General features: G+C 42.2%; 1 protein-coding gene across 1 annotated transcript; it reads right to left on the bottom strand.

Moving 5' to 3' along the window:
• Positions 1–21,817: 21,817 nt before the first annotated feature.
• LOC143989077 (cytochrome P450 2K4-like) lies at positions 21,818–65,432 on the bottom strand. The gene is made up of 9 exons (XM_077489088.1): positions 65,240–65,432; positions 62,629–62,791; positions 57,195–57,344; positions 54,366–54,526; positions 43,881–44,057; positions 41,467–41,608; positions 38,205–38,389; positions 35,287–35,428; positions 21,818–22,034 (listed from the first exon to the last, which is right to left on the bottom strand). The coding sequence occupies exons 1-9, from the start codon at positions 65,420–65,422 to the stop codon at positions 21,856–21,858; spliced, it is 1,482 nt and encodes a 493-aa protein (XP_077345214.1). The 5' UTR covers positions 65,423–65,432; the 3' UTR covers positions 21,818–21,855.
• Positions 65,433–72,089: the final 6,657 nt, after the last annotated feature.

Here is a 72,089-nt window from a genome sequence, read left to right as displayed (position 1 = left end):
AGGGAGGAGGTGGTGGTACAAAAGGTAATAGCTGCAGAGAATGATTTGATTATGCATAGCAGAAAGACAGGATCTGTGTGATCTCCCCTGTCAGAATGGAGATTTGCCTTGTTTACATAGGCAGATCCCCATTCTGTCACTGCGGGGAACAATCACAGGTGGCCGGCGGACATTGAGTCGGCAACCCCTGCTGATTGGCTCCCCCACTGGCCAATGGGAGCGCGCAAGTGCCCACAAGTGAGTTCATGAGCCGATGTACACCTATGGAGATTTGTGCAGCCAAGCCACCTTGCCGCAGTATAACTGCAGCGAGTGGTCAGCAAGTGGTTAAGGAATCCTAGGCTGACAAGTATCGGCAGTTCTTGGCAACTGACATAATTTCTTCTTTCTTTTCAAATATTTTATTGAATATAATGCAATAAAAAGAGTCATACAATAGATTTATAGTTAAGTAGAATGTATAAAAGTGTGAAATGAGGCTTCTCAGTATATTAACAGGAGGTGAATACTATAATAACAGTCATGTCATTTGGGATATATTAGTTTAACACATTTTAGCTAAAGATAAACATGTATAAAGTTTAATAACTGGATTAGATAAATAGTAAAAATTGTAGTTTCAAAGTTTAGGGTTGGAGGAGATTTGGTATAGTATAGGGTAAAAGAAAGGTTGTTACCAGGAAGGTATAGAGAGGTAAGTAGATAATTCAGGGCCAAGATCCAACTATGTGGCTTGGTTATTCCCTGAATAAAAGATACTTAATCAAACCATCCCTAAAATCTCCTCTATAGTAATAACATTGGGAAATATATAACTCATTAATTTAGCTTGTACATCTACAGTGGTGTGAAAAAGTGTTTGCCCCCTTCCTCATTTCCTGTTCCTTTGCATGTTTGTCACACTTAAGTGTTTCGGAACATCAAACCAATTTAAACAATAGTCAAGGACAACACAAGTAAACACAAAATGCAATTTGTAAATTAAGGTGTTTATTATTAAAGGTGAAAAAAAATCCAAACCATCATGGCCCTGTGTGAAAAATGATTGCCCCCCTTGTTAAAACATACTATAACTGTGGTTGTCCACACCTGAGTTCAATTTCTATAGCCACACCCAGGCCTGATTATTGCCACACCTGTTCACAATCAAGGCATCACTTAAATAGGAGCTGCTTGACACAGTAAGGTCCACCAGAAGATCCTTAAAAGCTACACATCATGCCGAGACCCAAAGAAATTCAGGAACAATTGAGAAAGAAAGTAATTGAGATCTATCAGTCTGGAAAGGGTTATAAAGCCATTTCCAAAGCTTTGGGAATCCAGCGAACCACAGTGAGAGCCATTATCCACAAATGGCAAAGACATGGAACAGTGGTGAACCTTCCCAGGAGTGGCCGGCCTCCCAAAATTACCCCAAGAGCGCAGCGACGACTCATCCAAGAGGTCACAAAAGACCCCACAACAACGTCCAAGGAACTGCAGGCCTCACTTGCCTCAGTTAAGGTCAGCGTTAATGCCTCCACCATCAGGAAAAGACTGGGCAAAAATGGCCTGTATGGCAGAGTTCCAAAGAGAAAACCACTGCTGAGCAAAAAGAACATCAAAGCTCGTCTCAATTTCTCCACAACACATCTTGATGATCCCCAAGACTTTTGGGACAACATTCTGTGGACCGATGAGACAAAAGTGGAACTCTTTGGAAGGTGTGTGTCCAAGTATATCTGGCGTAGAAGGAACACTGCATTTCATAAAAAGAACATTATACCAACAGTAAAATATGGTGGTGGTAGTGTGATGGTCTGGGGCTGTTTTGCTGCTTCAGGACCTGGAAGACTTGCCGTGATAAAAGGAACTATGAATTCTGCTGTCTACCAAGAGATCCTGAAGGAGAATGTCCGACCATCTGTTCGTGTACTCAAGCTGAAACGAACTTGGGTTCTGCAGCAGGACAATGATCCTAAACACACCAGCAAGTCCACCACCGAATGGCTGAAGAAAAACAAAATTAAGACTTTGGAGTGGCCTAGCCAAAGTCCTGACCTGAATCCTATTGAGATGTTGTGGTATGACCTTAAAAAGGCCGTTCATGCTCGAAAACCCTCTAATGTAACTGAATTAGGACAATTCTGCAAAGATGAGTGGGCCAAAATTCTTCCAGGACGCTGTAAAAGCCTCATTGCACGTTATCGCAAACGCTTGGTTGCAGTTGTTGCTGCTAAGGGTGGCCCAACCAGTTATTAGGTTTAGGGGGCAATCACTTTTTCACACAGGGCCATGATGGTTTGGATTTTTTTTCACCTTTAATAATAAACACCTTCATTTACAAATTGCATTTTGTGTTTACTTGTGTTGTCCTTGACTATTGTTTAAATTGGTTTGATGTTCCGAAACACTTAAGTGTGACAAACATGCAAAGGAACAGGAAATGAGGAAGGGGGCAAACACTTTTTCACACCACTGTATATATAGTAAAAGGAGAGGGTGTGGGGAAAGCAAGGGTGGGGGAAGCATATATAAGGGTTGTGGAGGGAGGAGACCACTCCAAAAGAAAATGGTATGTTAATAAATTCTACATGTAACATAGGGGGTAAGATATATGTTTGATTAGTTGTTTCATGGGAATATAAGAGATTGGTCTAGACCAGTGATGGCGAACCTTGGCACCCCAGATGTTTTGGAACTACATTTCCCATGATGCTCCACTACACTGCAGAGTGCATGAGCATCATGGGAAATGTAGTTCCAAAACATCTGGAGTGCCAAGGTTCGCCATCACTGGTCTAGACCATGTGGTAAGTAGTGTTCAATCCAAGGAAGCCATAATGATTCGAACATGGGAACTTTATCTAGTACGGTTGCCTCTATTTTAGCTTGAATCATGGCTTGCGTTACTCTATGTTTGAATGATACCATGCATAAAGTGGGTGTTTTCCAGGCTTTTGCAATATTTTGTTTGGCAGCCGTGGTTATCGATAATAGAAGTTTAACCACTTAAGGACCAGGCCTCTTTTTCAGATTTGGTGTTTTCATGTTTAAAACTGTTTTTTTTGCTAGAAAATTACTTAGAACTCCCAAACATTTTATATTGTTTTTTTTCTAACACCCTAGAGAATAAAATGGCGGTCATTGAAATACTTTTTTTTACACCGTATTTGCGCAGCGGTCTTACAAGCGCACTTTTTTTTGAAAAAATGCACTTTTTTGAATAAAAAAATAAGACAACAGTAAAATTAGCCCAATTTTTTTTTATATTGTGAAAGATAATGGTATGCCAAGTAAATTGATACCCAACATGTCACGCTTCAAAATTGCGCCCGCTCGTGGAATGGCGTCAAACTTTTAGCCTCAAAAATCTCCATAAGCGACATTTAAAAAATTCTACAGGTTGCATTTTTTGCGTTAAGGAGGAGGTCTAGGGCTCTCGCTCTACCGATCGCGGCGATACCTCACATGTGTGGTTTGACCACCGTTTTCATATGCGGGCGCTACTCACGTATGCGCCCGCTTCTGTGCGCAAGCTCGTCGTGACGGGGTGTTTTTAAAAAATTTTTTTTTTTTTCTTCTTATTTATTTTAATTGATTTTATTTATTTTTACACTGTTTTAAAAAAATAAATAAAATGGATCACTTTTATTCCTATTACAAGGAATGTAAACATCCCTTGTAATAGAAAAAAGCATGACAGGTCCTCTTAAATATGAGATCTGGGGTCAAAAAGTCCTCAGATCTCATATTTGGGCTAAAATGCAAAAAAAAAAAAAAAAAAATCTGACATTTAAAAAAAAATATACCTTTAAGAGGTATGGGCGGAAGTGACGTTTTGACGTCGCTTCCGCCCTCCTATGGTATAGAGACGCGTGGGGGCCATCTTAGCCTCACTTGTCTCTATGCCCAGCAGATGGAAGGACCCGATCGCCTCCGCCGCTACCGACGGCTCCGGTAAGCGGCGGAAGGTGCGGGAGGGCGGCGGGAGGGGGGGTGGCACCTCTCCCGCCGCCGATAGCGGTGATCTCGCGGCGAATCCGCCGCGGAGACCACCGTTATCGTACAGAGGACCGCCGCCTGAAGAGATGGACATCTCGGTTGTGGCAGCAGCTGCTGCCGTTACCGAGATATCCCTCTTCAAAAAAATCACGTACATCCCCGTTAGGCGGTCCCCAAGTGGTTAAATTGGTGGTGAGTTAAAGTTTGAGGTTTATTATTCAGGAGTGCTACCGTAGGGTCTGGTTCTAATGTGGTTTTGAAAATGATAGAAAGAATTTTGAATATTTCTGACCAAAAAGCTCTGACTATTGGACAATCCCACCAAATGTGTAAGTGTGTGCCTAAGTCAGCACATCCTCGAAAGCAGTTAGCTGGGTATTGCGGGAGGAATTTTGAAATCCTAAAAATACTAAGTACCATCTAGAAAGCACCTTATAGTTAGTTTCTGAAGCTACTATATTCGGGGAGGCCGATCTAGTAGCCTGCCATATGCGAGTCCAGTTTAGTTTGTCTGGTTGAAGATTTAAATCATTTTCCCATTTAGATGTATAGGTTGGAGGGGAAGAGGTTGTATGAGATAACAGTTGGTTGTACAGATTTTAAATGAGCCCTCGTTTGTGAGGATCAGATTTACAAGCTTGTTCAAAGAAAGTGAAGCTTGGGGTAGATGGATTTGAAGGAGTGTTTTAGATTAGAAATTGTTTTCTTTGTAAGTATCTAAATGTTTCTTTTTGAGGTATAGCATGTGTTTTTTGTAATGCAGCAAAAGGGGTAATAGAAGAGGATTCATAAAAGTGATGAGAACAGGTTAATTCTGCATTTGACCAAGTAAGGAAAGATGATGGAGAAGTCCAGGCAGGATAGAAAGATGGGTTATTAAGGAAGGAAAGAAGGGGGTTATGTTCGGATTGGAGACCAAAACGAGCTCTTAGTCTGTCCCAAATTGAAAGGCTATGCTTAGTAATAGGGTTAGTAATTGCTCGGCATTGTGCTGGTGGGAGCCAAAGAAGGTTTGCAGTTGATAAAGGATCACATTCTACTGATTCAATTATAACCCAAAGGGGAATTTCTTTTGTAGCATGGTATTTAGGTAACAGGGCTAATTGGGCAGCATAATAATATTTCGAGAAATTAGGAACGCTCAATCCACCACCAATACGAGGAGTGTGAAGGGTAGATTGTGGGAGGCGGGGCTTAAGTTTTCCCCAAATGAATTGGGAAACTTTCCTCTGTAATATGCGTAAGAAATATGCTGGAACCTGTATTGGAAGCACTCTGAAGAGATATAGGATCTTAGGAAATATTGTCATCTTAATTACAGAACTTATACCCATCCATGCCAATGGGAGAGAGGACCAGGTTTTTATTAATGTTGAGAGGTGAGTTAGCATGGAGGGGTAGTTTGCCGAATATAGATTAGTTGGGTTAGCTGTAAATATAATTCCAAGATAAGCAATTTGTGTTGATGACCATGTGAATGGGAGGGAGTCTTGCAATTGCACCTGCAAGTCAGGTGGAATAGAAATGTTTAAGGCTTTGGACTTATGAGTATTTGTTTTGAGTCCTGATATTGATTCAAATTTGGTTAGGATATCTATAAGATTTGGGGCTGAGGTAAGTGGTGAAGTTAGGAAAATAAGAACGTCGTCAGCAAACATACATAGTTTGTGTTGATAACCTCCTAGTTCGAGGCCTTTAATATTTATATTGGAGCGTATAAGCTGTGCGAGAGGTTCGATTGCCAAAGCAAATATAAGAGGGGAAAGGGGGCATCCTTGTCTGGTTCCTCTCTCAATGGCAAAGGATTCGGAACAGTATCCAGAATATGAAACATATGCTTTTGGCTTTTGATACAGAGAAGAGATCCAACCTCTAAATTGTGTTCAGAATCCCCATCGGATTAGGATGGAGTTGAGATAGGACCAAGAAATAGAATCTAATGCCTTTCTTATGTCTATTGAGAGGAAGCAGGTAGGTACGACGGGATCTTGCTATGTGGGCTAGGAGGGTAGCACGGCGAATGTTATCACCTGCTTGTCTAGAGGGAATAAACCCCGTGTCACGTACCTTTAAGCAGAGCCCGGAGTGCAGGGAGTGGCCTCTCGTAAACCTCTGACTCGAGAGACCCTGGTAGTGGTGACAGGGGCTCAGGAGCACAGAGGGGCACAAGTGCCTGACTGGATAGCAGGTGGTAGAGGCAGAAGACCGTTGAAGGAGGAGGTGTATTGTAGTCCGGTGTCAGAATGCAGGCAAAGGTGAGATAAGGCTCAGCAAACAGCAGAAGGGTTCTTGTAGTCCAGCAACGGCATACAAGTGATTGCAGGAGGTGACAAACAACGGAGGGGTATTGTAGTCCAACAACGGATGCAGGTGCAATGGATAAGCGGAAGTGGAAGAGTCCAGTAGTCTGCAGCCAGAGATAGAAGGCTACAAACGCAGAAGGAGTACAGCCAAATATTGCGGAGGACTGGGAGGTGTCCTGTAGTACAACAGCAAGCAACTTACAGTTGACGGATGGTGTAACAGTCCAGGTCAGGCACAGGCGGGCAGATCAGGTACAGAAACGGAATCCAGAAGAGTAGTCGGGTACAAAGCCAAAGTCGGGGAGGCAGGCAGCAATCAGCAGAGTCGGGAACAAGCCGGGTTCGATACGGATCAGGATACAGGTACAGGTACAGGTTCAGGTTCAGATACGGATCAGGATACAGGTACAGGTACAGGTTCAGATACGGATCACCAGGAAGCACAGGAACGCTGTTGATCAGGCAGCAAAGCACTGAAGCATGGCTCCAGTTTAAATAGCGCTATTGGCGCCAATTTGCGTCAAACAGCCACGCGCGCACCCGCGCACGTGCACGCGCACGCGCGCACCGCTGATCGCGGTAACGCTCCTGAAACTGGGCAAAAGATCTTCTGCGACTTTCGCCGCTCAGACGTCCGTGAGGAGGATCTTCCTGACACCCCGTCTGATCTTTGTGAATGAGGGAGCCTAATATTGGATTTAGTCGGTTAGAGAGGATCTTGGCTAGAATTTTAATATCTAAATTAAGTATTGAAATTGGTCTATAATTGGACCAAGAAGTGTCATCAGTGTTCGGTTTTGGAATCATGGCTATGGATGCTAATAAGGATTCATCACGAAAGGAATGGTTTGTGAGAAGGGAGTTAAAGGCCTCTACCATAAGGGGAGATAGTATAGTAGTACAATTTTTATAAAATATAGCTGAGAAACCATCAGTGCCTGGACGTTTGTGGATTTTCAGAGTTTTTATTGCTGTTTGGACTTCAAAATCTGAGATTGGTTTATCAAGAAGTTCTTTTTGAGTAGTCGAAAGGGAGGGGAGTTGTATAGAGGAGAGAAGGGTATCAAATTTTGCTTGGTCAAATTTTTTTGAGTATCTCGGTATAGGTCAGTGAGTCCTTTACTAAACTTATGGATAATTTTGAGAGGGTTACTAGAATAATAATCTTTGGATAATTGGAGGCAGATCGGTTTAGGGGTATAGTTTGCCTTGCGTAGGGCTAAGGCTAAGAAAGTAGTCGGCTTATTGGCTTTCATATAAAAAGTATGTGCTGATTTTCGGAGAATCTTTTCAGCAGAGTCTGTTAAGAATAGGTCGAGTTCTAATTTGGCTTTTTCATATAATTGTTTATTTTGCTGTGAGGGTGAGTTTTGAAAATTCTCAGAGGCTTTATAAAAAGCATCATAAAGTTGTGCATGTAGTTGTTTCTGTTTTTTCCGATGATATGTTGCTTGGCTAATGCAGACCCCTCTGATAGATGGTTTAAGGGCTTCCCAAAGTGTCAAAGGGTTTGTTGTTAGCAAGGTAGTCTTGTATAGCATTTTCTATATCTTGTCTGTATTTAGGTTTGGCTAGTAGACTGTCATTTATACACCAGGTGCGGTAATTAGGTCTTGGAATTAATGATGAAAAGGATGTCATTACAGCATCATGATCTGACCAAGAGCATGGTACAATTTGAGAGTTAAGGATAAGGGGAGAGGTACTAGTGTTTATAAGGAGATGCTCAATTCTAGAGAATTGTTTGTGAGGATGAGAATAGTGCGTATATTGTTTCCTTATAGGGTTATGTTCACGCCAAGTATCTAGTAAGGAATGCTGATTAAGAAGGTTTTGGTATGAAAGGCGCTGAGCATTTATTGGAGTCGGGGATTTGTCTAGGAATGGATATATCACTTGATTAGAGTCTCCACAGAGCGTTAGGGTACCAGTTTTATGTGTATCCACTAGTAAGAACAAGTGAGAGAGGAAGGACAGTGGATTCTTATTCGGGGCATAGTAAGAGACTATGGTAACTTCGCAGTCTAGCAAGTGGCCAGAGAGTAGTAGGTATCTTCCCTCGGGATCTTTAATTTCTTTTTTAAGTATAAATGGTGTGGTACGGTGAAAAGCTATTAAGACACCTCTCTGTTTGGTAGAGGCTGAGGCAGTATATGTCTGGGGGTATTGTTGACTGAAGAATTTTGGGAAGGATTGTGTTGAAAAGTGTGTTTCCTGTAAACATACCACTTGTGCTTTAAGCTTGGAAAAGTATTGGAAGGCTTTAGTTCTCTTTGAGGGGGAGTTGAGTCCCTGTACATTGAGGGTTAGAATATTTAGGGGGCGTGGCTTGGCGAGCAGCGTGGATGGACGCTGAGTAGAGGAGCTCTGAGGACTCAGGGGATTCGGACCGAAAACGGACCGCTATAACGGGCGATTATGCCAAACCACATGAAAAAGGGGGCACACATACGGCCCCTACGCTCATCTGGCACGCCGAAAAGCAAACAATCACCGGCAAACCTCAATAAATACCGATATAACGACGGGAGCTGCAGTCCCAAGATGGCGCCGGCTCACAGGTCTGCAGGGAGAGAGGACAGAGAGGACAGGGAGGATGATGAACTTTCCATACCAGCTTCGGAGGACTCCTCCAGAGGTAATGACACCTGTGACCCCCCTCTCACTTATGCAACCATGACAGAAATAGCTGCGGACATCAAAAATTCCTTTTCAGCAGCTATCACTGACATCAAGTCTGAACTATTCAGGCTATCGGAACAAATGGCGGTTAGTGACAGAGCAGGCAAGAGGAGAGACAGAGCTTTAGTGAGACTGGATGATATTACAACAACTCACTCTCAACAGATGGTTGAAATGAATAGGCAGATCGAGGACCTCGATAACAGAGGAAGGAGACATAATATCAGAGTGAGGGGAGTCCCTGAATCTGTCGCCCCAGAACAAATCAAACCTGCCTTATCTGCCATCTTCAACAGACTTATAGAAAGGCCTGACGACTCCCCAATAGAGTTTGACAGAGCGCACAGAGCTTTGAGACCCAAAGCGCCTGATAACAACCCACCGAGGGATATCATATGCTGCCTACCTAATTTCCCTTTGAAGGAGGAAATACTACTGAAGGCCAGAGCAAACGATCAAATTACGTTCAACGGCGTTGTGGTGCAACTATTCCAGGATCTCTCCCCTATAACTCTGCGGAACAGAAGGGCTCTGAGACCGCTGCTAGAAGTGCTTAAGGAGAAAGGGATCGCGTACAGGTGGAAGTTCCCATTTGCTCTGCAGGCTACATTCAACGGCAAACAACATATGCTCAGAGTCCCTGAAGATCTGCTCGCTTTTTGTGAACACCTACAGATTGCGCCCGTTGACCTCCCTGATTGGTATACCGAATATAAGCTACCTCCCTCAGTCAACAACCTGACATCCACAACAGGCCCTTCACCTGCGAAATCCCCCTACCATCTTGGGAGACACAGAGGTAATGTGAACAGAAACAACCACAACTCTCCCTACGCCAGCAATTCCAGAATGTGATGAACAGGCCCGCGGATATACCCCGAAGAAGCTCACTCACTGTGGAAAACAAGGCTCCTCCTGTCCTGTTCAGTCTTACAAGTTCATGGCTCACCCCTGAGCCTATGGTCGTTTACGTTTCTATCCTTTTTTTCTTTCCATTTTTTCTTCTCATATTTTTGCTACTACCCTCGTTTCTAGGGAACAGTCTCTCCACGTCCGAAGAGTAACAGATCAACGATGCACAGGACTTCACCTGATGTTTAATGATGACAGATCCCTAGGCTTTACCCATTACGTTCGGCCTCTCTCATCACGAGTGGATGAGCATCGCTCTGTAAGGTACGCTTCTTTCCTTAAAGACAGGCTGTGCAACTTGTTATGTTTGACAGTACCTAGTAATCCGCCCGGATCTCAGCTCGTCTTTACATGACACTGACTTAACCGGTCTGAACTATATTACCCGTTCGTGAAGCCGTCCTCTTTATCCGAGGGTAAGGTACGTAATGCCACTTAAGCATTATGCCGTCGTTCGAGACAACGAAGAGAACGTTCCACACCCCATGTGAATAGAACTCATGAGTCTTCACACCTTCGGAGGCTAACACCGACCGACTAAGTGAATCACACACTCTTCATGAGTCCAGTTCACACACTGCTGTTTCGTTATTTTTCTGAGGACTACACTACCAGAAGTTTTCCGTTTACTTAAAGGTTATGTTATTCTTAAAACCGTTTCTAGGAACTGTTTTCCTGCTTATTATATGTCCTGTCTCTTGAAGCCAGATGTTCCCGTTCCTCCAATGGCCCAGCATATCACTATCAAGCTGTTGGATGACCCGGAACATATACTGTAAAGATAGGCAATACAGCAGCTATCCCTACCGCAATAGGCACAAACAAATGCATATTCTAGCAATATTGCACAACTAGCGTCCTTCTAGTCTGGCTGCTTTAATATAAGACGCATCGCAATTTTGGTTTTTATCTGTTCTTTTCTATGAAACTTGTTAGATTGACTCTACCCTACCCACACAGTGAACATGTGTAATCTCATGGCAAACACTACGCTGGTCTCCTAAAAGAGGGCCCAAGAGATTTAACATTTTCTCTCAAATAATCACTTCCCGAGTCCCCGTGAGCCATCCACTCCATACCCCGGTAGTCTCACTAGTGAAACATCTCCTTTCCATCCACCGGTTCACCTCCCACTCACCCCCAAGAGTCACCTAAGGTGTTTGGTGGGCCACACCTTCCACTGACATCACGTCAACTGTTGACGTGGATCAGCATCTCGACTCCAGAGAGACACTCCCAACCCACTTCACTACAACCCCCAGCTGGTCTCTACCATCTTTCTAACCTACACCCCACACCACCCCCTATTTTCCCCTTTTTTTTTTTTTTGTGTGTTCCTCACTCCCCCCTCTATAATGGCCTACTCTTTTCTAGGCAAATCACCAACTCTAATCTCACACAATATTAACGGGCTAAACATTCCCGAGAAGAGAACCAAATTTCTAAAAGAAATCAAGAAAACGAATCCGTCCATAGTATTCTTACAGGAAACACACTTCAAGGGTCAAAATATTCCAAAACTCACTGACAATCTATATACCAAAGCTTTCCATGCCACGAATCCACAAGCTAAGACTAAAGGTGTTTCCATTCTCCTACACAAACACGCACCATTCGATCTGACCAACCAACTGATTGATCCAGAAGGTCGCTATATCTTCCTAAAAGGCACTTGGGAAGGCTCTCCAGTTACATTAGCGAATGTATATTTTCCGAATAAGGCTCACATTACCTTTTGCAATGTAATTGTAAATGAATTTAAATGGTTCGCAGAGGGTTGCACTATTCTAGGAGGAGACTTCAATATACCTTTATCCCCACTTCAAGTTTCTTCCACGGGACATACTCACATTGCCTATAAAATTCTAAAAAGAATCAAGGTCCTACTGAGCTCTATTTCCCTGGTGGACTCATGGAGATCCGTGCACCCAACAGGGAAAGACTATACCTTCTACTCAGCACCACACAAAAAATATTCCAGAATTGATTTAATTTTCGTCTCCCAGAGGGACCTCATTAACCTAGAAAGGGCGAATATTGGTATTATTACTATCTCGGACCATGCCCCTACTGCTATCACTCTAAAACCAACCCCACACAAACAGAAATTCTACAATTGGAAATTGAATGCCGCCTTATTGACTGACCAGATCATTTGTGATGATATTCAAGAATCTATTAACACATACTTCCTCAACAACGCAGATTCCAACACCAACCCACTTACTAATTGGGAAGCTCACAAAAGCGTAATCAGGGGAGAATTTATAAAATGGGGAGCCAAAAGGAAAAAGGAACGAATAGCTGCCATAACGGAATTAGCCAATAAAATCTCAAAACTAGAGGCACAGCATAAGCAATCCCTTACGGCTTCAGCAGCGGAAGAGCTTGCATGCTGCAGGCATTCCTTATTACAATTGCTACAAATTCAAACTCAGAAAGCTCTTTTTTTCCGTAAAAGCATATTTTATGAACACAGCGACAAGAGCGGAAAACAACTCGCTAGAGCCCTAAGGGATGCAAAGATGTCTAACCATATACATGCGATACGAAACGACCAGGGATTCCTGGAACACATGCCTGAAAAAATAGCTGCCCTGTTTCAAGAGTTCTATACTAAATTGTACAGGATTCCCCCACAACACAGACCTGCCCACATACCACACACACGAGGGGAGATGATACGACAATTTCTTATAGATAGTGAACTCCCTTCATTACCCCCTTCTGACGCAAAACAACTTAATGACCCAATTAACATAACGGAAATACAAAATGCAATACAAGACCTGAAATCTGGTAAAAGCCCAGGACCAGACGGGTTCACGTCCCAATATTACAAAACATACTCGCAATTACTTTCTAAGCCCCTCCTGAAGGCTTTCAATCACTTGGCAAATCAGGAAAATAACTCACACTCCTTCCTTATGGCACATATCGCGGTTATACCAAAGCCAGATAAAGATCCCTCCCATTGCGCCAACTATAGGCCGATATCACTCTTGAATATTGATGTGAAGCTACTAGCAAAAATTATTGCGAATAGGTTAAAACCACTACTTTCTAAAATCATTGGACCAGAGCAGGCAGGTTTCATGCCCGGAAGAGAGGCAAGAGACAACATTATCAAAGCCCTAAACTTGCTCCATTACGGAGGGAACTCTAAAATCGGAGGCCTCTTGGTGTCAACAGACGCCGAGAAGGCCTTTGATAGGGTTTCTTGGGACTATATGTTCTCTACATGCGCTCATATAGGCCTGGGTGGAGGCATGCTGAACTGGATCAGAGCCCTTTACCAGTCCCCACAGGCTAAAATCAAAATTAATGACACCTTATCTCACTCGATCCAGATAAACAACGGCACCCGCCAAGGATGCCCACTATCCCCTATCCTATTTATTTTGACCCTGGAACCACTTATCAGAACAATCAACCTTTCCCCAGATATCAAAGGTCTTACTGTTCATGGACGCGAATACAAACTTGCCGCATACGCGGATGATCTCCTATTTTTCGTTACACAACCACACGTATCCCTTCCGAACCTTTTCCAGATTTTTGAGACATTTGGTTATATTTTAAATTTTAAGATTAACTACACAAAATCGGAAGCACTTAATCTCAATCTCCCAACAGCAGATTACGATAGCCTTAAAGGGAATTACAAATTTAGATGGGAACAGAACACACTTAAATATCTGGGAATCAAACTTACCCGCACAATAGAGACTCTTTACACAGCAAATTACGTCCCCTTATTAAATTCCATAGCCAAGGACCTCACCCGTTGGACTCCCAAATCGTTCTCTTGGTTTGGTAGAGCTGCCATCCTAAAAATGACTATACTCCCCAAACTACTTTACGTCTTCAATGCACTGCCTATTGCGATACCCAACTCCTTCTTTTCCAAATTACAGTCGTTGCAAAGAAAATTCCTCTGGGCTAATAAAAGACCTAGAATTAATTTTCGGACTCTTACCCTGCCTAAAAACGCAGGAGGACTGGGCTTACCAGATTTCAAAAAATACTGCTACGCTACCCACATTACCAGACTTATTGACTGGCATTGCCACACCGAAATTAAGGACTGGGTACGACTCGAATTTGCCAACAACACAAGACCGGCTCTATTTTACCCATGGACAATGCACTCTAAATCGACAAGACATACGTTGAACCCTTTAGTAGCCAACACATTAAACACCTGGCACAAGATTGCCCAACAATACAAATTGGCGACCATACCAGGCCCGCTTACTCCCCTGACCAACAACCCGGACTTCCTCCCTGGACTATATCATAAAACCTGCCCCACCCCAGGTCATAACAAGAAACTACTAGCCACACACTGCTTCCACAAAAACAAACTTAAATCATTAGACACTCTTAACTCTGAATATAGCGACTCTTTCATAAATCCTTGGTTTTATATTCAAATTAAAGACTTCCTGCTCAACAGCCCATATAAATCCTCCTTCACCCAACGACTGACACCACTGGAGGACATTTGTTACAGGGGCGCCCAGACCTCTAAAACAACTTCTATTGCATATAGCTGGTTGTCCCAACCCACGCACAACGAAAGAAATAAACACAAAGAAAAATGGGAACTTGACCTAAACATTCATCTACAAGACACACAATTGGAGAAAGCCTGCATTTTTGCGCATAAATGCTCACTTAGCACTAAATACCAAGAAATCTCATATAAAATCCTCACGCAGTGGTACCAAACTCCCCTAAACACCAAGAAATGGTCACCTGCGGCTTCAGACACATGCTGGCGCTGTGGGAATGCGATAGGCTCCTTTATACATATCTGGTGGGAGTGTACCGCAATCCGCGCTTACTGGTCTGAAATCGCTAATTGGATCAGACAAATCACCAACACTACAATAACTCTAGATGCAGCGGCATGTCTATTACACATTACTAAATTCACGACAAGTAAATACAAAAAGTCCTTAAGCAGACATTTACTCACGGCAGCTAAAAGCTTAATCCCTTTACATTGGAAGACTACCAGAGTCCCGACAATTAAAGATTGGGTCGAAAGAACACATTATATATATAAGATGGAAGAAATCTTAGCAATGAAGCGAGAAAGTAGTAACACATTCCATGAAACCTGGCAACCTTGGTTACTTTTCACCCTCTCAACTGAATATCAATGCATTCTTACTTGATGTGTAATGGTTTTTCTTTTGTGATAAACAAATACTCCTAGTACTACTTACCATGTATACACCGCTTCCCCTTCATACTGTTACACCCCTCTCTAAGCTTGAACGATATTTCAATACCTGCCACACAATCTACTAATCTTCTGTTTTACTATTCCAACTTACTCTGCTCCCCCTTTTGCCGCTCATGTCTCGAGTTCTCTAACAACACATATCCTTACCCAAACGTCTCCCTGCCCTTATCTTTCTTACCTCTTCGTCTTCCTCCCCCCACATTGTTTCTGTTAATTTTATTTCATTTTTCATCACCATTGGTAATTAAAAATTTTTCTTTCAACTCCACCCACTCCCTACTTCCTACTACACTCATTGTTTGTATAACTGCTTTCAATAGAATTCTTATTAGCAACTTATACTGTATTGCCCCAAACTATACCAGTTTTTTCTTTCCATTTTCATGTTACATATATACTGTACCAATGTATACAACTTTTGAATTCAATAAAAAAATTTAATTGTGAAAAAAAAAAAAAAAAAGAATATTTAAAGTCATTTTTATGAAGAAGTGGAATGTCAGGAGAGTTGTGGGTATTTGGTTAGGGCAAGGAACGGTATATGGGGTAATGTAGATAGAAAATGAAAAGTATGACTTGAATCTGGTAGTTGAAAGGAGTATGAGAAGCTTTGGTATAGAAAAAAGGGTGGCTCCTATGTGGAGCAAGTATTCAGTGGGTGGTAAAAATCACCAACCAATGGATACTGTAGGTCCAAAGAGTATCCGATTACAGCATCGGGTACTCGAGGATCAAGTTGAATGCACAGTAAACAAGCAAGTTTTTAGAACTATTATATAACTATATAATTATACTCGGCACATTAACAAAAGTACTAAAAAAATAAAAATAAAAAAAAAGGTGTATGAAATAAAAATAGAATTAGTGAAGCATCTCTGAGGTCGATTTTTAAGATGATTTATAGTGCTTGTCTCATTAATTATAGCTGTCCTGTACCCATCAATCAGAAGTAAAACCCCCGACAACAGGTCCAGGAGAGGATAATAATATATATAATTTCTTATGAAATGAAGGTGTTGCAAATATACTGAGTATTGGCACTATATTAGCATTTAAATTAAGAACGTTATATTATGTTAGGGTATAAGACCCATCGCAGTGTTATTTACTGATGATGTCACTGAATATATGATTTAAGGCAGAACATGCCCTAGGGGTTCTATATCACATATAAGAATATTAACATCAGTCCATCTGTTCTTCTTGAGCTGATGGAGGTGAAGCAGTACGGCACCTTTTTATGCATACTGGGATGATCTGAAAGATTAGAAGTGTCCTGTGGTTGTTTAGGAGAGTTAGATGTTGCTCGACGTTTGGATCCTTCAGCTGTTCCCTCTGATGTTGACAGGTGAAGATCTTGAATTGCTTCAATGAGATCATCTTCCGTTTTACAGGTGAAGGTAGAACCTCGGTGAGAAAAGCGGACAGTAAATGGGAAGTTCCAGCGATAAGAGATGCGATGAAGTTGGAGAATCTGCAAATGTGGCTTCATTGCCTTGCTTTTCATTAGGGTTTCCTGTGAAAGGTCTTGAAAAATCTGATATTTATGCCCCTGAAAGATTAAGGAATCTTTACTACGGGCTGCTTCCATTATTTGTGCTTTAGTACGGAAGTAGTGTAATTTTATTACAATGTCCCTGGGGGGGCCATCCTCTTTTCTGGGAGCCAGGGTTCTATGAATCCTGCCCATTTCCAGGCGCTCTATAGGAATTGATGGGACTAATTCCCAAAAGGAAAGCGCAGTAATAGTGGATTGGAGATCTTCTATAGCCTCAGGGATGCCAAGGATACGAAGATTAGATCTCCTGGCTCTATTTTCAAATTCCTCAAGTTGGCTGCTGAGGGAAGAATTTTCTTCCCTAAGGGCTTCTATTTCTTCTTTTTGATTATTTGTAATAACTTCCAATTCATCCATTCTCTGTTCTAGGACAGATATGCGACGGCCCACCTCACGAATTTCTTGTGTAAGTCTCTCAGTAATTGTATCTGAGGTGTTTTGTAAAGCCTTTTGTAAAACTCTCTCAAATTGACATAATAAGTCAGAGCCAGGAGGAGAGTTCTGTAAAGTAATGGGAGTCATTCCAAAATCAAAATCTGTCTCACCTTTCTGTGTAGAGGGAGAAATCCTTATTTGTGTCTTTTTCTGTGAGGAAATATTGCAGGGGGATGATGTTCCCGCCATTTTAGCAATAGTTCCAGTCAGCGATGTTTGGGCTTTTAAAGTTTTAGATTTAGATTTTTTCCCACTGTACATAGTATCAAAATGTGCCCTGATGTCTCAGTGACAAATGTAACAGTTTTGTAAAGCGGTGTGCTGCTATAATTTGCCGTTATTAGCTGTCAGGTCCCGGTATCCACGGAGCTCTAAGCAGCCATGTACTGCTCAGTTAGCCACGCGCATGTGCACTCCGGTGACTGACATAATTTAATGGAACAACAAGGATCAACTTGCTTACTCTTGCTGGGACACACCAATGCGTTTGAGTTATTTACACTATCATTCTAAGCGTTAACCATTGGAAAAAAGGTATCACTTCACAGATACCTGGAAGGTGTAAATTCTGAACCTTATTGTAACAAGGAGTACTAAATGAGCTGGACTACCTTTTCTAAGTTTTACTCGAGCCAGCATTTACTGATGAACACCTTGTCAGTGTTGGAGGATATGAATGATTGTGCGAATATTATTTGTATCTGCAATTGTAAGAATAAACAGGTATATGTTTTGGCAGAAACCAGGTAGAGGTGAGACTGTTACACCAATAAAGAAGGTCTGTGCTTTATCTGCATTAGTGTCAATTGTATGATTTTATTTTCAGTGTTTCATATTTTGAATGTTTAAAGAGGAAGTATACCCTGATGAGTTTACTTCCTCTTTCATTCCCTGCAAAGGCAAAGCATAATGGACTACTATGCATCGCATAGTAGCCCATTATGTGTCATTTACCTGACACAGGAGCCAGCGAAGTCACCGCTGTCCCCTGTAGTCCGCCGCATCCATCTTCTCGTTGGGTCTCGCAGCTCCACCGCTGTCATTAGGCGAAGCCGCGATGACGTCACTCCCGCGCATGCGCACAGGAGCGAAGATGCGCGGCATCTTCGTTATCGAGGATGCCATGCTCAGTGCGCCGCTGTCTATGGCGCATGCGCCGTAGACAGCGGTGCCCGTCTTTGGGCAAATATCTCCTAAACCGTATAGGTTTAGGAGATATTTCTTGGACCTACAGGTAAGCCTTAATCTAGGCTTACCTGTAGGTCAAAGTGGTTTTTAAGGGTTTACAACCACTTTAATGCAGTGTTTATAATAAATTCTTATTTTTTATGACTTGCTGCCACGTACCTGGTTTTGATGTCGGAATGAGGAGAGAGCTCCCTTTCCAGCTGAGTGCACAACACCCCCAGAGATGATGACAGAGGATTCTGAGCCCAAAGAAGGAATGTTTACCAACAGTGCTGTGGCTGGATGAATCTACAGTGGCAAAGCCCCTTCAGGAGACAGAGCCAAGCAGAGATAGCAGCGGGTAAAGGTGGCACACAGGAACATGCAGGCCCATTAGAGCATGCAGGGATAGACTTAGTTGGGAACAGGAGCCAAGGTCAGTCATGATAGTCAGGCAGAAAAATTAAACAGGAACTTAGTTGGGGGCAAGCCATGGTCATACACAAGGAGCAGATAAGAGTAAGTCCATAGTGCAAGCCGAGTTCAGAGCCAAGAGAGAAGCAAGGACAAGTCTAGATGCCAACTGGACCAGTAACAGGGAATTCAAGATATTGAGCACACAGGAACACCGAATACAGGGATCTGAAAACCAATCAGCAAAGTCTGAGTGCATCCACCATGCTTATAAAGGCCAAAAGGTGCTAGGAACTATTGCACGTGGTGTGCACCAGTGCACACAAGCATATGCCAATACACACAAGCGTGATCTTGTTCTTTCCTGTTACATAGTAATGCACAGATAAGTGGGCATTGCCATAGTGGATATTGGCAAATATGCCAGGTCTTTGTGCATTTCTCTTTTGGTTTACACCCTAACACCTACCCTTCTGTCCAAATGTCTTTATTTGGCAAGATACAGAAGGGCAATATGTCTTTGCTTTGACAGCAAGTTTGTGTTTATAAAGTCAATTCACATGCTCTGGGATGTATGCACAGTGTTGGATGTCATCTTCACATTGCAGTAATGTCATACTTCAACAAAAAAAAGGAAGTATTCCAGCTTTAGAAAGGAAATAAAATGTTCTTCAGCTTGGAACTCTGCCAAAACAGACAATTGTACAACACTTCCAAGCAATGTTTCATATTCCTATTTCTGCCCTCAAATATCTGTGTGCTAACTATACTGTTTTTTTTATTCTAATAGGGGAGAAAAGACTCAGGGCACCAGGGACCACCCACCTCCAAAACAAGGGGAAATCACCACACCACAAGCAGAGGATGAGGAGGGAGACGTTTATGAATTGTCACCACAACAGGTGAGTGTCTGAGACCACAGCTTCAGGTTTATAATACATGGTGTGTATTTTTCTTTTAGGTGATGTGGATGTTGTGGAAGAAGAATCTCATTTCACAAGTGAAAGTGCCCAGATCCTCATTGGGGAGAGAATGGGGTGCAATCGTAATTTAGAAAATATAAAGGAAAACATCAATGATGTTCAACAAAAAATTAAGAACATCATTGATGTTTTAGACAGAATCTAAAACACAAAAATTGGACCGTTTTCTCATGTATTTTTGAATTTAATTTTTAAATTTTGAAGACGCAGACAGCGTGTCAACATGTGTTATCTGCCATCACAGAATATCAATGTATGCATTTTGTGGGTGCAACCCTTCCTCCCAACTCAATTAGATGAGAGGAAGGTATTGCACCCCCACAACATGCCCATTGATTCCCCATGATGGGAGCTAGCACATGTTGACATTAGGCATGGAATCAGGAGGGAAATCTCCAGTTTGAATCCCAATTTGTGTGCATATTCAAAATTTGGCTTTTACAGGGGTGACATCACACTATCTGATGAAGGCAATATCAACACAGTTACTCATGTCTGATATTGCCTTCACTTTATCAAAGTCGAACTTTGTAAGTTCCTGAGTTGTGGATCTCATGCTTTGAAACACGCCTGTTTAACCAAGAAAAGGATATTTACAATGTGAAAAAAAAATCTAGCAATTTTTGTAGCAAGTTGGTGTTTACAGTGACAATGGGGGTTAGTTACTAAAGGCAAATCCACTTTGCACTACAAGTGCAGATTCATGTGCACTTTTAAGTGCACTTGGAGTGCAAAGTGGAATTTCCTTTAGTAAATAACTCCCGCAGTGCTTTCTAATTTGCCACAATCACACCATTTTCGTGACTCCACAAAATTTATTCATGGTGCTGAAAATGATGAACATTTTTGTTAGTAATGCATTACATACATTAACAAAAACAAGGTGTGTGTAGCAGACCCATAAAATAATAATAGTTCACTGAAGAAGAGATTGTCACCTCATGTAATATTTGCACTATTGAAGAAAATGTCCAAAAAGAAAAGCCCATTGGAGAACCTAGGAGGCAGCTAAAAGATACCCAGGCAGTAAATCAAAATCTTTTTTCAGTTCAAGTTAAAAAATGTAGGATAAAATGTTTCTTAAAGGGTTTCTGGCATATCAATGGCCCCCCACCCGTAAAGTACTTGACATACTTCCATCTTACTTCGCAGGCGCTTTGGGGGGCAAGCCAGGACGGCCAGCTTCAAGAGCCATCAGGGTTTCTTGTTGAAGTCCAGCCTCAGGCCCAACTGAGGCCACATAGTTCATTGAATTTCTCCTTAAATAGTTGTGTAGAATGCAGCATGCAAGGATTATATGGTTAGGTTTATATTTCGCCATGTTGATTGGCATAAGGAATAGGCGAAACTTTCTGGCCATTATCCCAAAAGTGTTCTCCACCGCTCATCTGTCTATAAACTCTCTGGTCTGGGTTTAGGGTTCTCATGGCTTCAAAACAGTCGGTTTTTCAGAACTAACTAACAGGAAGCACTGAAAAACAAAGGCCGAAGCTGAAAATCAGATACGAGAGTACAATAATGCACTGAATATCAAATACGTAACAGAAATACAAACCCACAAGCACAAACTGAAGAGCAGTAATGATCGCAAAAAGCAGGAGGCCGAAAAGCGCAAATGATTTGTCACCAAGCTTCTACTAGCACGAGATTAGTGGAAGGAGCCCAAAGGGTGGCGCACTTGGTATTGAACTTCCTCTTTCTAGTGCTGTCGTACGTGTTGTACGTCACCATGCTCTTGATGTTTGCAAATTCCGACCAACTTTGTGTGACCGTGTGTATGCAAGACAAGTTTGAGCCAACATCCGTCGGAAAAAAACATGGATTTTGTTGTCGGAATGTGCGATCGTGTGTACGAGGCATTAGGGTAAGTAGGCAGCTGGGGTGGAAGTTTTCTAGTATAGTTTAGTTCAGGAGGGCCAGGATGGTTTGTGTACTTTACAGTCAATGTACATTAGTCTTCAGAACTTATTGCCCTATATTAGTACGGTATAATGTATTGCCTATACTAACTTATTTCTGGATGACTAATTTATTAACCATTATCTGCTAATATTCATCTTCACACAGTAGTTCATTTTCTTTATTTTGTTCAGTTTTACAGTAGTACGTGGGATTATTGACCATTCAGATCCTTAATCCTATATTTATTGGCAGTTTGTGTTAATTGCGAGTAATTGCGCAGATCTCATGCTTTAGTGGATGGGTTGTAAAACCAACAGAGCCTGTGAGGTCCAGTTCTGCTCCTGGAGGTGCCTGGAAGGTGAAGTTTTGCAGCAATGTGGTAAAGAAAAGAAACAGCTCCATTTTAGCCAAGGTCTCCCCAGCACAACTTCTCTTACCTTAGAAAAAAGAAAAATTAAAGTGAAGAAATCAGTTTTTTTTAAATAACAAAATAGAAATATTTACTAGGTGCAATACAGACATTTACTTGTGTGTCCATCTAGTTGAATACACATAATTTACATTAGGTGGTGATTTACAAAAGCCGGAAAGTGCAAAATCTGGTACAGCTGTGCAGGGTAGCCAATCAGCTTTAAACTTCAGCTTTTTCGATCTAAGCTTTAACAAAAAAAAAAAAAAAAAAAAACACAACTGAAAGCCGATTAGTTTCTGTGCAAACCTGCACCAGATTTTGCACTCTCCAGTTTTAGTAAATCAACCTCTAAGTGTCATCTGCATATGTTTCCTTTTAGGTTTTAGAACATTTTTTGATTGTCTGTCCTTGTGGAAATTTTTGTTGATTACCCGTTCTTTTATTCATACATAAACTTCCAATGCACTGATTATCTGTTAGCCCTTGTACACATGGTCGGACATTCTGACAACCAAATCCGTTGGATTTTGTCAGATGGATTTTGTCTAAAACAGTTGCATACACACGGTCGGACAAAGTTGTCGGAAAATCCGATTGTACATAACGTGATAATGTTATTTCATTACGACGAGACTACATTCAGGCTAGTAGCCAATAGCTTTGGTCTAGGAATTTGATCTGAGTTTGCTTGGCACTTTGTCCGTCGGAGTAGGCTACACATGATCAGAGTATGTCCGATCGGAGCATTTTGTCGGAAAATTTTACAGACAAGTTGGAAAACTTGGTCCGTCGGATACCCCGACGGAAACAGTCCGATGGTGACCACACACAGTCGAATTATCCGATAGGACACATTCCGTCGGAATCTCCGACCGTGTGTACAAGGGCTTACAGTGTTGTGGCTAGACTTAAAGCTAACCTCCTATTTAAAAAAACGGTGTCCAAAGGCAATAGGCATGGGTATCCTTACTTGCAAATACTGTATACTTTGTGTATTTTTTCAAGTTTGTGCAGCAATCCAGCATGCATTGAGCTTTCTGTAATAAAAAACAATCAGAGCTGCTGTTCTCCTTGTGCAAGTACTGGTGTTATTTCCGAACCCTCCTGTAGTTTTCTGCAGGCAGCCCATAGTAAGGGGACCTGCTGGTCCCTCCTATAGCTTTGCATTCTGCACAGACTATGCAGCACAGTGATGGTGTCACTGATAGTTTTACAAAGTAATAAATGGGTTTTCAAAGGCATTTGGTGCACCCAAAACTTATTAATATCCTTTTGTGGTTATTTAAACTTATTGTTAAAGTCGCCCGTAATCACCCCCCCCCGGACAGCAACCCAAGACATGATTGTTCCTCCTTCAACAGGAAACACACTGTAAACTGTCACATTCTGTTTCTGACCATCTAGGAACACATAGCATAATGTTAGGTTTTCTTGGGGTTGGTTGATTGTGGTCTATGGCTCCCTCTGAGTAGTTGGTGTTTGTAAGTATTTAAACATGTTTTTATTGAAATATGCTAAATATAGGCACAAACACACCAGGTTAGTATAATTTACAACTTTAACCAAGACATAATTTACACAGGTGTAAGTCCTTTGTTGTAGCAACCAAACAACAATGGAATATATGTTAACATTAGAAAAAGAAAAAGCAATCTGAAATAATGAAGAAATGTACCTCAGTGCAAAAGGACAAGAAGAGACAGTAGGCGGACCCTCAGAAGACTGGACATCCCAAATGTCCAGCTATGAGGATCCCCCCACTTCTTCACAGCAAAGTATCGTTAGGATATAGCCAACGGGGAAATAGCAATGAAAAAAGGAACCATTACAACCAGCACAATGGACAAATGTTAACGAGTAACAACTGCTAATTTAAGTAATCTGCCATTTAACCACTTTCAGACCGGACCATTTTGCTGGTAAATGACCAGAGGTCTTTTTTACAATTTGGCACTGCGCTGCTTTAACTGGTAATTGCGCGGTCATGCAATGTTGTACCCAAACAAAATTTGCGTCCTTTTCTTCCCACAAATAGAGCTTTCTTTTGATGGTATTTGATTGCCTCTGCGATTTTTATTTTTTGCGATATAAATGTAAAAAGACCGCAAATTTTGAAGAAAAATGATATTTTCTACTTTTTGTTATTAGAAAAATCCAATAAACTCAATTTTAGTCATACATTTAGGCCAAAATGTATTCAGCCACATGTCTTTGGTAAAAAAAAAGTCAATAATTGTATATTTATTGGTTTGCGCAAAAGTTGTCACATCTACAAACTAAGGTACGTTTTCTGGAATTTACGCAGCTTTTAGTTTACGACTGCCTATCTCATTTCTTGAGGTGCTAAAATGGCAGGGCAGTACAAAACCCCCCCAAATGACCCCATTTTGGAAAGTAGACCCCCTAAGGAAATTGATAAGAGGCATGTTGAGCCCATTGAATATTTTATTTTTTTGCCTTAAGCGATTGAATAATGACAAAAAAAAAAAAATTTTTTTTTTTTTTACACAAAGTTGTCACTAAATGATATATTGCTCACGCATGCCATGGGCATATGTGAAATGACACCCCAAAATAAATTCTGCTGCTTCTCCTGAGTACGGGGATACCACATGTGTGGGATTTCTTGGGAGCCTAGCCGCGTACGGGGCCCCGAAAACCAAGAACCGCCTTCAGGTTTTCTAAGGGCGTAAATATTTGACTTCACTCCTCACTACCTATTACAGTTTTGAAGGCCATAAAATGCCAAGATGGCACAAAACCCCCACAAATGACCCCATTTTAGAAAGTAGACACCCCAAGCTATTTGCTGAGAGGCATGTTGAGTCCATGGAATATTTTATATTTTGCTACAAGTTGCGGGAAAATTACAAACTTTTTTTTTTTTCACAAAGTTGTCACTAAATGATATATTGCTCACGCATGCCATGGGCATATGTGAAATGACACCCCAAAATAAATTCTGCTGCTTCTCCTGAGTACGGGGATACCACATATGTGGGACTTTTTGGGAGCCTAGCCGCGTACGGGGCCCCGAAAACCAAGCACCGCCTTCAGGCTTTCTAAGGGCGTTACAGTTTTGAAGGCCATAAAATGCCAAGATGGCACAAACCCCCCCCAAATGACCCCATTTTGGAAAGTAGACACCCCTAAATTTAGGGGTACACTAGTGAGACTAGGTAATAAATGGCGGGTGCCCTGAAACTATAAAAAAAATAACTAACCAACCAGCGTCACCTGTAACAGTTATATGGTGATCACTGGTGAAAGGGTTAACTAGGGGGCAATCAGGGGGCTTTATGCGGTAGTATATGGGGGTCCCTGGCGCTATAAAAAGCTGCGGCGAACCTAAATACCTACCTGCCTAACTAGCGTCACCTGTGACACTAATACAGCGATCAGAAAAATGATCGCTTATTAGGCTGGGTTCACACTGGAGCGATGTGGAAATGCCACGAATGCACGGCGGGTTCCCGCATCACATGCCTCCCGGCGGCAGTTCACACTGCCCTATGCAAACTGCTGGGAGTGTCAGTGAAATGTTAATGACACCCCCAGATCAGTTCGCATATCGCAGTGCGATCTGCAAACTCGGATCGCATGGTGTGAACACCCATGCGATCCGATTCTGCTGCGGACCAAAAAAAGGGTCCCGTGCGAGTTTGCGGCGGGTGCGGCGGGTGCGATACGAATTCAGCCATACTATCTGTATGGCTGAACTCGAATCGCACAGAGATCGGATGTGATTTGCACTGCAGTGCGGTGCGAATCACATCCGTTCTCATAAACCGCTGCAATGTGAACCCAGCCTTAGTGACGCTGGCGACGGGGGGTGATCACGGGGTTAAACCTTTATTGGGGGGGTTAGGGGGGTACCTTAGAACTAAAGGGGGCTAACCCTAACTGCCCTAAGTTATTACAGTCACAAATGACACCCGCTGGGTGATCAGGGGGTTAAACCTTTATTAGGTAATAAATGGCGGGTGCCCTGAAACTATAAAAAAATAACTAACCAACCAGCGTCACCTGTAACAGTTATATGGTGATCACTGGTGAAAGGGTTAACTAGGGGGCAATCAGGGGGCTTTATATAGTATATGGGGGTCCCTGGTGCTATAAAAAGCTGCGGCGAACCTAAATACCTACCTGCCTAACTAGCGTCACCTGTGACACTAATACAGCGATCAGAAAAATGATCGCTTATTAGGCTGGGTTCACACTGGAGCGATGTGGGAATGCCACGAATCCGCGGCGGGTTCCCGCATCGCATGCCTCCCGGCGGCAGTTCACACTGCCCTATGCGAACTGCTGGGAGTGTCAGTGAAATGTTAATGACACCCCCAGATCAGTTCGCATATCGCAGTGCGATCTGCAAACTCGGATCGCATGGTGTGAACACCCATGCGATCCGATTCTGCTGCGGACTAAAAAAAGGGCCCCGTGCGAATTTGCGGCGGGTGCGGCGGGTGCGGCGAATGGCTGAACTCGAATCGCACAGAGATCGGATGTGATTTGCACTGCAGTGCGGTGCGAATCACATTCGTTCTCATAAACCGCTGCAATGTGAATCCAGCCTTAGTGACACTGGTGACGGGGGGTGATCACGGGGTTAAACCTTTATTGGGGGGGTTAGGGGGGGTACATTAGAACTAAAGGGGGCTAACCCTAACTGCCCTAACAGTTATTACAGTCACAAATGACACCAATGCAAAAAAAAAAAAAAAAAATGGCATTGGTGTCACTGTGACTGGGGGGCAGGGGTAATTGGGGGGGTGATCGGGGGGGTGTGAGTGTGCCTGGCATGTTCTACTGTAAAGTGTCGTGTTGGTGCAACTCACCGATCCTCTCTCCTCGGTGTCGGAACGAAAAATACCGACACGGAGGAGAGATTACATCACTTCCTCTCCTGTGTTTACATTGCAGGAGAGGAAGTGATGTCACGAAGACTTTCTATTCGTCGGGAGCGATCGCGAGGGGGTGGCCATGAATGAATGGCCGCCCCCTCATCCCGGATCGTTCCCGAACCAATACCGACCGCCGCGGGCACCGGGCGGGGGCCCGATCGGGCCCCCGACCCGCGGGAAGGCAGGGACGTACATGTACGCCCATATGCCTGCCCGTGCCATTCTGTCGACGTACATCGTCGTGCGGCGGTCGGGAAGTGGTTAAGGGTTATTCTCATGGTAAATACTCAGAGACACTATCACACTGACAAACTTGAGGAAGCTTTGGTATGACATAATAAATACCCCAATTTTCTTTTTTACAAATATCCTAATTTTCCTCAGTTTAGGCTGATATGTATTCTTCTACATATTTTTTGGTAAAAAAAAACCCGTAATAAGCGTATATTGATTGATTTGTGCAAAAGTTATAGCGACTACAAAATAGGGGATAAATTGATGTCATTTTTATTTTTAAAGCGCTGCGCAAACTGTTGGCGCTATATAAATTCTTAATAATAATATAGAGCTAAAAATAGCTATTGATTACTGTATAAATGTCACTGACAGGGAAGGGGTTAACACAAGGGGGCGATCAGAGTGTAAAACAGAGATGCACTTACAAAAATACGAAGAGTAACAGCAAATAACCGGCCAGCTGTACATGGACGCCTGGCCACTGAGACTTAGTACGCGGTGACGTCAGCCCGACAACTCCTCCCCCTTTTCCGTAGTCCTCGATACAAGCTATTCCTTTCATCATGGATGTCAATTCTCAAAAAAAGGAATAAATAATATTGCTGAAGAATAACTAACTAATAATACCTGACTATTAAATTATAGGTATTGGAATTTCCTTTCAAATTTGGCTGTTAGTGAAGGTAACAAGATAATGGATGCTGCATCTAAACAAATGGAACGGAATGTACTAATAATATATAATAATAATAATAATATGTTTTTTATTATTTATTATTAATTCTTTACGTTCCATTCGTTTAGATACGGCATTTGTTATTTTGGCTAATTCGTAACTTTGGAAAAATGAGTTGCGTTCAATAACAGCCAAATTTGAAAGAAAATTCCAATACCTATAATTTAATAGTTAGTAATAGTTGAGTTATTATTAGTTAGTCAGTCATTGTTTCAGATTTCCAAATTTTTGGGGATTTTCACATTTCGAAATTCCAAACTTCCGAATTTCCAAATTTGGGAATATTCTAATTTCCAAAAATTCTGAAAAATTTACAGTTACTTACCAGTAACTGCTTTTCTAAGATATCTTCCAGGACTGCAAACCTGAGAGATAATTCGTCCACCTGACTGGAAACCCAATCAACACATGAGGTTAAAAGGCCCCTCCCTTCCCCCTGCACCTCAGTTCTACCAAAGTAATAGACTATCCGTGCCAGAGAGAAACTCTTCCCATAGTACTTACGTTAAACCAGGGGTCGGAAGTAGGCCTGCCATCCTAGAAGATATCCTAGAAAAGCAGTTACAAGTAACTGTCAATTTTCTCTAGTCATCTTCCAGGATGGCACACTTGTGAGAATGGACAAGAAGTTCAAGGCCTACCTTAGGGTGCGACCACCACCTGTAAGACCTTCCTTCCGAAACCTCAGATCCTGAGGCGATAGCAGTTCCACTCTGTAGTGCTTTAAGAAGGTGTCCTGCTTCGCCCATGTGGCTGCTCGGCAGATCTGTTCTATTGAGGCTCCTGCTTTTTTCCGCCCAAGAGGCAACCAAAGACCTGGTTGAATGGGCTTTAAGGTTTGCTGGTACTGAGGAACCTGACTGCTCATAAGCCATACCTATGGTTTGCCTAATCCACCTAGCCACTGTAGATCTAGAAGCCTGCCCTCCCTTTCTAGGGCCGCTAAATAGAACTAAAAGTTGAGTATATTTTCTAAACTCCTTCACTATCTCCAAATATGTCAGCAAACATCTCCTGAGATTTAAAAACTTACATTTTTCCTCTCCCTTGTTCTTTGAGTTGTCACAAAAAGAGGGCAAAATGATCTCCTGGGACCTATGAAATTGTGATGCGACCTTGGGAAGAAAAAGTGTGTTTTGCCTCAGCATCACTCTATCTTCCAATATTAACAGAAAGGGCTCTTTACTTGACAAGGCCTGCAGGTCGCTTACCCTTCTGGCTGTTGTGTTGGCCAGTAAAAAGGCTAGCTTAAGTGTTAAAATGTTTATGGAGATTTCCTGAGCTGTCTCAACGCCTCCAGGACCAGCGTTAGATTCCATGGGGGGAATCTCAAACTTTATGGGGGTTAACCTTCCCCTAACTACTAGAAATCTCCTTATTAGGGGCTCCTGCATGAGCCTCTGGTCCAAGAATACAAATAAGGCAGCTATCTGTACCTTCAGGGTGTTTATAGCTTGTAGAAATTTGAGTATCACTGGTATAGAAGGTCTAGATATGTTTCTATCCCCACACCAGTGAGAAAAAGTATTTCAAACCTTTGAATAAATCTTCCTAGTAACTGGCTTCCAAATACTCAGGAGGGTCTCAATCACCCTTTCGGAGCATCCTTTGCATCTGGGAATCTCCCTCTCAAGAGCCATGCCATCAAACTGTAGAACCCCGAATTGGGGTGAACGACTGGTCCCTGAAGAAGGAGATCCTGCCTGGTTGGGAGAAGAAAAAAAAGAGGAGCAACCGACCATTTCCTCAGAGTAGCAAACCAAGTCCTCTTGGACCACAAAGGGGCTATAAGAATCAGCTTGCACCTCGAGTTGGCTAGTCTTTGTAGTACCCAAGGAATCAAAGCTAGTGGAGGGAAGGCATATGCTAGGCGACAATCCCAGGTCTGCACTAGAGCATCTATTCCCTTTGATCCTCCTTCTCTGGTGAGAGAAAAAACGCTTCACCTTCCTGTTTCCTCTGTGAGCAAAAATGTCTATCTCAGGAAACCCAAACCTGTGACCGATCTGGAGGAATATGTTCTGATTTAGTTCCCATTCCTCCTGGGTGGATGGGTTGACGGCTCAGGAAATCTGCCACCACATTGGCGGTCTCCTTTATGTGGACTGCCGATATGGACTGAAGAACCCCTTTGGCCCAACTCATAATTTCCAAGGCCAGCGTTAGTAGTCTTCTGGACCCTGTGCCCCCCCCCCCCCCCCCGACAGGTCATTTAGGTAGATTGAAAATTGTGAAGGTAGGGGAGATGTGATAAAGAGCTCCCCTTGAATTATTACTGGATGATGGTACTTTCTATATGAATAGTTATTATATGGGGGCTATACTTCATTATTTTTTGGCCAGGTCATTTAGGTAATGGCTGTCGCATTGTCCAAGAGGACATGGATGTGTAGTCCCTGAATCCTGCTTTCAAAGGCCTTCAGAGCATGACCCACCGCAAGAAGCTCCCTGTAATCGAAGGATGCCCTTGCCTGGATTTGGGTCAGGATCCTTGCGTTTGGAGGTCCCCCAAGTGAGCCCCCCAACCCCAGTCGCTTGCATCTGTGGTAATTCTTACAGGGTTCCACTGGGCCCAGGGATGACCCGATGTGAGTCTTTCTTGATGCCAACAATTTAGGGAGGTCCTTACCCTTGTTGGAATGGCTATCTTCCCTTCCAGTAACTCCTTATTTTTGTCCCAGGATGATAGAAGGAAGAACTGCAGGTTCCTGGAATGTAGCAGAGCCTAGGGAACTGCTGGAATACAGGTGGTCATTAGGCCTAGGACCCTCATGACCTGTCAGCGAGAACAGTCCCTGGGTTCCATTTGAGAACCACTGCTACTACCTTTAACCTTTTTTCTTCTGGGAGAAAAAGTTTATGAGCCCCTGCGTCCACCGAGTATCCTAGGAAAGTCTTTATTTGGGATGGTACTAGGGATGATTTTTCGCTGTTCACTATCCAGTCCAAGCTCTCTAAAGTGCAGATTACCCTGTCCACATCTGCTCTCACTTGCTTTAAAGACTGTCCATAGATCAGGAGGTCATCTAGGTAGGGTATCAGAGGTACATGCAGGTAAGCTACAACCTCTGGAAAGACCTTTGTGACCACTCTTGGACTTGCAGATAAACCCAAAGGGATTGCCCAGTATTGCCAGTGTTGTGCCCCCTTTCTCGTAAGGACTGCGAACCTTAGCAGAGATTGGTGCTCCCGGGAAATCGGCACGTTGAGTTATGCGTCCCACTGGGAGTAAAATCCATGGTAGAGCTCGTCTGGAGGAACAGGGACAATCACCTCCTGGTCCGCCAATCCCTGCAAGTTGTCCAACAACCCTGCTGCTCTCAGTGGATCTTTGGGGAGATGTGTCAGGGTAAAATTTTGAAAGGGAGGGGAGAGAAGTTCCAGACGATATCCCTCTGTCAGAATCTGTGGGATATAGGGGCTTTCGGAGATCTTTCTCCACTGAGGGAGAAATCAAGAAAGTCTCCCCCCTACCCTAATGCTGGCGTCACTTTGACTGTTTTTTGGTGTCCTTAGGTCCAGAAAAGAGCAGGCCACCCTTTTGTCTGCTCTTTCACTTCCCCCCACCTTTTATTTGTGTCCTTTTTGCCCCCAAATTGGTCCTGGTTAGGAGGGGCACGAAAAAAAAAAAATTCTGCCTCTCTTTTGGCTTTAACCGGGAACTTCTTCCCTTTTTCTGCAGATCACAACAGGACCTGATCCGGGACTAAAAAGCTGGGAGCCTTCAAAAAGGTAACCTGCAGAGTCGTGACTTGGACATATGGTCCCTCTGCCACTATTTGACCCAGATAGCCCTCCTTGCGGAGTCCAGGAGTGCCGCTGACTTAGCCGTGGTCCTAACTACTTCCACTGTCGCATCAGCCAAATATGCTACAGCCCAGCTTACTACTTATAGAGAGTCCATGACTTCCTGGGAATTATTACCTCTAGAGACAGGGCAAGAGAGCCTGCCTAGCCATGCGTTAACATTTCTAGCTATGCAGGTAGACGTTAAAGCAGGTGCCATGGCTGCGGCATTGGCATCCCATGCTCTGTGCAGAAGCATCTCAGCCCTTCTATCCATTTGGTCTTTGATACTACCTGAATCCTTAAAGGACAGATCACATTTTTTCTGCATCTAACTTGAGGGTCTTGAAAAATTTCTCTTCTTCCTCCTCCCCAGATGGAAACCTTCTCTTCCAGGTTTTAAATGAAAGGACCTTTCTCTTTGGGCACCTTCCACACCCTCAGAATTACTTCTTTAAAGGTCTGATGCACTGAGAATACCCTGGACTGAGGTTTCCCTAATCCCTTATAGATCCTATCCCGGGCCGATACCTGTACTGAAGGCTCTGGGATATCCTTGGAGGAATAGGTTGCCCTGAGTAACTGTCCCATGTCTTCTACAGGAAAGAGAGGTCTAAGTCTAGGACTGCCACTGTCCTGGCTTTCACTGTCCGAGTTTTCCCCTTCCTCTCAAGAACTTTCCTCTGACTCCTCCGGGTCCTCAAACTCATCTACTCCTGAAGTGATAGAAGAAGGACGCCTTTGCAGAGTTAACTGATCTCTGCCAGATGAACCTCCTAGAGATGAAGTACCTTCCCTAGAAGGTTCTCTTTCCACCATAGTGGAGAGTCATTGATTAACAATAAGAAGTAGGTCAAAATCATTTGACGGCAAGCTAACTGCATGTACTGGCGTAAACATAGAAGGAACAGAAAACTCTTGAGAACCAAGAAAAACATTGAAAAATAAATCCAGACAACAAGGTAAAAAAAAGGTAAGAAACTGTTCCAGGGTACAGGAAAAACCCAAACATATTTTGAGTCCAGCCGGTGGGTTTTTAGAGTATAAGCATGGTAGGTGAGATGAGGAATGTAGGGTAAACAACTCATAAAATCGAATAGAAACATGGCTCAGTGGACACCTGTGGCCAAGAATCACTTTCTGGAGTCAGCGTACCATGCAGAAGTATCCTTGCTATGGAAACGTTGATCGGAGATGTCCTCCTCTTCCTGAGGAGACCCTAACTCCTCAACAGTTTAAGGCCATCCTCCAGAGTGGGGACTAGAAAGGACAAGTTATTTCTGTCAATCTCCAGTTTGGTAGGGAATTTACATCTGTACATTATATTATATTTGCGGGGGGCTTGGGAGAGATGTGCATATAACGATATTTCAGCGTAAGGTTCAGGCAGTGAATTTCTTTGTCTTGCAAACTACATTAATTGATCTTTAACATGGAAGAAATGAAGAAGAAACATGGAAGAAATGAATCTTCACTATTACATCCCTGGGGACTTTTTCGGGGAGGAAGGATGGCTTAGGGAGTTGACCAGCTCGATCAATTATCAATTGCTAGGATTTCACAGAAGGAAGCAATTCTGCTATCATATTCTGTAGAGACGGGAGGAGTTCAGTGGCAGGGACCGATTCAGCTATACCCTTGAATTTAACATTATTCCAACAAAAAAAAAAAACAGGTTAATTTTGATGTTGCGGATTTCTTATGTATGATCATCGTAAGCATCTACAAGTTCATTGTGAGCCTGAGCATAATCCCTTATCCTGTTCTCTATATGGGCGACTGTCACCCAGCTGCTCTAGTTCCATTTAGTTTGCTTCATAAAGGTATACATATCATGTTGAAGGGCTCCCCTGAGTGTAATTAGCATGTCCTTAATGGTAGTGCCTAATATCGGCTGGCCTACTGTGGGGAAAGAATCCAGCTGCTCTCCAAATCTATTAACATCAGATAAAGATTAATTTCCATAAATACTGACACTTACAGTCTCCTCATAAGCCTCCTGCCTCTTTGCTTCACTGGGCTTTTAGAAATGTAAGCATTAAGCTCTCCTCTGGCACTGTGTCCCTCCTCTGTCTGCCTCTGCCTTGTGTCCACAGAAGCAAAAGCCACCCCTGCCTGTTTGTATACTCGAGACGAGGTGGCAGTGCCATCTTGGATTCCTGGGGCGTGACCACCAGACCAAAAAATAAATGAATCAGTCAATTTGCAGGGCCCCCTTTTATTTTTCCCTTTCCCGATAACTCACCGGTGTTTCCCCAAGGTGTCACCATTCTTTGGGGAGTTAATAGGAACTATCCACATTCTTTGGGCCACTCACTGAGTCCTGCTCTTATAGAACTCTGTGCACAGACATCCATATCCTCTGGCCCCCGGCCAAGCCCCCGGTGTTTGTAAGTATTGTAAATGCTTTGTTTTTTTGTTTTTTAAATCAAAAGAAAACAGGTTTATACTTACCTGCTCTGTGCAATTCCATTGGCCCCATTACTGTTACCTTAATGCAAGAGATACATTAAGGTGTAAAATGTTTAGGTTTTAAGACACCCCCCCATCTCTTTTTTTATTACCACAGGAGTTTCGGATGGACTCCAGGCCACTGGTTGCAGTTGTTTGCTATACTTCCAGCCTGGAAGGTAGGCTTGGAGAGGGAAAGGGGGCATTTAGGCATGTGCGGTGTGTGGTTCTCCTTTTTAGTTTATGCACAATAACCAGGTAAGGAAGAAAGGCAACAATTTGATGTCAGAAATCACTTCCAGTGATGCCCTTTCAGCAGTTCTGGTATTCTTTGGGAAGCATTCCTATTTTCCTAGATCATTTTGAAGAGGTTAAGAGCTGGTTGAGGTGTGTTGTTGTGGTCCTGAAGCAAATGGTTTTCTGCCCTGCACAGCCATGCTAAAGCCTCTGTACTTAAAACAGTTAAGGGAAATGGCGTATTACAAAAGGGACTCCTACCTACAGCAGAGAGAAAATTGGCTCGACCTCCATATTTAGCCACAGTAACACAGGCTCTAACACACAGAGCAAGGCAACTATGCACCAGACAGCCAGAGAGTTAAGGTCACAGTGGAAAAAAACATAACAGAATGGCAAACAGGTGTGGAAACCCATAAAATAAATTAGGCATCCCTTTAATTTTGGAGGGATCTGCTCTCATTTGCTGTTGCATCTCCAGGATAGAAAAAAGGGGAGCTCTCCCTTGTTGTAGAGCCAAAGGCCAAAAAGACCCTCACATGGGCTTTAACACTTTCATACTTGATCAGAAAAATATTTTAACATTAGATATACTTTTAGGGGACATTGCTGGTGCTTCCTCTTTCACCACATTTTTTTTTGAGGCTGCAAAGTTTCCAATACATTGCGCTAAATACAGGAATGCATGTGCTTTGTCCATATGCATCAAGATACACGTGCATTGAAATGATGTAACTATGGTTAATGTGTGGAAAGGGCATGTTCATTTTCTTAAAAATACGGTACTTTATTTGCATCTTAGAAAGCTACAGTTTATGATATTGTTTACAATGGTCCTTGTATGGAACTTCTGGACTGGTGCCTTTTACTGACAGTCTGTCACTGTTTCAGTCCACTGTAAAGTTTCCATCCTTTGAATTACTTACCTGCAGAAAATGGTATAAAAGCTTCATTCTTAACAAAGTTTCCCTCCGAGTCCAGAAAGTGCTGAGGGTAAAACTCTTCTGGCTTCTCAAAGTGCTCTTTGTCTCTTAGGACGGAATACAGTAATGGAATCACTTGAGTATTCTGAAAAGGAAAGAGATGTGAGATGTTTGGATGAATCATAATGTCCAGCAGATGGATGAATGTTACTTGCATTTAGGTGCAAATAGTTCAGACTGAGATGCCTCTGAGTTCCTTCACAGATACTTATGACCTGTATTTGACTCCTCCTAACCTGGATAGACCCTCCTTTTGACTTGCATTTGACCTTCTGATCTGCCATTGACCTGTTTCTAAGCTGAACAATCCGCTTTTATACTTTAAGTTTTTTTTCCAATGTGATTGTAGGCATGGCCTTGTCAGCAGCTGATTTGGTGGCTTTAAATGGATTGACCATTTAATATTTTAATTTAATAATGTACACAAGAAAATCTGTGAACGCCTGTCATTCTAAAATAAGGCAATGGCAAGAATAAAAAGCAAATGTATTTTTTTCATACCCAGCATTTTTTTTTTTACCAATGCATTTAAAAATTGCTTAGTCCATATAAGACGGGGGTCAGCAACTTGTAGATCATGATCTACCAGTATATAGCAGACGGGTGACTAGTAGATAGCAGTATGGGTTTGGTGACCCACCATTCCAGAGCATCAGAGTACAATGCAGAGGGACTACTTGCAAAGTTGGAGCTGTAGTAGGGGGAAAAAGTCACATAAGCCGATGCCTCCTCTGTGGATGGGAGGAGGAGCGACGTCCTGACGTCACCATCTCGTGTTGCATGTTTTCGGTGTAACGGGCGCTAACCGAGACCGGCCGGCTCGGTTTTGCTGTAACGATCGTTTTAATCGTCATTTCTGTAAGTGTGCATTTGTCTCTTACGTTCGATTAAAGTTTCTTTTGGGTTTTACACTATTGTGAGTCTCATTGCCTTCTATGTAAATCCACGAACGGGAGTGTATCGAGAGACGAGCGGGCTCTGAAGTCCCTTACATTTCATCTGTGCAGGCCCTGGACTGGGGAATTAGTCAACTGCTTTATATGGTTCTCTGTAATAAGGAACCATTCGTTTCTGGTAAGCGGCAATAATATCATTGGTGGAGGCTGAGCACAAGTCACGTTCGTGTTGGATATCTTTACTGTCACTACTTCACTGTGGGAAACCTTGCAAATAGAGACTGTATATGGACTCTTTGAACATTGTTCCACTCTCATTATGTTCTCAAACAATTTCCATATTCATGTTTCACTAATGTTATGAGATAACGGACCATTGGATGCCACATTATTTCATTATTGTTTTAAGACAACAGATTTTTGGATGTTAATTTTTTTTGCAGGTTCACCTTATATGAATATTACTTACTGTAATCTTTATTTTTACCATATATATTTTCTGATACCCAATACGATTTCAATCTTTAGGTATCATTGGTGTAATATATTCTTTTTACACGTTTGGGTTTTATCAGCAAAGGTTTGCTTGCATTATCCCACATTTATTTGATCATTCACTCCTACTAAGGGTACTCTGTGTATAACCACACTAAGAGGTATCTGCTATTTTCACTGATTTAGTATTTTCTATCTTTATTAGATAGTCCTTTTTTTGTCGCATTCTAATCCTTTTCTGGCATGCGACAAACACACCACTAAGTTCAAACTTTGTTGTTTCACTTGGGTATAATTTTTTTTATTTTTTTGAGTTTAGTTATTTTTTGTAGCGCAACCCACTCCTTTTTTCTCCTCTGTAGTGCTGGCTCCTGTCCCATGGAGTGATACCAACTGCACTCCACCTCTTATCCCAGCTAGCAGTCTCAGTGAGGTGCCAGGAGCAGGAAAGAGGAGATACTCAGGGCAGTGTGAAGCAATACACTGGGTATATTAGTATAGGGCTATTATAGCCTGCTGTTTTACCACCCCCCCAACTTTACGTGTGGCAACTAAGGGCTCATTCACAAATGCAGCAGTCACTGCTGTTCCTGAAAAGTGATTTGAGTGTGCTTTGACAGCTGATGAGGAGGCGATATGTTGCCTCCTCACACATAATTTGTAAACATGATTGCCGTACAATGCTCGTGATTGGGACACAGTAGTATGGCAATTAAAAGTTTAAATCAGGTGTGAGAAGATGGCATTGGGTGACTCTTTGCATTTTCTTGTGTTGTTCCGATAGATCTCCACCTCTTTAACCACTAGAGATCCGCGCTATAGCCAAATGATGGCTACAGCACGGACCTCCTTTGCCGGGACTACGTCTATTGATGTTGTCCCGTGCACAGTGCCACCCAGCAGTGCCCACAGTGCCACCCAGCAGTGCCCACAGTCTGTCTTAACAACGGTGCTGCATATCCGTGCCCATCAGTGTCATCTACCAGTGCCCATCAGTGCCACCTAAAAGAGCCCCTTAGTGCCACCCATCCGTGCTATCTTATCTTTGCCCATCAGTGACGCCTTATCTGTGCCCATTGGTGCCTCCTTAACTATGCCTATCAGTGCCCACCAGTGCCGCCTATCAGCGCACTTCAATGAAGGAGAAAAATTACCTGTTTGCAAAATTTTATAACAAACTATTACACATGATTTTTTATTTTTTTTTGCATCCTTTTTGTTTGTTTAGCAAAAAATAAAACTCCCAGCTGTAATTAAATACCACCAAAAGAAAGCTCTATTTGTGGGGAAAAAAATTATAAAAATTTCATTTGGGTACGGTGTTGTATGCCCACGCAATTGTCATTCAAAGTGCATCAGCGCTGAAAGCTGAAAATTGGGCTGGGCAGGAGGGGGGTTTAAGTGCCCAGTAAGCAAGTGGTTAAGGTTGTCTACCCCGATATGAAATAAAAGATAAATTGTGATACTCACTTTGGGTATAAAGAATCCTTTGAAAGTCACATCTTGAGTAGTGGCATGTGGAATGTTTGTTGGCACAATGTTACCAAACCTTTGGATTTCATGGATGACAGCATCAGTATATGGCATCTGTTTTCTATGCATCGCCTGAGGTTCTCCTGAACCAATTACTTTTTCAATTTCAGTCTGGACATTTTCTGTCATGGAGATATAGACATATAGGCTCTTATTTAAAGCTTTTCTATTTTGTCCAATTAGTAGTAAAAACATAAAGTAGTAAGCCAATGTTTCCATTGGGCCGATTTGGCATGCAATTTGAAATGTCAAATCGCATGCCAAATCGGGAGCTATTACCGGCAAAGGCACCATCTGAATTGGTGCAACACTGAGCTTGAGGGGTTGCACCAATTCCCAAAAGGTGTTCCTGTACTAGTTTTGGTGACATTGGGGGTGATTTGAATAGAAATCTGTGTATGAACCCGCACAGATATCTGTCAAATCGCTCCCGAAGTCGGACTGCATTGCCGGTTTCAAATCCACCCTCAATGTGAACCTAGGCTAAAGCCCAGATGAAGAAATCAGTCTTGGACCTTCCAACTTTAACCACTTCCCGACCGCAGCATGCCGAATTATGGCAGAATGGAATGGGCAGGCAAAAGGGTGTATCTGTACGTCCCTTTGACTTTGCCACCTAGCGTGCCCACGGGTCCTGCAAACTCAATGTTCGCTGGCGGTCCATAATGTCAGCGAGGAGAGGCAGAATGTGGAGATGTAAACAAGGCATTTCCCTTTTCTGCCTAGCAACATGACAGGGATCTACTGCTCCCTTTCATCGGGAGCAGTGATCTCCATCATGTTGTAGTGAGCCCATCCCCCTACAGTTAGAATACTTCCAGGAAACACACTTAACCACTTGATTGCCCCCTAGTGTTTAACCCCTTCCCTGTCAGTGTCATTTATACAGTAATCAGTGACTATTTGTAGCTCTAATCGCTGTATAAATGTCAATGGTCCCAAAATAGTGTCAAAAGTGTCTGATCTGTCCACCATAATGTGGCAGTCCCGATAAAAATCACAGATTGCCACCATTCCTAATAAATAAATAAAAATGCCATAAATCTATCCCTTATGTGGTAGACGAGATAACTTTTGCGCAAAATAAATCAATATACACTTATTGCAATTTTTTTTTTACCAAAAATATGTAGAAGAATACATATTGGCCTAAACTGTGGAAGAAATGTTTTTTTTTATATATATATTTTTTGTGGAAATTTATTATAGCAAAAAGTAAAAAATATTGCTTTTTTTTCAAAATTGCCTGTATTTTTTTGTTTATAGTGCAGAAAAAAAAACAAAAAAAAACACAGAGGTGATCAAATACCACCAAAAGAAAGCTCTATTTGTACACAAATTTTTGAGTTATTTTTTTCCCACAATGTCGCAAAATCGCGCAATTGTCAGCTAAAGCGATACAGTGACAAATCACAAAAAAATGCTCTGGTCAGGAAGGGGGGTAAATCCTTTCCGGGGCTCAAGTGGTTAATGAAAAATTTAAAAACAACAATACCCTTACATTTTCCACATGTTGTCATGTTACAACCAAAAACATAAATGTATTTTATGTGATAGACCAACACAAAGTGGCACATAATTGTGAAGTGGAAGGAAAATAAGTGGTTTTAATTATTTTTTTAAACAAATAAATATCTGAAACGTGTGGCGTGCATTTGTATTCAGCCCCCTTTACTCTAATACTCCTAACTAAAATCTAGATGAACCAATTGCCTTCAGAAATCACCTAATTAATAGAGTCCACATGTGTGTAATGTAATCTCAGTGTAAATACAGCTGTTCTGTGAAGCCCTCAGAGGTTTTAAGAGAACCCAGTAAACAAACAGCATCATGAAGGCCAAGGAACCCACAAGACAGGTCAAGGATACAGTTGTGGAGAAGTTTAAAACAGGGTTAGGTTATAAAAAATATCCCAAGGTTTGACAATCTCACTGTTCAATCCATCATCCAAAAATGGAAAGAGTATGGCAGAACTTCAAACCTACCAAGACATGGCCATCTACATAAACTGACAGGTCAGGCAAGGAGAGCATTAATCAAAGAAGCAGCCAAAAGACCTGTGATAAATCTAGAGGAGCTGTGGAGATCCACAGCAGAGGTGGGAGAATCTGTCCACAGGACAACTATTAGTCGTGCTCTCCACAAATCTGGCATTTATGGAAGAGTGGCAAGAAGAAAGTTATTGTTGAAAGAAAGCCATAAGAAGTCCCATTTTCAGTTTGTGAGAAGCCATGTGGGGGACACAGTAAATATGTGTAAGAAGGTGCTCTGGTCAGATGAGACCAAAACTGAATTTTTTGGCCTGAAAGCAAAACACTATGTGTGGCAGAAAACTAACACTGCACATCACCCTGTATACACTGTGAAACATGGTGGTGGCAGCCTCATGTTATGGGGTTGCTTTTCTTCAGCAGGGACAGGGAAGCTGGTCAGAGTTGATGGGAAGATGGATTGAGCCAAATACAGGGCAAACTTAGAAGAAAACTTTTTGTTAGTCTGAAAAGGCTTGAGACGGTTCACCTTCCAGCAGGATAACGACTCTAAACATAGAGCCAGAGCTACAATGGAATGGTTTAGATCAAAGCATATTCATTTGTTAGACTGGCCCAGTCAAAGTCCAGACCTAAATCCAATTGAGAATCTGTGGCAAGACTTGAAAATTACTGTTCACAGACGCTCTCCATTCAATCTGACAGAGCTTGAGCTATTTTGTAAAGAAAAATGGGTAAAAATATCACTCTCTAGATGTGCAAAGCTGGTAGAGACATCCCCAAAAAAGACTTTCAGCTGTAATTGCAGCAAAAGGTGGTTCTAAAAGTATTGACCCAGGGGAGTTGAATACAAATACACAAAACACTTTTCACATATTTGTAAAACATTTTTGAAAAACATTTATCATTTTCCTCCTACTTTACAATGATGTGCCACTTTGTGTTGATCTATTACAAGTCCCAATAAAATACATTTACATTTTTGGTTATAACATGACAAAATGTGGACAATTTCAAGGGGTATGGATACCTGTTCAAGGCACTGTATAAGCACAACAGTAAAATCCAAAGGAAGGTACTATATTTGGCACCTATTTATAGATTCCCTGTGATCTGAGTGGTCACAAAGAAGCCTTTAGATAATTTAGGTAAATGGAGAGAACCTCTGTCATGCCTAAATAAAAGAGCACAAAAACAAAATGACTTACTTTGAATTTCTGGATACTTCATCATTAACAGAAGGCCCCATCGGAGAGTAGAAGAGGTTGTGTCCATTCCAGCAGCGAACAAGCCCGTAATAAGAGATGTCAGATTTGCATCATTGAAATATAACTCTGGATTTGGCTTTTCCTGAATTTCACACAGTTAAGAATGATGTCATTATATTTTCCCTGGAATTCATATGATACAGCCATGAGGTCCTCAACCTTCATCCGGTAAACAGCCCGATTTAAAAGGTTTTGGAAACCCGCGGCCAAAATAGAGATATTTCCGCTTTAAAAAAAATATGTTATTAAAAACATGGAGGCATCAATTGCTAATGTAGCCCCCGCCTAGTTAGGTGCTAGAATTAGATACAGTAGATAGGATTTTTTTGTGTTGCTGTAGTTGTTTGTTAGGTAAAAGCATAGTTTTCTCACTGTACTCAGTGCATCTGCACTCTGCTAGTCAGGTTTGCTCAGTGTGCTCCACTGCTGCAATTCTGTCTGATAGCTTCCTCTGTATCCAGGGAACTTGAGAAGTTTATGGATGATAGGTGTGGAGCTATGCACATGGCATCATAAATATTGATGCAGCCCTGGCGTATCCCAGAGAGAGATACTCTGATGGCATGCTGGGAGACTATATATACATTGTCAGCACACTGAGCTCAAGGTCTTTTCCCAGAAAGGATTAGTTCAGCCTAGAGGGCTGCCCTCTCAGGAAAAGTTGCTGTTATGTCTGCCTACATGTGCCCTTAGGAAGGTCACCTGCGGGCCTGGATGCTGAGACCCTAGATCTAAAGAAAGCTGACTGAGGGGGACTGTCCACTGAAGATCTGGTCAGGTATCTCCAGAGTAAGGTGTCCCTTTGAAGTTGGAAGGAAGCATTCTTGGGCCTTGTGTGAGTACAGACGCTTGAGAGATCTTGGGGCCCTTTGTGCTTTTGCTCCCCGTTAGGTGCTAGAGAAAGCCATCTGTGGGTCTATTTAAAGGAGACACATGCTGATGTCCTGAAGAACCATGGCTTAAAGGGTCTCTGCTCTTGTGGCTCTAAGAAAGGAATTCACAGTTAACTACTACTACCACCACCACCTTAAAAGCTGTAGTCTATTGTTTGCTACAAGCACAGGCTTTAATATAGCTTGTCCTGAAGAATACCTAAGGCCGCGTACACACGCACGGACTGTTCGCCCAACTTTGTCCGTCAAACAGTTTCGGCAAACAGTCCGCTCAAAATTAGCATGGACGGACATGGCCACACACGACAGACGAACAGTTTGCTGAAACCGTGCGCGATGACGTGAACGGCACGTACGACGGGACGAAAAATACGACGTCCTATACACTGCATTATAACTTTCGGCGTGTAAATCCTTTCTGAGCATGCGCGGAACTTAGTTTGACGAACAAGCCTACACACGAGCGGACTGTTCGCTGAAACAAGGTTTCAGCGGACAGTTTTTCGGAAATTCCGTAAAACCTTGTTCGTCAAACTGTCCGCTGAAACTGTCCGCTGAAAGCCCACACACGAGCGGACTGTCCGCCCAAACACTGTTCAGCGGACAAAGTTGGGCGAACAGTCCGCGCGTGTGTACGCGGCCTAAGTCTTCAAACATATATGGTTGTTTTTGGAGTATCCCACCCAATTCCCACAATTCTCTCCAAAAACAAAAACACCCGTAGACTGGTCATTGAAGAAGCTTGTGATTGATCCTGTGTGCCTGGCTGCACGATAAAACCTGTGGAGAAGACCTGGACAGTATTCCTGTGGCCCTTATGGGAGTAGCACTACACTGAGTTTACTTTAAAAAGGTTAGCTGACTGGAAGACATTCTGACCATCAAGCTTTAAAGATCAATTCCAGCCAAAGCATTTGATTTATTCTGAAAAAAGTAGGAAAAGGCTAAAACTTCTATCAGGATTCTATTGCTGGGAGATCGTTATCCACTTCTAGGACAGTGAATTGGAATCTCTCCAATGTAGACACAGACAAAAACACATTTGTTTGCAGATTTTTCACTCAGTGCTCACAATTGGAGTAGTATAGCCAGTATTGCCTATTAGCTAGAGCTTCAAGTTCCATTTCAGAAACTGTAACCATTACCTGGCCACACACTAGTAGTTTTTCAAATTAACATTTCTGTTACATAAAAGAAAGAGTGGAATAACTTTACTGACAGATGAGATGTGACATAACCTGCACAAGTAGCATGATTGTACATATATTTGCATTTAGTGGCATTAAAGATACAGTATTCTCTTGATTCGGTACTCAGTAGTAGACAGATGTTCCTCAATTAGATCGTGAAAGGAACAAGCAAGCCTGTGGACTAATTGACACCTAGACTAAGGTTCCCACTCGTTCAGGACACCCTAATGAAAAATATTAAAAGACTCAGGTTACAAAGAATGATGTATACCTCCTTTTGTCTGACAAGGAAGACCTCAACAACATTTCTCAGGTCATTGACATCCAGCTGGTTCCTCTGGTTTGTGAAGGTTTCCCTGATAAAGGTGTGCAATTCATTTACGTAAGGCACAACTTTTCTGTGGCTCCCAGGTAGCCAACGGACAAGAGATGGAAATGAATTATACAGCTGAAATAAAAGATAAGCATTGACCCTTATATATTAGAAATGGGGCAAGCAGTGATTTGTAAGCATTCTGTAAACACAGCTAACACAATTAATAGGTTTAAATATGCTTTCCATCGAAATAGCTATTTCCATGTTGTATTATTCATATTATATGGCAATTGTCGGTTGTCACACAGCTGTCAAATAATACAGTAAGGAAATAGAGGCTCACACACACACACACACACACACACACACGTGAGAACGCATAAACACAACTTGTTTCTTTTTTTTCTCTTACATTTAATAAAAACACCTTACACAGTTTTATTTTATAAAAATAATAATGCCGCTTTAGGTGCTGATATTGATAGTCATATGGATACAGATTCATTAATGTAGAGTTTTTTGAGCTTAACCACAATACCGGACACTTTCACCGGCTTACTGCTCAGGCAAATTTCAGCTTTCAGTGCTGTCACACATCGAATGACCATTACAAAAGTCATCAACACTACTCTTTTTTTTTTTGAGACAGATAGAGCTTTCTTTTGGTGGTGGTGGCGGTGATTCACCACTGGGTTTTTTATTTTTTGCTAAAAAAAAAAAAATGAAAAAAGACCAAAAGGTTTTAAAAAAAAAAAAAAAAAATAAGTTTTTGATAGTCTGTCATAACATTTTGCAAATAAGTAATTTTTAATATAGGCTAAAATTTATACAGCTATAATTCTGTGGTAAAAGTGTCCTAAACCAGAGCATATTAATTAGTCTGTATGAAAAATATCTCTACAAGATACTTTCATATACTGTATATGAAAACAGATCCGTCGGATGTACTGACTGTCTATCTTATTTCTTGAGGCCCTAAAATGCCAGGATAGTACAAAAATACTTACTAAATTACCCATTTTTGGGAAGTAGGCAGCCAAGAGGCATGGTGAATTTTTTGAAATTGTAATATTTTGTCACACTTCTTTGGAAAATAATTTTGTTTTTTTTTTGCACTATTTATTTATTTATTTTTTTACACTCCGTCATCAGAGCAGTACAGCGTCATCATATGACTGGTGTGGCGGTGATCAGGAAAACTGATTGGTGACAGTATGTAAAAAAAAAAAAATCTAGGAAGGTGATCAGTATTTTTTTGTAATGCTATTAATGCTAATAACAGTGATGATCACGGTTATAAGAAATTATTTTATGAATGGCATCCATTCAAAGCCATTATGTACTATTAGGATAGCTGTGATTGGCCATAGCTTTTACATGAAACAGTGCTTTGTCTGTAGCATGTAATCACTGTGACCAATCACAGAAATCAACACAATAATACACAAAGAATGGCTTTGGATGAAACTGTCATGTGATCACTGTGATTGTTTACAGTGTTCACATGATACTGGGGGTGGTCTGAAATAGTGATCTGGCATCCACTGTGTCCGGTGGGCATTATTCAACTTTGCGCTGCACACAGAGATTTTTTACCTTCTTATATAGAATGCACGAAGGTAAAACAAACTTTAGCCTTTAGAAGCCCTTTAACACCACACTGACAAAATATAAATGCGATATCTTAATGTAAAACCTTCCATATGCACAAAAATAACACAATCAACAACCTGCACCAATTTCAAAAATGACTCCGCTTTTGAACAAGCACATTTGCTAGTATTAAAAATTACATAATAAAATATGGAAAATGTCAACACTGAAAGTTTCTATTACCCCCATGACAGTAAAAATTTCACCAATATTAAAAAATCATGACAACGTTGTCACAATAAAAGTGAAAAACATAGAAGCCCGGGCTCACTTGCACACACAGACACTCAACACACTTGCGGGGGAGGAGTGGGTATTAGACTCAGTGTTGAAAATCTAAAATCACCCTCCAGTGACAGCAGGTATGGATATACCACAAAAGCAGGAATCTCTCGAGTAGAGAGGAAGTAGTGGTGTCACAGTAGGAAAAACTGAACTGTCAATCTTTTTTTTTTAAAGACAATTTTATTGAAAAAGAAATAGTAGGCACAAAAGTACAAACGTACAGAGAGATCCCCAACAATTGGAGGAGTAAGATGTCAACAGGATTTCAAATAAAACATCATCAAATAAAACATGCAATGAGATTGGTAAGGTTGTGCACGTAAACATTCTTAAACTGAAAAGACCCTAAAGGTGTGAGATGTATAGATACATTCTGCTAGGTACAGGTCAGCTACCAAGAGTGAGAGGGGGGGGAGTAGAGAATGAGAGGGGCATAAGAAGGGCTTGGTATGGTCCGTAACATGAAGCTAGAGGGACATCTGTCTTAGTCAGATAAGGGGATCCATCCGAGGGATAAGGTCTGGGCCCAAAGTATGAGGGGATGGATCCGCTCCAGAAAAGTCTAGGGGTAAATGATAAGACCAGTTAGGTAACAGATTTCCTAGGTTGCGTCACGTCACGTCATGTAGTTTCCTGATAGAATGCCTAGGGTAAAGGCTGTATTGGTGGGTTGTTGGGGGTCTGTGTCGTTGGAGTGTAGTGGTATGTGTGTGTGCCTAGGTTGGGATGTCAGGGATGAGGAATAGTTCAGAGGAGGGGGAACTGTCAATCTTGAAAATCACTGAGATAATATAGTCAGCTGTGAAGAGGATAATCCAGCATATAGTTCAAAGTTACTGACAAATGTTCATATGTATAGATGAGCTTCAAAATATGATAGGCATCTAGACTTGTGATCAGTCATGTCCAATCATGGCTGATCACAATGTAAACAGGAAGAACCGTTGATCAGCTTTTCCTCACTCGTGTCTGACAGTCGCGAGCAGAGGAAAGCTAATTGTCTGTTCTCCTGAAGGGGGGAGGTCTGTGCTGATTGTTTATCAGCACAGCCCCCCCTTTCGGATCCCGTCCAGGACCTCCATCATGCCGCCCAGGACCACCAGAATGGCCATGCACACTCGACCACCAGGGAAATGCAAATCTGTGCCAAGGCAGCTACCAATGAATGCCCAGGTAGCTGCCAATCAGTGCCCACTCACAATGCCTGCCAGTTCCACCAGGGATGCCTATTAGTGCCGCATATCAGTGCTGTATATCAGTGCCCATGAGTGGCCATCAGTACCATGTATCAATGCCCAGCAGTGCCACTTATCAGTGCCCATCAGTGTCCAGCAGTGCCACCTATCAGTGCCACCCATAAGTATCTATCTTTGCAGTCTTTCAGTGCCCATCAGTGTCGTCCATCAGTGCCCATCAGTGTCCAGCAGTGCCACCCATAAGTATCTATCTTTGCAGTCTCAGTGCCCATCAGTGTCGTCCATCAGTGCCCATCAGTGTCCACCAGTGCCACCCATGAGTGTCCATCAGTGCCGCCTATCAATGCCCATCAGTGCTACCTATCAGTGCCACATATCAGTACCCATTGTTGGTGCCCGTCAGTGCCTATCAGTGCCCGTCATTGCTGCCTTAACAGTGCCCATCAGTGAAGGAGAAAACGTACTTAGTTACAAAATTTTATAACAGAAACAAAAGCATAACTTTAATTTTTTTCAAACTTTTCAGTATATTTTTTTATTCGTTTAGCAAAAAATAAAAACCGTAGAGGTTATCAAATACCACCAAAAGAAAGCTCTATTTGTGGGAACAAAATGATAAAAATTCTGTTTGGGCACAGTGTAGCATGGCCATGCAATAGTCATTTAAACAGTGACAGCGCAGAAAGCTGAAAATTGGCTTGGGCTTGAAGGGGGGCAAGTGCCTGATATTGAAGCATAACATTTTCTGTGATTTTTTTTCACACAGTATTTGTGCAGCGATTTTTCAAACGCAATTTTTTTGGAAACAAAAAAACTTTTTTGAAATTCTACTGCACTAAAACACACTATATTTCCCAAATGTTTGATAAAATATAAAAGATGATCTTATGCCAAAAACAACATGCTTTAGAATTGCATACAACCGTGCAGCGGCGACAAACTACATACATTTTTAAAAGCATTTAAAAGCCTTTATGGGTTACCACTTTAGATTTGCTGAGGAGGTCTACTGCTAAAATTACTAACCTTGATCTGAACTTTGCGGTGATACCTCACATGCATGGTGCAATTGCTGTTTACATATGACAAGAGACCGACGCTTGCATTTGCGCAGGAGCACGGGGGGGATGAGGATGCTTTCTTTTTTTTTCTTAAAGGGGTTGTAAAGGTTCATTTTTTATTTTCTAAATAGGTTCCTATAAGCTAGTGCATTGTTGGTTCACTTACCTTTTCCTTCGATTTCCCTTATAAATGTTTTTTTTCCTTTGTTTTCTTTGTCTGAATTTCTTACTTCCTGTTCCTCCTCAGTAAGCTGTTCAGTAAGCTGTTCTGGCTGACTAACCACGAGCTCGGATGATGGTGAGAAGTTTACTGAGGAGAAACAGGAAGTGAGATATTCAGACAAAGAAAAAAAAAACATTTAGAAGGGAAATCGAAGGAAAAGGTAAGTGAACCAACAATGCACTAGCTTAGAGGAACCTATATAGAAAATAAAAAACAAACCTTTACAACCCCTTTAATTATTTGCCTTTTTTATTTTGCTTTTACACTTTCATTTTTATTTATTTTTTATAATTTTTTTTGTTATCACAGAAAATGTAAATATCCCCTATGATAGCAATAGGTAGTGACAGGTACTCTTTTTAAAAAAAATTGGGTCTATTAGACTCTGGATCTCTCCTCTGCCCTAAAAGCATCTGACCACACCAAGATCGGTGTGATAAGATGATTTCCCAATTTCCCAATGGCGCAGTTTATATCCGGCGAAACCGAAGTCATGAAATGCTTGTGGCTTCCGGGTTTCTTAGGCCATAGAGATGATTGGAGCTGTTCTGATCTAGCTCTATGGTCAGCTGGCGGAGCCACCGACTGCATTATCAGGTTCCCTGGTGGGACAGGAGAGCCTGAGAAACCCAAGGAAGCTGACAGGAAGGGGACGTTCCCTCCCACTGCTTGTAAAAGCAGTCTAGTGGCTAATTAGCTGATAGGATTGCTTTTACACGAAAGCCAACCGCTGGCTGAAAAGAACGATACAAAGATTATACCTAAACCTGCAGGCATCATTCTAGTATAACTGCTCAAAGTTCAGCAACATACCAGTACGTTGCTGATCCTTGTTGTACATATATTGTTCTTTTATTTCATGCAGCCCGTGGGCTGAATGAATAAAATATATTGATCGGTGGGTGTGGCCTGCATTAGAATACCGCCCTGCATCCACCCATTTCTAATGATGGGCATACATGCACCATTTTTTTTAACTGCGGTGGTGAAATCACTTATGTATCATCAGAGCAAATGCTGTTGCTGTCAAGATAAATAAATCAGTGCTGCAGCTGAATGGCGTACCTGAAAAGAAAATAATGGTTAACAATAAAACACAGTAAACAGTAAAGTATAAAAGAATTACATACCTGAAAAGCAAACATGATAAAACATAGTAAACATAGTAAAAAGAGCAGAATAGAGAGAGAGAGCAATAAAACCCACAACTATTTTTGGCTTTTTATTATATATATATATATTTTTTACACTCTTATTTGTAACTGTAGCGGTTTCAGGTTTGGGTCTCTCAAAATGCGATGGCATCTTTGGAGACCCTGTGAAAGTGTGTCCTAGTCTGTGCTGTACCCTACACTAATACTCTACTATAGTGTGTGGTAGTGTTCAAAACATTCACCAATGCATAGATCAGGATGGTCAGGACAGGAGGGACAATAACAGCGGGTGTCACGCCTATATTCGCGCTTGCTACAGACACAACATCTTATTTGGAGTGATCGTTGGGTAGGGGTACCAGGGAGGACATACAGAAAATGCCTCCCATGCAGCCGGCTTACTGAATTTGCATTGGGAAGTTGGGGTACAGCACCATCTGGAAACAGAAGGGCTGTGACGATCTCTTCCTGGAATTTAAGGAAGCATCCAGTTCGCCCTGACACTTTGTATAGCACATGAGCCTTCAGCAGAGCCAATTGGAATAAGTATACAGACGCTCTTTTATACCAGCGTCTTGCCTTACAGGCAATTAAGTATAGTGCCATCAACTGGTTGTTGAGATCCACCCCTCTCATATTAAAGGTTGTATTCATGGACACAGAGGGGTTTCTCCACAACACCAGTCGACCGTTTGAATTTGGGCTGTCGTGTCTGCGTGAAAGGGAGGACAGAACAAAAACATTCTGTGAATCCCTCCACTTCACTGTGAACAAATTATTACTTCTCAAGCAGGCTCTCTCCCCCTGCCTAAGACAGGAATCTACAAGCTGCTACGGTAAGCCCGGCGATTAGATTGCATGGTGCTACATGCACCAAATCCATGATCATACAAGTGACTACACAGTGGCATATAGAGGTCAGGGGCGGACTGACCATTGGGACACTCGGGCACTGCCCGAGAGCCCCAAGCCACTAGGGGGCCCCATCAGGGTTGCCAGCCTCTATAAAACCAGGGACAGTATGTGTCTGTGTGTATACTGAATATGTGTGTGTGTGTGTGTATGTATATTGTGTGGCCCCATAATCTCCTTTTGCCCGGGGGCCCCATAATCTTCTATTGCCCGGGGGCCCCATAATCTTCTATTGCCCATGGGCCCCATGAGTTGTCAGTCCGCCCCTGATAGAGGTAATATATGGTGGGTGCCCTGACGCTATAAAAAACGAACGAACTAACCAGCGTCACCCATGGCACTATTACGGTGATCACCACTGACAGGGGGTTGAAAGGGTTAACTAGGGGCACACTGGGAGGTTAAAACCTTTATTAGGTAATATATGGGGGTACCTGATGCTATAAAAACCTGACGGTGAAACTAATCAACTAGCTGGCTAACTAGCGTTACCCGTGGCACTATTATGGCGATCAGAAAAAAGATCTATTAGTGATACTAAGACAGGGGGGTGAAAGGGTTAACTGGGGGGGCGATCAAGGGGTTAAACCTTTATTATGGAGGTTTGAGGGGTACCCTAGACCTAATGAGATCTACTACTAATTTCCCTAACACTGATTAGAGTCACAAGTGACACCAATGTAATGATCAGTGAAAAATTTGAAAAGGGCAACCGGGGGGGGGGGATCAGGGGGTGACAAGTGTACCTACGTGTATTGGAGTTAGTGTAGTGTTGTGCAACTCATGTCAGGTTAGAGTTACAGAGGAGGTCCAGTGCTAGAATTATTGTCTGGCAATCATGGCAATATCTCACATGTGTCTTTTGAACACCGTTTACATATGCGGGTGCGATTTCCGTATGCGTTTTCTTTGCTGAGCAAGTTCGTGGGGATGGGGGCGCTTTACATTTTTTATTTTATTTATTTTTAGATCATTAAATTGTGTTAAAAAAAAAAAAAAAAATCACTTTTATTGCTGCCACAAGGAATGTAAACATCCCTTGTGACAGTAATAGGTGGTGACCGGTATTCTTTATGGAGGGATCGGGGGTCTAAAAGACCTCCAATACCTCCTTTGCACTTCAAAGTATTCAGATCGCTGAAAATTTCAATTCTGAATACTATATTTTTTTTTAAATCCGGCTCCATTGACAGCCGAATAAAAACAGGAAGTGACGTTGTGACGTTGCTTCCATGTTTACATTCAGGAGACTGGCACAAAGCCGTTTTCGACTTCGTGCCAGTCTCTCTCTAGCCGCTGGAAGTGGCGGATCTGGTCTCCCAGTGGGACAAGAGGCATGGTCAGAGTGGTGGGAGGTGGCCGGAAGGGGAGATGTCCTCCGGGATAACAATCAAACGGCTTTTATGATGACTTTTTATGATGATGCCTACAGCTGCGGGCATTATCCCGGTATAACCCCTGAAAGCCAAGGCCGCATATCTATGTATGTTTGGCGCGAAGGGGATAAAATGCAGATGCCTATGACAATATGGGAGATAATATACTTCTTCTAAACAAGACGAGAAGATCATAGTTATGGTTCAAGAAAATATTGTAAGCTAAATTCAATATTTAACGTTTACAAACTATGATTCCGAAGGGGTTAAATAGTTAAATATTGAATTCAACTTACAACCTTTTCTTGAACCATAACTATGATCTTCTCTTCTTGCTTAGGAGAAGTATATTATCTTAATTTCTCCCATATTATCATAGGCGTGCTGGTACTTGATCAATCTGCATTTTAATACCCATTTCCAAACCTCTATTACATTATACTTAACTATAGGTGTGTTTGGAATGAATGTTTTTTACTTATCAACTACCTGGCCAAAAAAACTATAATATTATTATTCTTCTTCTTAGCCCCTTGAAATATACCCGCACTGTTTTGATACTTTTATTTTTGGAAGACTGAAACAACTAAACAGAAAGGCAGTTGCCCTTTAAGGCCATCATTTTGAAAAGGGAGGAGCATCCCAATTATAAGCCCACTGACCAGTCCGTTGCATCGTTCTGAGGAAGCTCACACAACTGAGCGAAATGCATAAACACCAGTGTTTAGCAGCCTGGTCCTGGAGCCACATACATGTAGCGTATATTCGCTCCACTCATAACCGCATGAAGCGGGGCCACTACTGAGTATCAGTGTACATCTACAGCCAGGAAAAGGATGACTGCTTCCACTACCTGAATAGCCCCAGGCACTTGCTTTTTTGGACATCTGAGGAGTCAATCGGTACCGGACTAAGGAAACAAGCAGCACGGCGGCTAAGATTGTGTCAGGGATGCTGCAGTCCCGTCATTTTAAACTTTCTCCATGCATTGTATATGCTAAATCCCATGCCACCTGGCTGTTGGGGCTTCCTGCAACAGGGACCAAATATCTATAGTATATGCTTTCTTATAACCAAGTCTAGATGTCTATCATATTTTGAAGCTCATCTATACATATGTACATTTTTCAGTAACTTTGAACTATATGCTGGATTATCATCTTTGCAGCTGACTGTATTATCTCACTGATTTTCAGGATTGACATTTCTGTTTTTTTCCTACTGTGACACCCTGTGACACCACTACTTCCTCTCTACTTAGGAGATTCCCGTTTTTGTGGTATATCCATACCTGTTGTCACTGGAGGCTAATTTTACACTTTCAACACTGAGTCTACCCACGTTCCCCTGCAAATGTGCTGAGTGTCTGTGTATGCAAGTGAGCCCGGGCTGCTATGTTTTCCACTTTTATTGTGACAACGTTGTCATGATTTTTTAATATTGGTGACGCATTTACTGTTATTGTGGCTAATAGTCATACATTATTGGAATTGTAAATACAAATTATCCCTGCACCAACCAAATGTATAAAGAGGGGCGGGTACCGCTGCAGACATTGAGGGGAATATCAGAACCCAGATAAACAAAGCAAAAATTGAATAGTGCTGCACTGTACAAGTAAGGTGCAGAAGTGGAAAAAAATGTCGGGCTATATTAACAAGAGGCAATAATACACATAAGAGTTTTGAATGGAGTGCAATAAACGCAAATACTTAAATGAAAAAAAAAAAAAACAACGCTATCTTCAGTACAACATAAGAAAAAAAGGAAAGTCACAGTATATGCCACAAAGTGTGACTGTAAAAAGACCCTTTTCCAGAAAAAGTTCAAAATTTATAGTGACTCAATATAGAACCAAAAAATAAACGTATAAAGGGCTGGTGCTAGTGAACGTTGTAGACAAGTTCATATATATAATAAATCACAGTATATTAGAAAAAATATGTAAATCCAAAAAAATATATAAATCCAGAAGATTAAAATGAAATCAAAGTCCGTGCAACAATTATTCCTCAATAATACAGTGCAACTTGTGGTGACAAAATGTCTATAAAAAATTAAAAATATAAAGTGCTGGTAAACATTTCTGTGGTGCAGTGCCGGTGATGGGTGGCTTCTCCCCTTCCGTGAAGCTAAATTAATAGGTGTCCCCTTACCTTACTGCTGTAAGGTAACAGCATATACAAACAGGCTTTGTAGTGGAACAACTGTATATCCCCTGGAAAGTGTCCCCAATAAGGTCTCACAGGTGACTTCATCAGGGGATCTGCACTCCATTCAAAACTTGTATGTGTATTATTGCCTCTTGTTAATATAGCCCAACATTTTTTCCACTTCTGCACCTTATTTGTACAGCGCAACACTATTCCATTTTTTCATTATTGGAATTGTGTCTCTTTTCTATTAATAAACTTTGTATCTATGCCTCTGTGAGTTCCATATCGAAGCCCCTTTACAAACCTGCTTGGCTTGCTTTCTTTTCTTTGCACATTTGCTAGTATATTCATATATCACTTAAAAAAGCCCAATTGACCGGTATTCAGTCAAGATATGAATGAATTGCAGTAAAGATGAACTTACGAAAACCATTGGGCTTCCCATGATTTTGACGTTATCGTTAATGATTGTCAAAAGCCTCTGAAGTTTTGGATCATCGTACTCAAAGCGATGGCCCATTAGGATAGAAACAATGATATTGGCTACAGCAGCATTCACGATCGCACAGTTATCGAATGGTGCTCCTGCAAGAAGAGCAAACATTTGCCAAAAACCTGCTTAAAACCAATATGATTCACTAAAAGGAAAGTAAAGGATAGTAAAGGGAAAAAAAAAATCAGCATATAGAAGATTCAAGGAAACAGGAGTTGTAGCTAAACAAGAAGATTATAAGAATAAACAAAAAGGAGGCCAAACACATTATCAGTGCTGCCAAAGCATAGAAAGAGTAGGACATTGCTAAATCTATTAGGAAAGGAGATAAAACCTTTTTTTAGGTACATTAGTGATAGAAAGAAAAAATACAATGGGATCACTGAAATGAAAACTGGGCACAACACACATGTTGAGGGAGACCTGGATGTAGCAAACCATTTACCTCTGTTCAGTCTTCTCATAAATAAATTGTACTAACAATAACAAGTTGAGAAATTATATTAGTTCTAGTAATGAAGGTTAAATTTTGGGGATTTCTGGAGACAAAGGTAGCAGAGAAACTGGCTCAGTTAAAACTTAATAAAGCAATGAGCCCTGATAGTATTCATCCCAGGGTTCTAAAAGAACTTTGAGATATAGTTGTGGGACCATTAAAGAGGAAGTAAACCCTGATGGGTTTTACTTCCTCTTTATTTCCCTGCATAGGTAAAGCATAATGGGCTACTATGCATCGAAAAGTAGCCCATTATGTGTCACTTACCTGAAACCGAAGCCTGCGTTCTCACCGTTTTCCCCACTCGAAGCGCGCATCCATCTTCACCCCTCTTCCTTCCAGGGCCACGAACTCCGGCTCTGTGACTGACGGGAGTCGCGTGATGTCACTCCCACGCATGCGAGCCATTAGTTACGGCATGCCCCCCTTTAGAAATGGCTCAATCTGCCCTTTCTAAAGTGTGCATGCGCCGTAGACCTTGGCACATGGCTTTATTGTAAATATGTTCTAAAATGTGGATATTTCCAGCACCTACAGGTAAGTCTTAATATAGTATATATAATATTTAATCAATCTCTTCTGACAGGTAAAGTTCCCCATGACTGTCAGACAGATAATATTGTACCTATCCACAAAAAGGGCAGCAAGGTAGAACCTGGGAATTACAGGTCGGTGAGTTTAAAATCAGTTGTGGTTAAGTTATTGGAATCACTCCTGAAAAGGAGGATCACTGATCACCTAAAAATACACAACTTGCTGGACCCAAAGCAGCCTGGCTTTACTGAGGGCAGATCATGTCAGACTAATCTGACTGAATGTGTTGACTACATTACCAGTGTTTTGGATGGTGCTGTGGACATAGCATATCTTGATTTCAGCAAGGCATTTAAAAAAGTTACACCCCCAGAATATCAACGCACTATGCAATTACACACCAACTGAGCAGGCGCATCCCTTCTCCCCTCTGGATTTTACGCCTATAAGAAACGTGGGGGGGGGGGGGGGGGGTTATTTATATATATATATATATATATAACTTTTTTTTCCCCTCCATTGGTTTAACTAGATGGACTTGTGACAGCTTTTTTCAGCCAGACTATGTAACTATGTAACCTTCAAAATGATAACCTACTGTGCGGGTTGCAGCACAACCTTATCCGCTTGAATGAGTCGCGATCTATGGCAGTATCACTTCCTGAAAGTTGGATGCCATTTAGTTTTTGCCTCAGCATGTTCATAGGCTGAGTGACTGCATACCCTAGTTAAAGTGGGCAGTTATAATGTGGTAGAACCATGGCTCAACGTGCTGCTAATACATTTAACCAGGAGAAAGGAGCTGAAAATTAGAGCTATTGCCCATATGAACTAATAGAAATGAAAAAAAAAAAATTGATTGGGTGATATGGGTCACTCAGCTTTTGTGCTTCTTTTCCTTAAAGGGGTTGCAAAGGTTTGTTTTTTATTTTCTAAATAGGTTCCTTTAAGCTAGTGCATTGTTGGTTCACTTACCTTTTCCTTCGCTTTCCCTTCTAAATGTTTTTTTTCTTTGTTTTTTTTGTCTGAATTTCTCACTTCCTGTTCCTCCTCAGTAAGCTGTTCAGTAAGCTGTTCTGGCTGACTAAACACCGCTCGGATGATGGTGTGAAGTTTACTGAGGAGAAACAGGAAGTGAGAAATTCAGACAAAGAAAAAAAACATTTAGAAGGGAAATCAAAGGAAAAGGTGAGTGAACCAACAATGCACTAGCTTAAATGAACCTATTTAGAAAATAAAAAAACAAACCTTTACAACCCCTTTAAGTTGTAATGAGTCTGCCCCATAATGTACTGCAGATCAGTGTGGCCATGTATTGGACTGCATATACTAAACCATGAGGTTGTGATTTAAACAGCTCCCTATAGGTGGCAGCAGAAGACAAGGCTGTCTCCCCATCGCATCTGTGCTATTTTCTCTATGTTTTAGTACTAAGTAGCAAAAAAAAAAAGTGTAGAAGGTTTGGTATTTTACTTTCTTTACACAGTAATTTGAATTAAGCTGTAAGCTCTTATAAGCAGGGCCTTCTTAACCCCCTCGTATTTTATTGTATTGTAACTGTAACATCACAGGCAAATAAGAGCTGCCTTGTATGGTGTATAAGGCAGTACCCATAGTGGCAACATTTTAAAGACAAACAGCCAATCAGATTCCATGATTGGACAGTGTGACATTATGTGACACAGAAAATCTATAAATTTGTAGCAACAAAACCAGAACTCATAACTGACCTTTGTAAGATTTAAAGATGTTTACCAAATTTTTGCACTCTTCCAAGATCTTATCTTCTATTGTTTTCTTCCCCATCCCCAAATCTCGCAGCGTAGACAGAGCGAATCGTTTCATGACTTTCCAGTTATTACCATTAGAAAATATAATACCTAAAAAAATAAAAAAATAAAAATAACATGCACAACCTATTAGAACAAAGTGATTGTAAACCTAAAAGCTTTCTTTTTTATGTTTAAAAATATGTGCTCCATAATCTTCAGGTAAAAAACTCTGCAACCAATTCATCAAACAATCTGCTTAAAGCAGAGGTCCACCCTAAAGTGGACCTTCCGCTCATTGGAATCCCCCCCCTCCGGCGCCACAATTGGCACCTTTCAGGGGGGAGGGGGGTGCAGGTACCTGTACAGTACAGGTATCTGCACCCACTTCCGGTGTAGATTCTGCAGAAGGTACGCCCCTTTCCGCAGAATCTACGCCCCTTTCCGAAAGTCCCCCGCTGCCTGCTGGGAAACACACAGATCCCAGAGACAGCGGGGACCATCCTTATTGCGCAGCGCGACTCGCGCATGCGCAGTAGGGAACCGGGAAATGAAGCCGAAAGGCTCCACTTCCTGATTCCCACACACAAGATGGCGGCGGCAGCACCCGAGAGACGATTGAGAGATCGGCTTCGGGTGCCAACATCGCGGGCACGCTGGGCGGGTAAGTGTCACTATTTAAAAAAAAAAAACGGCGGACTCCCGCTTTAAAGTGATATTAAACCTGTATTAGATGCCGAGGGTAGGACTTACCCTAAATTTTTTTTTACATTTAATTTTGTGAGCGATTTTAATCATGTCCAGAATAAAACATTAAAAATGCACAATTCTATTAAAAAATGCCTGAAGGGATGCCTTAAAACTTAAGTGCAGCCTAATTAATAAACAAAAAATTTAGTACAGGGGACATTAAAGGTGTTGTAAAGGTTTGTGTTTTTTCACCTTAATGCATCCTACTTACCTGAGCCCATTTACCTTCTGCGCTTGCCTCCGAAGTCCTCTTTGCCGCTCAGCCTGGCCGTTGATTGGGTAGAGTGGATGGATTGACAGCAGCGCAGCCATTGGCCTGCACTGCTGTCAATCACATCCAATGACGCGGCTCGCTGGGGGGCGAGGCCAAGTGATACAGTGAGCGGCTATAGGTGCCGGCTGTATCATGGGAGCGTGCCCATAAGAACTAACCACCATGCAAGATAGCTCGCATAAAGGTGGTTATTTCTTGCGGGGAGGAGATCAAACAGCCACCGAGGGACCCCAGAAAGTGCCATTTGGGGCCACTCTGTGCAAAACGAGCTGCACAGTGAAGGTAAGTATAACATGTTTGTTATTCAAAAAGAAAAAAAAATTACCTTTACAACCCCTTTAATTACAGTCAGTAGGTTACCGTATATACTCGAGTATAGGCCGACCCGAATATAAGCCGAGGCCCCCAATTTACCCCCAAAAAAACTGGCAAACTTATTGACTCGTGTATAAGCCGAGGGTGAGACATGCCTGTCCATCCCTGTGTGTGTGTCCGTCCATCCCTGTGTGTCCGTCCATCCCTGTGTGTCCGTCCATCCCTGTGTGTCCGTCCATCCATCCCTGTGTGTGTGTGTGTCCATCCATCCATCCATCCCTGTGTGTGTGTGTCTCCATCCATCCATCCATCCATCCCTGTGTGTGTGTGTCTCCATCCATCCATCCCTGTGTGTGTGTGTCTCCATCCATCCATCCATCCCTGTGTGTGTGTGTATCCATCCATCCCTGTGTGTGTGTGCGTCTCCATCCATCCATCCGTGTGTGTGTGTGTGTGTGTGTGTGTGTGTGTGTGTCCAGCCTACCTGTGTCCCGAGCCTTTGTCCCGAGCCTCCGTCCCGTGCCTTGCCTCCTTGCCTCCATCCCGTGCCGTGCCTTGCCTCCGTCCCGTGTCGTGCCTTGCCTTGCCTCCGTCCCGTCCCGTCCCGTGCCGTGCCTTGCCTTGCCTCCGTCCCGTGCCCTCTTCGTCGGCGCCTCGGCGGCCATTGTAAAATTCAAAAGCCGCGCCTCCGCCTTCGCCTGTGATAGGCGGAACACTGAATTTCCCAGCAGCCTGTGTTCCGCCTATCACGGACATCGTATCATCCTCGTCCGTAGTACGAGGATGATACGATGTCCGTGATAGGCGGAACACAGGCTGCTGGGAAATTCAGTGTTCCGCCTATCACAGGCGAAGGCGGAGCCGGAGGCGCGGCTTTTGAATTATAGAATGGCCGCTGTCTGTCTGCTCGACACGCTGATCGAGCGGGCAGACAGCGATGACTCGAGTATAAGCCGAGGGGGGCACTTTCAGCCTCAAAAAAGAGGCTGAAAATCTCGGCTTATACTCGAGTATATACGGTATGTCCCTTGTGTTGATGTCTCTTCTTAGAGAAGCTAGGTGGAAAGAGCAGGCATAGTCAGGCTCTCTTGTCGAGATCTTGTGACAGCCCCTTAGTTGTATTAACTTCTATTACATTGGACAATTATGGAGGTAGGGGTAGGGGCCATGGACAGTGGAGGATCTCAACTAAAAGAAAGGGCACCAGCACAAGGTATATATCCTTCTGACTGTATGTTATGTCCCTTGTGCTGATTTTTCTGAATTTTATTTTGCCTGCACTTCAATACCAGACACTTCCATCCCCCTCCTGCCCAGGCCAAATTTCAGCTATCAGCACTGTCACACTTTTGTTTGAGTACAGTGTTTCATGACTGTACAATTGCCAATTAAAGCGGTTCTCCACCCTAAAGTGGAAGTTCCACTAATCTGATCTCTCCCCCCCTCCGGTGCCACAATCGGCACCTTTCAGGGGGGAGGGGGTGCAGTTACCTGGATAATCCAGGTATCTGCACCCACTTCCGGGACAGACCGCCGCAGACCCCCGCAGATGCCCTGCCCTGTTCCAGAGTGCTCTGGATCTCAGACTGGGGAAGGTTCATCTTCCAACAGGACAGCAACCCTAAGCACATAGCCAAGATAACACAGGATTGGCTACAGGACAACTATGTGAATGTCCTTGAGGGGCCCAGCTAGAGCCCAGACTTTAACTGGTTGAACATCTCTGAAGAGCTCTGAAAATGGCTGAAAATGACACTTCCCATCCAACCAGAGGCTGCTTGAGTGGTCCTGCAAAGAACAATGGGAGAAACCACCCACAAATAGGTGTGCCAAGCTTGTAGCATAATACTTAAAAAGACTTGAGGCTGTAATTGGTGCCAAAGGTGATTCAACAAAGTATTGAGCAAAGGCTGTGAATATTTATGTACATGGGATTTTTTTTTTCCATTTTTTTATCTTTAATACATTTGCAAAGATTTCAAACAAACTTCTTTCATATTGCCATTATGGGGTTTTGTTTGTAGAAAAATAATGAATTTAATCCATTTTGGAATAAGGCTGTAACATAACAAAATGTGGAAAAAGTGAAGCACTGTGAATACTTTCCAGATGCACTGTATGCTAAAAAAAAACCATCAAATTACAATAAAATATGCATCATAGGGTAGATGGTTTATTACATTTGAGTTTTTTTCTTTTTGTGAAGTCCTACATGTTTAACTATTTAATTTGCAGTACTATAAAAAATTTAGTTTCTCAACCTTTTTTCATTCAAGGCACCCTTTAAAATGATGCACCTTATTCTAAATGTAAAAAATTAAACTAATAGTTTTACATAATGCAGCAGCATCCACGTATGTTGGCCCCCCAATATTAGAGATAATTTATTCCTCCACATTTGTAAACTAAAAAACTGTTAGGATGCCAGTGGCTAGCCTGCACAGTGCCCAAGTTGCACCATAATGCACAATAAAAACCTATGGCTTTGTGTAAAAAAAGGCAGGCTTGATCCACTCGCTGGCTTGTTGATAACTTTTGAGTATTTGCACCAGAAACAGGCAAAAAATTTGTGCGAACATCATTAAAGTCTACGGGACACGTACATTAAAAGTGTTAATTTTAAAGGCTTATATGCATGTTATTGCCATAAAAAGTGTTTGGGGACCTGGGTCCTGCTCCAGGGGACATGCATCAATGCAAAAAAAGTTTTAAAAACACTGTTTTTTCAGGAGCAGTGATTTAAATAATGCTTAAAGTGAAACAATAAAAATTAAATATTCCTTTAAATATGGTGCCTGGGGGGGTCTCCTTAGTCTGCCTGTAAAGTAGTGCATCTTTCCTGTGTTTATAACAGTACCACAGCAAAATTACATTTCTAAAGGAAAAAATGGCATTTAAAAAATGCTTGCGGCTGTCATGTATTGTTGGATCCCGGCAATATAGATAAAAATCTTTGAAAAAAAAAAACAGCACCCTTTGGGTCTGGTGTGATCTTAAGGGAAACTCCGTACCAAAAAAAAATTGCTTGGGGGTCGCCGCAAAATCCACTAGGCCCTTCAGGTCTGGCATGGATTTTAAGGGGAACTCTGGGACAAAATGTAAAAAAAATGGCGTGGTGGTCCCCCCAAAATCCAGACCCTTATCCAAGCATGGAACCTGGCAGGCCAAAGGAAAAGGGGGGGCGAGAGAGCGCACCCCTCCTGAACCGTACCAGGCCACATGCCCTCAACAAAACACTTTGTCTCCATGTTGATGGGGACAAGGGCCTCTTCCCCACAACCCTTGCCCGGTGGTTGTGGGGGTCTGCAGGTGGGGGGCTTATCGGAATCTGGAAGTCCTCTTTAACAAGGGGACCCCCAGATCCCACCCCTTATGTGAATGGGTATCGGGTACATTGTACCCCTATTCATTCACCAAAACAAAATGTAAAAAAAGTAAAATTTACACTAAACAGTTTGGGGCAGTTGCTTTATTTAAAAAAAAAAAGTCCTGAGATATCCAGTCAATGTGTTGTGATCTCGCAGCACATTGACGGTTACGCCGTTCATTATGGGGCGTTCCGCGGGTGCTTGAATTTCCCACAAACACCCCATAATGTTCTAAATTCCACGAACGGCCGAACACCCAATGTTCGAGTCAAACTTGCATTCAATTCAAACATCAGACTCATCCCTATTTTTGGGCATATCTCAATTATAGTTAACCAGTTCCAGGGACAAACATCACATCCACATCCTGCATTATACACTACTAGATAGGAGGGGAGACTCCCTCCAATAGAAAAGGTAAGACATTTTAGGGTGTGAGGTTGTCACTGAGGTAAGAACAGAAGCAAAATTCTTTAAAAAATTGTTTTATTGTACAAATATGAATAAAAACATAAGAACATATAGATGTTTTTGGGCATTTTGCACCAACTTTGGCGAAGCAGCCCTGAAGACTCCAAAGGACACTCAAGAGTGCCCCGGCACCCTGGATGAAAAAAAGGCCAGTATACACCATTTTTCTGTATATATTTCAGCCATACAATAACAAAATATATACAAATATAGTTACCATGTTCCTTGGAAATGTCTAGAAAAACTGGCACATGGGGTCTCCCAGCAAACGCTTCAGCATGGTTAACCAGAGCATCTTTTACCGTCTCATAGCCACTGAGTACAACCATCTTCTGTGTCCCTATCTGTAGGCTGTACACTGAGCCGTACTTCTCAGCAAGCTGCAATATTACAAAGAAAAAAATAAATAGTTCAACATATGAGAAGCCAGTGGGTGATTCATCAGATGAATGGGCAGTTCTAGGTGATCTTTAACAGTTCAGAAAAAAAAAATAACTATTAAAACATTTCTTAAAAAAAAAAAAAAAAGGTACAGGTGTCGTATGTCCTATTCTATAACAACTAACACATAAACTGAAATGGAAATACTTTGAGAAGATTGAAGTCATTATACATATTACATTTTTACTATCCAATTAGTCAAAGCAATATATAATGGGAAACAGAACATTGCATCAAACGTGGGATTCAGTTGTTATTTGTTAACCATCCAGTTTACACTTTATGAACAAATATTGAATTTATTGGTATTATTCTATATCTACTGTATATGAATAGTTTTCCAGAACAAGAAGTTGGTTGTAGAGAACCATAATTGAGATGTGGGGACATTGGAAGAAATAATTTTCTTGTAAAAAGGAAGTAGAATCTTAAGCCCTTGTACACACGATCGGACATTCCGACAACCAAATCCGTCGGATTTTGTCCGACGGATTTTGTCCGAAACTGTTGCATACACACAGTCGGACAAAGTTGTCAGAAAATCCGATCGTACTTAACGTGATGACGTTATTTCGTTAGGACAGGACTACGTTCAGGCTAGTAGACAATAGCTTTGGTCTAGGAATTTGATCTGAGCATGCGTGGCACTTTGTCCGATCGGAATTCTCTACACATGATCGGACAAAGTCTGATGGGATCATGTTGTCGGAAAATTTTATAGCCCAGCTGGGAAACTTGGTCCGTCGCATACTCTGACGGAAACAGTCCGATGGAGCCCACACACTGTCGGATTATCCGACAACACGGTCCTATCGGACATTGTCCATTGGAATATCCGACCGTGTGTACAAGGGCTAAGAAGGAGTTTGAACTGATATGATACAGACTTGTCCTCAAAAGGAACTAGGAAATATAATTCTGCTATTCACAAAATATTAAGCATCATTCAGCCTGGTGGATTGTACCTCAGTAAATGAAAAAAAATAGGTCTGTTTTTCAAAAAACTCAAATTTGATTTTTTTTTTTTACTAGTAATGGCGGCGATCAGCGATTCTTAGCAGGACTGTGACATTGCAACAGACAAATCGTACACTAAGTGACACTTTTTGAGGGATCAGTGACACCAATGCTGGGATAAGTGCTAAAAAAATTCACCATCTCTATACTAATGACACTGGCAGGGAAGGGGTTAACATCAGGGGCAATCAAAGAGTTAAATGTGCTCCTAGGGAGTGCTTTCTAACTGTTGGGGGGTGATTTGGCTGTGATAAGACAGAGGTCCGTGTTCCTGCATAGCAGAAACATGAGATCTCTGTCTCCCCTACTAGCAGATATCAGTCTCTCTCATCAATGATTGGGAGCTCCCAATGGACATTGGGTCCGCCAGACCCGCTGAATGGCTCCTGATGTGTCCAATCTCAGTGAGAGTGGGTCGCCAGCAGTGTGCATGTGCACCCCAGACTAAGAAGTGTCAGATCACGTATCTAATACGTGATCTGGTGCAAAGCGGCCACCCTGCCGCAGTAAATCTGTGCGGGGCAGTTGTGAACAGGTTAATATAAAAGATAGGGCCTAATCTTACAAAGTGCACTTCTGTGCTTTACCATAACTTGCGTTATTGAGCTATAACAAACCTTAAAATAAACTGTGTGCCTTTTCTAACTTTAGAACATTGACAACATTTCCTGGATATGAATTATGCATTTTAGTGACCTTTTCACTTGTAGTTTGGAGTTTCACAAAAATATGGATTAGTACCCCTTTTAGGAGAACCCCACCCCTGGGTAGGAGCTAACCTATTCCTTATAATGCAAGATCGGAAGAACTGTAGAACTGAGCCTGATAGGAAGAGAGAGCCTACATAACACCACTATGTAGGTAAATACCACTAGGTATATCAATTCCCATGTTAAAAAAGGATGTAGTCTATATAGTAATGCTGTGTGTCAGGTGGAAGGTGGAAGAGTTGTACTAGCTGTGGGGAGGGCTTGATAACTCCCAGTGGGGACATTGTGAAACAGAGCTAGCTAATTCCTGTATGGCAGGCGAAAGCCGTGTTCATGTGAGTTCAGCATTAAGGTGGCATTCTAAACTTAGACTTAAGCTGGACAACTTGCACACCATGTAATACATGGCCATACTTATTACACCATTGACACTACTGCACTACAGACACAGTTTTGGTTAGAGTACACCTCTTCCAGATGTGCAGTATTTCTGAGCCGGCACCGTTGAGCTTGTACTAATCACCACCAAGCCTGCAGTTCTGTAACTTCACTTCCAGTGACAATGTCCATATGTTACTATTAGATACAGAAAACACACTTCTCCATTATTTTATGTGAAGGACATCTTTTAACTGTACATTTGTATAGCCAGAATCTTACCTTTTGAAATGTCACATAAGGTTTTTCCATGCTTATAATGTGCATATTTCCAATGATTGGAAAAGTAGGAGGTCCTGGGGGATAGTTTTGATGAACATTTTGCTTCTGTCCATATAGAACAATTGCCAGAAAAACACAGGTAACAATGCAGAGGATAACTGTTATTGGATCCATTAGATACATGTCTGTGACAACACCTAGAGATAAAGGGGAGAATAATAAGCTGAAGAGTAGGAATGGTCAAAAAGCCTCCACAAGTGAAAAATAGAAAACGTTATTCTTATGAAAAACAGTATATAAAAACATTTAGTCAAAATATGGATGCAAAGCTTGTATACGGTAAAAAATCTTGAAATTGGAAGCCATTTTTGTATCCAAACTCAAAAAGAAAAACATCAGCACAAGAGATATAACTTAGGCCGCGTACACACGGGCGGACTGTCTGACGGACTTGGTCCGCTGAAACGTGTTTCAGCGGACAATCCGCTCGTGTGTGGGCTTCAGCTGACTTTTTCAGCAGACAGTCTGGCGGACTAAGTCTTTCGGAATTTCCATAATATTGTCCGTCCAAACTTGGTTTCAGCGGACAGTCCGCTCGTGAGTAGGCAAGTTGGACGGACTAAGTATGGCGCATGCTCAGAAAGGATTTACACGGCCGAAGGTTGCATTGCAGTGTATTGGACGTCGTATTTCTAGTCCCGTCGTACGTGCTGTACACGTCATCGCGCAAGCTTTCAGCGGACTGTCTGTTCGTCGTGTGTGGTCAAGTCCGTTCATTCAAAAGTAGGACGGACTGTCTGTCGGATTGTCTGACGGACTTAGTTGGACGGACAGTCCGCCCGTGTGTACGCGGCCTTAGAGTCATTTGAATGTGTCTCTTGCGCTGATGCCTATTCTTTTAGATTAAATGCTCCTCCAAGGATATAGGAGCTGTAGTATGGCTTGTATGAATGGTGGAGCTGGGTGGTAAGTGTGGGCATAAACTGATTTTCATGATGAGAGTTTATGACAGCCCTTTAGTTCTATTTACTGCCATCAATGGATGGAGGAGAGTTTCATTTAAAAGAAGAGATATTAACACAAGGGACACAGCCTACTGACTGTAAGTTATGACGCTGCTTTTTCTGTTTTTTTTTATTTTGGTTGGGCTTTGTATTTAATAGTTTGATTATACAGTATCTCACAAAAGTAAGTACACCCCTCATATTTTTGTAAATATTTTTTCATATCTTTTCATGTGACAACACTGAAGAAATTACACTTTTCACAATGTAAAGTAGTGAGTGTACAGCTTGTATAACAGTGTACATTTACTGCCCCCTCAAAATAACTCAACACACAGCCATTAATGTCTAAACCGCTGGCAACAAAATTGAGTACACCCCTAAGTGAACATGTCCAAACCGGGCCCAAAGTGTTAATATTTTGTGTGGCCACCATTATTTTACAGCACTGCCTTAACCCTCTTGGGCATGGAGTTCACCAGAGCTTTGCAGGTTGCCACTGGAGTTCTCTTCCACTCTTCTATGATGACATCACAAAGCTGGTGGATGTTGGAGTTCCACCACCTTCCATTTGAACGCGCCCCACTGATGCTCAATTGGGTTTAGGTCTGGAGACATGCTTGGCCAGTCCATAACCTTTACCCTCAGCTTCTTTAGCAAGGCAGTGGTCATCTTGGAGGTGTGTTTGGGGTTGTTATCATGTTGGAATACTGCCCTGCAGCCCAGTCTCTGAAGGGACAGGATCATGCTCTGCTTCAGTATGTCACAGTACATGTTGGCATTCATGGTACCCTCAATAAACTGTAGCTCCCCAGTGCTGGCAGCACTCATGCAGCCCCAGACCATGATACCCCTACCACCATACTTGACTGTAGGCAGACACACGTGTCTTTGTACTCCTTACACTCTTAACACCATCTGAACCAAATAAGTTTATCTTGGTCTCATCAGACCATAGGACATGCTTAGTCTGCTTGTCTTCAGCAAACTGTTTGTGGCCTTTCTTGTGCATCATCTTTAGAAGATGCTTCTATCTGGAATGACAGCCATGCAGACCACGTTGATGCAGTGTGCAGCATATGGTCTGAGGCTCTGAGCACTGGCAGGCTGACGCCCCCACCCTTTCAACTTCTGCAGCAATGCTAGAAGCACTCATACGTCTATTTCCCAATGGCAATCTCTGGATATGATGCTAAGCATGTGCACTCAACTTCTGTGGTCGACTATGGTGAAGCCTGTTTTGGGTGGAACCTGTCCTGTTAAACCGCTGTATGGTCTTGGCCACTCTTCTTATAGCCTAGGCCATCTTCATGTAGAGCAACAATTCTTTTTTTTTCAGATCCGCAGAGTTTTATCCATGAGGTGTTGAACCTACAATGACCGGTATGGGAGAGTGAGAGCGATAACACCAAATTTAACACACCTGCTCCCACACCTGAGACCTTGTAACACTAACGAGTCACGTGACACCTGGGAGGGAAAAATGGCTAATTGGGACAAATTTGGACATTTTCACTTAGGGGTGTACTCACTTTTGTTGCCAGCGGTTTAGACATTAATAACTGTGTGTTGAGTTATTTTCAGGGGACAGCAAATTTACACTGTTATACAACCTGTACACTCACTACTTTACATTGAAGCAAAGTGTCAAAGTTGTCACATGAAAAGATATAATAAAATATTTGCAAAAATGTGAGGAGTGTACTCACTTTTGTAAAAATACTGTATGTGTGGTGGCTCCATTGGTATATTTACTTTATTCTCAGCTAATAATCCAGCTAATAACACACTTATTGTCTCGGAGTGGCTCTGCTCTTTGGAGGAGCAACAGAGCCACCCTTGTACAGACGCATTGTCAACCTGTGGAGAGGGCAAAGTTAGATGCACTTTACATGCAGTAAGTGACCAACAAATTAAAGCCGTTCTCCAGGTATGAAATTTTTAGAAAGTTACATTAGTCTGTATAGCCATCCATATACCATATACGTGGGACCCATCTAGAAGCTGGAAATCATTGTAATAGACTCTCAAGTGATCTCCACTTTCATCCAGATCCTGTGCTAAGTGGCTGCTCTGCTGCATTCTGAACACAGGAGGTCAATAAAGTAGAACAGCAGAGTGGCTTGCAGTATTGGCACATCTACTCTAATGCCCTGTACACACGGTCGGACATTCCGACGACAAAATCTGTCGGATTTTTTTCGACAGATTTTGGCCCAAACTTGTCTTGCATACACACGGTCTCACAAAGTTGTCGGAAAATCTGATCGTTCAGAACGAGGTGACGTAAACCACCTACAACGGCACTATAAAGAGGCCAGTAACCAATAGGTTTCTTCTTGGAATTTATTCTGAGCATGCGTGGTACTTTGTCCGTCGGAATTGTCTACACGCGATCGGAATTTAAAGGATCGGATTTTGTTGTCGGAAAAATTTTACATCCAGCTCTCAAACTTTGTGTGTCGGAAATTCCGACGGAAAAAGTCAGATGGAGCCCACACACGATCGGATTTTCCGAGAACAGGATCCGGTAACACATTTTCCGTTGGAAAGTCTGACCATGTGTACAGGGCATAAGTGTCAGCAGTGCAAGCTAACATGAGAAGCTAAAAGAAAATTTCAGCTTAGCTGCCTTTAAACAGACATTTTAACAGTTAAAATGGGTTAAAGAGTGTTTTTATATTTACCACCAGTTCAGCTTCAAGGTGATAAGGAAGCAAAAGTTTTTGAAGGTCACTGTGTAGTCAAGTTGAAATAGATCTTTCAGCAATTTTACAAATCTGCATAAAAATAAATTCCGGAGTAAAAAATTTACACCTGGCATAGAGATCTTAATTGTATGCAAACATTTTTACCCCTTACTTGCAAATTTAAGAGCTGAAAAATGAAGACCTCTAAATAAAACCAAATTGGATTTACTGTACAGAAGCTTTTAGGTCTGCATGAGGAATGAGCTGATAACAGGCATGCTATCCACTTTACTTTCGCCTGATATCAAAATATATACAGCAACAGTATTATATTTTTTTTAAAAAGTGCCACCTTTTATTATTAAACTCCAAACTCGTGGTTTTGCACTAAGACAATATCATCAGTGTGCTGAAGGCAGGAGGAAGCATGTTCTCCTCTTCCATTGATTAGGCATTAATATTATAAATTTGCATCAAGTCACAGGCTAAGAGGGTGCAAAAGCAGCTGACATTTCAGATCATAAAGTATATAGATAGTTCTATCCTACTTAAGACAAAAGCAGATGAAGACATTATCATGTAATCTCTGTGAGAGGTAAAAAAAAAAAAAACCTGGTGAAAAGAAGCCTGTCAAAGGTTGCAACCCCTTCTTGCTCTGTAGTGTCCAGCAATGGCAAAAAAAAATTGTAGTATGCATTTTCAGGCCCGTTGCTCTGTGCTGGTAACTTATTAATAATGAATGGATTGCAATAACGCATTGCATGTTTGCAAACAGGTGGTAGTACCCCTTTAGCCCTTGTACACACGGTCGGACATTCCGACAACCAAATCCGTCGGATTTCGTCCGTCGGATTTTGTCCGAAACTGTTGTATACACACGGTCAGACAAAGTTGTTGGAAAATCCGATCGTTCAGAACGTCATGCCGTTATTTCGTTACGACTGGACTACATTCAGGCTAGTAGCCAATAGCTTTGGTGTAGGAATTTGATCTGAGCGTGGCACTTTGTCCGATGGGAATTCTCTACACATTATCGGACAAGGTCAGATCGGATCATGTTGTCAGAAAATTTTACAGACAAGTTGGAAAACTTGGTCCGTCGGACACTGCGACAGAAACAGTCCGATGGAGACCACACACAGTCGAATTATCCGACAAAACGGTCCGATCGGACACATTCCGTCGGAATCTCCGACCGTGTGTACAAGGGCTTAGAGAAACAATTCCCCTGATGATGCCAGTGGGTAAAATATTTTGCCCTTTAAATTCTGGTGTGGGTTGGGTCCTGGGCAGAAGGTGGATGGAACTTGGCTACCCCTGACTTATAGCATGTAGGTAGAAAGAGTGGTAGGCCTGCAGGGCCTAGGCTGAGGAATATATTTTATGTGATGACCCATTGTTGAGAGACAAAGAACATTTGGGAAGTTGGGAGACAGAGAACATTTGGAAGTTGAGAAACAAAGAGCATTTGGGAAGTTGGTTGGACTTTAGGAGTTTGAGTTGGTGCCACTGTATTTGTGGAGATGTGGAGTTGAGAAGTTGATGTGCTAAGTTATTGCCTTTGATGTTCTACATGAAATTATTAAAACAGCACATTCTTATTTATGAAGTTGGGCCCTGTGTTGGAAAAATGTTATTACAGTGAAGAGATTGGGTCTCAGACCTGAAGTGAATGGGACACAAAGTGGTGGAGTTGCCCTCAAAGACAGGTATATGTGTACCCTATCTGAAGAAGAAGCAAGGCAGAACCCCTGGCCAGCTTGGTGGGAAGCAGAAACAAATCCAGCTTGCCAACACATTAATACATTAACATACCAAAACAAACCACATACGTGTAAATCCATCCCATCGTTTCCCCTTAAAAGTTCCAACAAATCGAATGTGACAATCTGCACTGATAATGGTACTTACAGTTCATTACCTTCTGTTCATCATAAAACTACATGTAAGTTCACTAACAGTCAATGCAGCTACAACATCACACCTTTTTTTTACACCTTGTGACCTTGAGCAGTTGGAAATAAAAGTAGCATTTAAGCAGGTGCAGTTAGCTAGTCTGCCACTAGGTGGCCCTGTTCCAGAGTAGTTCTGGTTACAGAAAGCAGTGTCATCAGCTGCTAGGCCCTATTTAGTTAGAGCCCTCCTGTAGTGATGTCATGGGTGAGTTAGTGCCCATATATAAGCCAGGTTGGAAGAAGCCTCAGTTGGGGCAATGGAGACAGAGATCGCAAACTTCAGGCAGATGTAGCCAGCAAGTTGAAGCTATAGACAGGGCTGGAGGCCAGGGAGAGGTAGACTTGCACCCAGATAAGCTGGCTATAGACTTCCTGACCCTTACAGAGGTGGGTTCTAGTGCGGGTTGCAAGAAGGCCTTTTAGGCCAGGCCAAGAGTTCTCTGGAGAGAGGCTATTCCCTGGTGGGTCCCAGGAGAGTTTTACCCATGGAGGAGGTGACTGGAGAGATCCCATCTCAGTGAGTACTAATGACCCTGGGTAGAGAGACTGTTTAAGGAAGATGGCTTACCAAAATTACCGCATGATGCTTTCAAACATGACTACTGTGGACCATCCATTAAATGTGATTGACAATAGAGTGTCAAGTAATCCCGGATAGTATGGCCATGATGTGACTGTGCTGTCTTCCCAGTTCTATCAGTAAAGTGCAGCAGCCATTTGTGTGGTCAATCCTTTCTTTAGGAATATAAATGTTAGCATTAGGGAATGTCGGGAGTGTGCACAAGGTGGCGAAGGGCTAAAGCCTCAAGCAGGAGGGTCACTGCTTTAACAGGAGAGGAAGCAGGCAGGGACTTGTGTTCTTTGCAAGCCCTTCTTACAAGCAGCTACATTAAAAAAATCTTTTTTGGTTTCAGTACACAATTATGTTATTGCAACTGTAATTAAAGGGGTTGTAAACCCTCATGGTTTTTCACCTTAATGCATTCTATGCATTAAAGTGAAAAACCTCCTGTAGTGCTGCAGCCCCCCCATTTTACTTACCTGAATGCTGTCTTCCTCCGGCTAGGAATGAGCACACCAACTCTAGCTGGTGTCTCGTGTCCTGATTGGATAGATTAATAGCAGTGCAGCCATTGGCTCCCGCTGCTGTCAATCAATCCAATGACCCAGGCGCCAGGGGATGGGCCCGTGCCGTGCTTTG

This window comes from Lithobates pipiens, unplaced genomic scaffold, assembly GCF_037356315.1.
Source record: "Lithobates pipiens isolate NorthernLeopardFrog02 unplaced genomic scaffold, aLitPip1_a1.2 Scaffold_18, whole genome shotgun sequence".
In the NCBI taxonomy this organism is placed as follows: Eukaryota; Metazoa; Chordata; class Amphibia; order Anura; family Ranidae; genus Lithobates; species Lithobates pipiens.
This window is presented reverse-complemented; position numbering and strand designations above follow the sequence as displayed.

Bases quoted from the DNA above. Each gene is read 5' to 3' on its own strand.
- LOC143989077 (XM_077489088.1), bottom strand. From the start codon at position 65,422: ATGTATCTAATGGATCCAATAACAGTTATCCTCTGCATTGTTACCTGT. The intron at 57,345-62,628 runs GTAACTATATTT...TTATTTTTTTAG, and splicing joins AGACATTTCCAAGGAACATG to GTATTATATTTTCTAATGGT. The intron at 54,527-57,194 runs GTCAGTTATGAG...CTCTTCTTGCAG, and splicing joins CATCTTTAAATCTTACAAAG to GAGCACCATTCGATAACTGT.